The 71,883-nt window shown below is 33.9% G+C and overlaps 7 protein-coding genes across 7 annotated transcripts in view; 3 read left to right on the plus strand and 4 right to left on the minus strand.

Moving 5' to 3' along the window:
- Window positions 1-14,228: 14,228 nt before the first annotated feature.
- Window positions 14,229-16,218, plus strand: LOC144556406 (small nuclear ribonucleoprotein SmD3b-like). The gene is made up of 6 exons (XM_078304754.1): window positions 14,229-14,547; window positions 15,082-15,134; window positions 15,229-15,295; window positions 15,383-15,439; window positions 15,867-15,959; window positions 16,037-16,218. The coding sequence occupies exons 1-6, from the start codon at window positions 14,389-14,391 to the stop codon at window positions 16,139-16,141; spliced, it is 534 nt and encodes a 177-aa protein (XP_078160880.1). The 5' UTR covers window positions 14,229-14,388; the 3' UTR covers window positions 16,142-16,218.
- A 3,136-nt stretch (window positions 16,219-19,354) lies between these two features.
- On the plus strand, window positions 19,355-21,278 carry LOC144556408 (small nuclear ribonucleoprotein SmD3b-like). The gene is made up of 6 exons (XM_078304755.1): window positions 19,355-19,653; window positions 20,166-20,218; window positions 20,313-20,379; window positions 20,465-20,521; window positions 20,944-21,005; window positions 21,038-21,278. Exons 1-6 carry the CDS (start codon window positions 19,495-19,497, stop codon window positions 21,039-21,041), a joined length of 402 nt encoding a protein of 133 aa, XP_078160881.1. The 5' UTR covers window positions 19,355-19,494; the 3' UTR covers window positions 21,042-21,278.
- Window positions 21,279-22,612: 1,334 nt separating this feature from the next.
- Window positions 22,613-27,187, minus strand: LAZ1 (organic solute transporter ostalpha protein (DUF300)). Its single transcript, XM_078304883.1, has 8 exons — window positions 27,047-27,187; window positions 26,914-26,970; window positions 26,578-26,686; window positions 25,598-25,788; window positions 25,389-25,477; window positions 24,593-24,854; window positions 23,727-23,972; window positions 22,613-23,080 (listed from the first exon to the last, which is right to left on the minus strand). The coding sequence occupies exons 1-8, from the start codon at window positions 27,185-27,187 to the stop codon at window positions 22,724-22,726; spliced, it is 1,452 nt and encodes a 483-aa protein (XP_078161009.1). The 3' UTR covers window positions 22,613-22,723.
- A 953-nt stretch (window positions 27,188-28,140) lies between these two features.
- LOC144556507 (G2/mitotic-specific cyclin-2-like) lies at window positions 28,141-34,824 on the minus strand. The gene is made up of 13 exons (XM_078304884.1): window positions 34,636-34,824; window positions 34,411-34,540; window positions 34,268-34,315; window positions 33,756-33,807; window positions 33,269-33,397; window positions 32,575-32,784; window positions 32,166-32,255; window positions 31,691-31,912; window positions 31,215-31,313; window positions 30,757-30,935; window positions 29,982-30,040; window positions 29,121-29,209; window positions 28,141-28,475 (listed from the first exon to the last, which is right to left on the minus strand). Exons 1-12 carry the CDS (start codon window positions 34,691-34,693, stop codon window positions 29,130-29,132), a joined length of 1,356 nt encoding a protein of 451 aa, XP_078161010.1. The 5' UTR covers window positions 34,694-34,824; the 3' UTR covers window positions 28,141-28,475; window positions 29,121-29,129.
- A 5,100-nt stretch (window positions 34,825-39,924) lies between these two features.
- LOC144557150 (scarecrow-like protein 9) lies at window positions 39,925-41,754 on the minus strand. The gene has a single exon (XM_078305678.1). The coding sequence runs from the start codon at window positions 41,752-41,754 to the stop codon at window positions 39,925-39,927; it is 1,830 nt and encodes a 609-aa protein (XP_078161804.1).
- Window positions 41,755-45,797: 4,043 nt separating this feature from the next.
- LOC144556508 (cyclin-B2-2-like) lies at window positions 45,798-51,364 on the minus strand. The gene is made up of 11 exons (XM_078304885.1): window positions 51,080-51,364; window positions 50,855-50,984; window positions 50,703-50,750; window positions 50,534-50,585; window positions 50,126-50,254; window positions 48,978-49,160; window positions 48,513-48,602; window positions 47,950-48,171; window positions 47,674-47,772; window positions 46,849-47,027; window positions 45,798-46,248 (listed from the first exon to the last, which is right to left on the minus strand). Exons 1-11 carry the CDS (start codon window positions 51,132-51,134, stop codon window positions 46,104-46,106), a joined length of 1,332 nt encoding a protein of 443 aa, XP_078161011.1. The 5' UTR covers window positions 51,135-51,364; the 3' UTR covers window positions 45,798-46,103.
- Window positions 51,365-70,683: 19,319 nt separating this feature from the next.
- Window positions 70,684-71,883, plus strand: part of LOC144556410 (F-box/kelch-repeat protein At1g57790-like) — a 3,012-nt gene continuing 1,812 nt past the window's right edge. Inside the window, exon 1 of the mRNA XM_078304757.1 lies at window positions 70,684-70,794. The gene's annotated coding sequence lies outside the window, so the exon portion shown is untranslated. The remainder of the gene's footprint in view (window positions 70,795-71,883) is intronic.

The raw sequence follows: 71,883 nt of genomic DNA on the forward strand, positions 1-71,883 counted from the left end.
GATCAACCCTAACAAGGTCATGTGACCATTGCCTTCTCTCAACCAAACCAATCCCTTTAGGTAGATTTGATCGAATTGAAGCCGAAATGTTGAATTCTCCTCTAATCGACAGATTAGAGGTTACCTTAGATCTCCAATCAATCAACTAGAGGATCTGGACCAAAACACGAGAGTTGAGGTTTAGAAACCCTAGAAGGTGAAGAATTGAATCCAAAACTTAGATCTTGAACCAACAAACGAGAGTTGAGGTTTAGGAACCTTAGGTATGGTCAATTGAACCTTTATCAAGAGTTTAATACGAGGTACCAGCAAGAAATGCATCAACTCGAACTTGTAAGCTCTGTTCTGGTAAACCAGTACGGCCCTTACAAGAGTGGTGCGGCCTACCCGTACCAAGCCCCATACGGCTTGGTCATACCAGGTTGGTGCGGCCTGGCCGTACCAACTTGGTAAGGGCCGTACCACTAGAGGCAAATCAGAGATGAAGTATGAAACCCTTGAAACACCTTTTATCCCAAATCAAAACACAGTTTATACCTTTTCTTGCACATTTACTATTCTATATCATTGTGTGATTGCTTGAGTTGATTCCTTAGGAAAATTAAACACCAAAACCCCTTTTTCTCACTTCTAGTCTTTAGCTAAGCTAAGTAAAATTCTAGATAAAGAAACCGTCCCTGTGGATCGATACCCGATTATACTCCTCGATAGGGTTGTGCACTTGCAACCCTAATCAGAAGGTGTAACCGAGGTTTAAAAGGTACGCTCCCAAGCGTACCGAAACTTGTGTTGCGGTTTACGCCGATCAAGTTTTTGGCGCCGTTGCCGGGGACGGCTATCATTTTCTGGATTTTTGCTTATCTTAGCTAATCTAGATTTTAATTTGTATCTTTTTCTTTTATTTTTCTCTTACCACAGGAACACAGCTCTTCCTGCACAACCACCTCTCGACACGCCCCGCATCACGACCGACGCGACTCGCGTGGAAGAGACAGAGAAGCTCAAGACGCTATGGCAACATACCAACAGTGGTCCGGCCACGACAATTCTCGAGGAGGAGGAGGCGGTCGATACAAGGTTGATCAGATCACAGCTCTATATGCTAGAGCTGCCGAGCTGGAGGAGGCCATGCAAGAGGCTCTAATCAAAATGAGCATGAAGGCAGTCGGTAACCATCAACCACAGTCATGTGTCATGTGTGGGGACATGAGACACTCTTATGAGTATTGCCCACTGGCGGATTGGGATGAGGAAACCGAACATGTCAACTATCTCAGCAACTACGGTAGCAATTTCTACAACAATGCACCATTCGATAACTCAAACAACTGCTCATTCCAATCCGATCCACCCGAGCCGTACATTGATCCCGCTGTGAGTGACTTCATGCACCAGCAAAGGAAGATGAATCAGATGATGCTCGAGCAGATGCAAGCGATCAATGCCCAATTAGCTTCTCGAAGCAAGATTATAAATACGCTAATGGATCAATTGGCTAAGGGACAACTCCGCAAGGGATACGAGAGTTCAGTTAAAGATGACCCTGATGAGTTGCAGGTTGAAACAAACGAGTTAAAACCAGTGTATGGAGCAGAGGTGACAACTGTTGACCTGGGGGAACCTGGACGCGAGCCGCATGAATCTCACGCGAGTCGCGTGTCACGACCTGAAGACCTGGAGACCAGAGGAAGCGGGTTGGATGAAACCCACGCGGGGTCCGCACGCGAGCCGATTGCACCAGACGCGGGTTGCGTCAAAGCCCAACCAGAGGCGCCGACTTCTGAACTCAAGACTCTCCAAGCTGACTTTAACTTCAGGTATGAGTTCCTAGTCCCAGATAAATCTTGTCTTGTGATCATAAGTGCAGATCTCAAACCCGATCGGACTGCCACGCACTTGGAGAAATTGAAAGCTAACACAGGCGCGATCAGGTGCTCTATCATGACCTTGAAAGAAATCTTGTGGATTCTCCTGATGCAAGGGTTTGATCACATGGTCCGTGTACCACAGAAGTGGGTGCTTCCCCCAGTGCCGCCTGATCCACCTTCCACCAACCTGTGAGACGCCCCCGCCTCACCCTTCACTTCATGTCTGGTTAGTTTCCATATTTTCTTCTATTTACTTTTTCTTGTGTGAATTCAAGCATTGAGGACAATGCTTCATTCAAGCTTGGGGGAGTGAATAGAAGAAAACTGTATCTGCATTTAGGTCATGTTTATTTTTCCAAAATTTGCATTTTTAGGTGATAAATTTGTGTGATTGCTTGGGTTAAGGACTTGTTTGAACAATTTTGGTTGTGATTTGGATGACTTTGAAAAATTAGAACTAACCCCATAATTGATCAAAGAACTGATTAGGAAGGGATGTTTTGAGAACTTGAAATGATGAAAACTTGAATTGTATCAAAAATCAATTTTTGAAACTGAACTGTGCCTTTTAAATAGGGAAATGGGGATTTGGATATTCATTGGTATGAATGAATACCAATGGATGTGTGTATTCATGGTATATGTGCAAAAGCAAAAGAATAAAAAAAAATAAAAATAAAAAGATGGAGAAAATAAGAGTACTGGCAATAAGTCCTATTGGGCGCCTTTGAGCTCGTCTCCCAAATAAAAAAAGAAAGAAAGAAAGAAAAAAAAGGATGGAGAAAATAAGAGTACTGGCAATAAGTCCTATTGGGCGCCTTTGAGCTCGTCTCCCAAATTTAGAAAAGAAAAATAACTTTTGCATATATCAACACACGAAGTCCGTGACTTGCTAACCTAAGCTTGTTCCAAGCTTGGGGGAGAAAAAGGGAAAATCTCCACAAATGAGAGCTTGATTTTAGTAAAAGAATGATAGATTGATCAATTCGAGTATTCAGCTTTGCAAGTATTAAAACATTCTAGAACTTGAAGTTTGATTAGTCAATTTGTGGGGTGAATCAAAATTGATCAAGGAAAGTCCAAATCATACCATAAAGATTCTCGAGGTTCTTGATTTAAGCAATTCATGTAAATTTTCACATTTAGGAACTTAACTTGCATTTAGAGTTCAACCCGGTAACAAAGAACAGATCTTTGCTTGAGGACAAGCAAGAGTTTAGCTTGGGGGAATTTGATACCTCGCATATTTAGCCTATATTTGACTTGATTTTGTACCAAATTCACGTTCTAAATTGTCAAAACCATGTGCATTTCATTGATATATTCTTAGAATTTGGTACTGCTGAGAGTTTGTTTGTTTTCTGCAGGATTGGAGCAAAATACACGAAGAAACGGCGTTTTTGGACACCTTGGTACGGCCCTTACCAAACTTGGTACGGCCTGTACCAAACTTAGCCGTTTCAGCCTTCTTCCCACCTTGTACGGCCTGGCCGTACCAAATTGGTACGGGCCGTACATAGGTGCCGCCTGACAGAATTCAAATCTTGGCAGAGGCTATATATAGCGGGGGATCTCTCCATTTTCGAGGATTCCACTTCATTCCAGATTGAGAGCTCAGTGAAAGAGAGAAAGAGAGCAAAGGAGCAAGAAGAGAAGATCAAGGAAGAGGAAGAGGCGAGAATCGATGGATCTACACCTTCTCCATTCCCGATCTTCAATCTAGTTCTTTCATGACTTTCTCTATCTCTTTTCTTGTATATCTGGACAGATCCATGACTTGTGAGTAGTAGACTTTCGTTTCTAGGGTTTGTAGATGGATTTTCTTGATTTGTGTTGCTTTTCTTGATTTGGATCTTGTATGAACTCTTGTGATTGATTTGATTGTGAATTTGCTTGTCTTGATTGCTTTGTGTTGCTGTGATTGCATGTGGTGTGCCTATAGTGGTAGATCAACCCTAACAAGGTCATGTGACCATTGCCTTCTCTCAACCAAACCAATCCCTTTAGGTAGATTTGATCGAATTGAAGCCGAAAGGTTGAATTCTCCTCTAATCGACAGATTAGAGGTTACCTTAGATCTCCAATCAATCAACTAGAGGATCTGGACCAAAACACGAGAGTTGAGGTTTAGAAACCCTAGAAGGTGAAGAATTGAATCCAAAACTTAGATCTTGAACCAACAAACGAGAGTTGAGGTTTAGGAACCTTAGGTATGGTCAATTGAACCTTTATCAAGAGTTTAATACGAGGTACCAGCAAGAAATGCATCAACTCGAACTTGTAAGCTCTGTTCTGGTAAACCAGTACGGCCCTTACAAGAGTGGTGCGGCCTACCCGTACCAAGCCCCATACGGCTTGGTCATACCAGGTTGGTGCGGCCTGGCCGTACCAACTTGGTAAGGGCCGTACCACTAGAGGCAAATCAGAGATGAAGTCTGAAACCCTTGAAACACCTTTTATCCCAAATCAAAACACAGTTTATACCTTTTCTTGCACATTTACTATTCTATATCATTGTGTGATTGCTTGAGTTGATTCCTTAGGAAAATTAAACACCAAAACCCTTTTTTCTCACTTCTAGTCTTTAGCTAAGCTAAGTAAAATTCTAGATAAAGAAACCGTCCCTGTGGATCGATACCCGATTATACTCCTCGATAGGGTTGTGCACTTGCAACCCTAATCGGAAGGTGTAACCGAGGTTTAAAAGGTACGCTCCCAAGCGTACCGAAACTTGTGTTGCGCTTTACGCCGATCACCACCTGTCAAAAAAAATATAAATTTTAAAAAACAATTATAAATCTATCGAATTCATCTCGAATTATAAATCTTTATACCTAAGTGAGGGTTGCGTTTCCACAAATGTCGAGTGGTCCATTTCACACCGAAAGCATTTCTCGTATCCTCATATGCACCACCAAAGGGAGGTGGCTCGTCCCGGGGATTAGGCCGACCAATAGTAAATCGAGTCCATGACCAAATCTGTAACAACAACATCGGACCCGCTATCGTGTCCACTCCTGCAAGGCAAGCACGCGACAACTCTCGATAGAGATGTGCGAGTACGGCACCTCCCCAATTGTATTCTTGTGGAGTCTCTAGATCATTAATGAATTGCAAGTACATCACAGGGACTCCATCCGTACTAGAATCCGGAAACATAACTGACCCGAATAAATCCATACAAAAACCTCAGATGTACTGTGCAACTCTCTCATCACTGTGCCACTCTTGTAAGGGTTCACTAAATTTGGCCCGCACCCATTTCAGTCTAATCGAATAAGCAGAGACGGACAATCGTTCTTTCGATGTGTTAGGATTATAAATCCTATATTTATATGGCATTGTCTCAATGAGGTTATCGTAAAAAAGAGCCGGATCAACCCCTAGATCATACTCTAAGTATGGGTTCCAATCAGTATCGCTGGTGCCAGTTGTCACACCCCCGGACAACCCGCCGCGCATTTATGCGCTAGGCGTTAAGCACATCACACACATCATCAATAAAAAAACATTCAACAAGCCACTTTATTTAAAAGTAAATGGAGTTCACAAACAAACAAACAAAAAAGGGACAATATGTCAGACATGGCTAGTCAAACAGTCACTGCCATGTCCACACAAAATATTGTTCATACAAATATAAAATAAACAGATAGTGGCTATCTTAACAACTTCCGCTAATTTCCTCACCCGCGACCTTCCTCCATGCTTTCTTCTTCGTTTCCTGGAACCCACATAACAGGTGGTACAGTGAGAGATCGAACTAACTCTCAGTGCGGGATTTAGTTCCAGCCCGGTGCTTTTACAAATCAATGCATTTAATTCCCCAAATAACATAAAAAGAAGGTTTTTGAATTTTTCCCCATGTCCCTATCGATTAGGATATGCAAATCACTTTAAAATAACCAGTTTTTATTCCCGCCCCTTTCTAACTCATTTCAAAAGGTTTTAAAATTCCACACTCTGGGAATCCATGCCCGCACATGGAAACCCGGCGAATCGCCACGCAAGGACGACCCGATTATCACACTCTAGATGGGCCATTTCGGGGACCCATCCGGCGAACCGCCGCGAATTTGGCGACCCGTTCTGTTCTGTTCTGTTCTGTCCTGTTCACACACTGGGCTGCCACACATGGACAGCCCGCTTTTTAAAAAAAACACATGCAGAGCCGCCTCACACGGACGGCCCCAATTTAAAACGATTCATTCAAGGTCCCCATTCTCAAATTCCCAATTCAATTCCTGTCAATTCAATTTCATGCATCAAGAGTTCCTATCATGCAATTCTACACAAATTCAAACGATTGTTCGACATTCACAACATGCAGTTTATCCACCAGATTAAGAAAAAGGACTACTTACCTCAATCCATGCATTTTTTTGTATTATTTGTAAAAAGACCAGGAACCCGCACCTGCTACCGTGGTGTAGTTCACTCCCGCTTTTACGTTACTCTTTACTTCAGTACTCGGACCTAAACCATGTAACACGATTTCCAAATTAATATTTATACATATTTTCATTTGTTAGTTACTAGACCAACTATTGTTATGTACAATCTGAATTGTAAATCCATATATACACATAGTAAAATTTTATCATAGGATCACACATATACTAAAATCTATTTGACCGAACAAATTTCCTAATATTTAAATAGAAACATAATTGTTACTATAAACATAATGGATTTATTTTCTCAAGAAGAAAGATATCTATATTATTGATAAGCTTTTAGAATATAGTTCCTTGTAATAAAAATAGTTCTAGGGTTATCTATGAAAAATTACCATCTAATAAAATAATAGATGCAAATCAAAGATTTTGATGAAATTCCGTGGGTGTTTAAGAACAATCTAAACAAATCAGAACTTCTGACAAATTTTGATTATGAACATAATATATCATTTTAAAAATAATTAATCATTCAAAAACAAAATCAAAACTCTGTACTTCATGAAATTTCAAGAATTAATGAGTATTGAAATCACTACTAATTTCCAACTATTATCAAAAGATTATCAAATAATATAATACATCCTAATATATAAAATCATTTCAGAAATTATTGAAATCCTTATCAAATAAATAAGTATAACATAACGAAGTTTATATAATAGGATAAAATTTTGTACGAATAAATAAGTATAATATAAAAATTATATAAATAGAAGATAGAGGAAATCAAACCGGTGAGTATTATAATTGTCTAATCAGTTAAGTAATAATTGAAAATCATCAACTATAGAGATTAATTAGCGGAGAAAATGACCAACTATAGATATCTAACCTTGTTTCTTAATCTTCTATGAACAATTAGCGAAGAGAGTATGGGACACAGAAGGCTTTTTAATTATGCAAGTGGTTCATTTATAATGGGAGATGTTGTTCAGACGAATAGGCGCTATTTAAATTTGTAACTTGCATATCAAACAGGCGGCATATTACGATCAGTTATTTTGGAGGTTATCAATTTGAATTTAGGTATATCTTATATTACAACTCTTGGCTGTTGAAACAAATGGATTGTATTGGTTCCAAAATTAATTTGCTACGATCCTCTATATAGGCTATTTAAATCATGATCTACAATGGAATCTATTAGTTTCTTTTCACGGCATTTTAATTTATAAAATTTATTACTTTGTTAAATTAAATAAGTGTAAGAAGAAAAATAACATAGAAGAATGAATAACTATATACACTATTTATGTTGTACCTTAATTTAATATTTTAATTTATGTGGCGTTACACCAGTAATCGGGTCACCTGCAAATTAAAAGAATTATACAATCAACAATTCACCTTAAAAAATAGGGATTTAAATTAACTGATAAACAACTTTAATTAGTTAATTACCCTTAATCGGTAAGCCCCATAGACATGCAACATCTTCCAGCGTCACTGTCATCTCACCGACAGGTAGATGAAATGTATTGGTCTCCGGCCTCCACCTCTCAACCAGGGCACTAATCAAATGCGGATCAATCTTGCAATCATTAAGGCGAGCAATTTGATACAACCCTAATCTCTTCAGAGCATCATCCATCAGACTGTTGTAAGCAATACTAGTTTGATGTGAATTTATCTGGTTCAATGAAGAGGAAAGCTGCCAAAAAGAAATAAAACATTATAAACCCTTCAAATACTTCATATAATATTTATTTGCAACAAATAATTAATAGATATAATCAAAATTACCATATCACGAACTTTCCATGCTCTGTGGTTCTGTGGTGCTAATTTCAACAGCTTCGGATAATTCACATTATCCATTGACTTTGTTAGAAAATTTGATAAACAATATTTTTGCAACTGATGAGAGTCATCACATATAATTATATAAACAAACATTTTTTCAAGCATATGGCTACAATAATCAAAATTTAACTATATGTAAACAACATATCATCTAATTTTTATTTTAATAATAAACTTCATAAATACTTAATTACACAAATTTATACTACATATTACTAATTTTACACATTTATCTAATTTTATCTAATTTTAAACTTCATGAGAGTCATCACACATTTATCTAATTTTTGTAAACATTGTAATACATATTATTAAAAAATTACATTATACTACATGAACACTTAATTACACAAATTTATACTACATATATACTAAATTACCACTAAATTAATATCAAATAAACTTCAAATTAACACTACATTACACTTAATTAACTCTAAATTACACTACATTACCATTAAATTACCACTAAATTAATATCAAATAAACTTCAAATTAACACTACATTACACTTAATTAACTCTAAATTACACTACATTACCATTAAATTACCACTAAATTGCTAAATATACTCCAAATCAATCTAAATTACACAAAATACTAATTTAACACTACATTTTACAATAATAATCTAAATTAAATTAATTATTTGTTTTAATTCGGTTAAAATAAGAATTATAAAGAGAGAGATATTTACCTTGTCAAAATTGTAGATCTGAAGAGTTTTCAAATCTCCTAAACAATCCTGAAATTTTGAGACAATTAGATTGAGAATTGATTGAGTATATTGAGAGAATTAAAAAAAAAAAATGCTGCTCACGGTTTGGAAGGAAGAAGAGAAAGGAGGGAGGAAAAAGGAAGAAGGAAGGAGGAGGAGCCTGCGGGGTAAATTACAAAACAAGCCTACACCGGTCCTAGGAACCGGTGCAGAGTAATAAGAGATCTTCTGTGGCAATGGATGCACCGGTGTGTAAATGGGTTAAAATGTACCTCCACCGGTCCTTAGGACCGGTGTAGATTTCATTTTTTCTGCTCCACCGATTCCTAGGACCGGTGGAGGCTATTTTCCGAAAATCACCCAATGCAGGGCTGGTTCTGTTAAATCATTTTACAATAATTCTAAATAAAAAAAAAATCCACTAACTCACTAGGTCCCGATCCCCTAAAGTAACTCAATCTTTGAGTTTTAGATTGGGACCGCTCGATTCGAATCCGTCGCTCGAGATTGTTTCACAATTCAAATTCATCTCTCAGGATGTGTGCGCTCCACTTTGGATATATTATCTCGGATTCGAATTAGACGGTTCCAATTTAAAACCCAAAGTGTGAGTTACTTCAATGGATCTGAACTTTAGCTCATTTGGGTTCGCCCATGTGTAACAATACATATATAGTTGACATGATAGTACTATTTATTTAATAAAACTGAACACTTTTAATATTATAAGAGAAAATGTGAAAAATACAATTTGTTATAACTCTTTTGGGTCAGATAAAATCTGAAATAAATTCAAAATGCTAAATGCATCCGCTGCTAATAACATTTTCTGAATCATCTTGTAGTTCAGTTTATTAGAATTCATAATGAATGTCAAGCAATTAATTAAGCCACATATTTGATTGACATATTAATATGTTATTTACATACAAAATATAATAGGTACCGACTAGATCATTTTTAATTCTAAATAACTATCAAACTACACTTGTAGGTTGTAGCACAACCAACCTTTTATGCTCGGAATTTGACCTACTATGTTCAAATAAGAACTAACACATTGTTGTACACAGTTAATAACATGCCATGCACTATCTTCAAATCACTTTGCTATATCAAAAATTCACTTAGTCGAGCTCATCCCATCGTGTTGAGTATTGGACTGAAGTAATGGATCAGTCGCGGATGCTTTCTCCTCTTCGGTGATAGAAGGGCAATGAAAGAGTAAGTGGTCTCCCGTCTATGTACAGTAGGTATACCTTCCTTTTTAGGTTGACGTTTGTGTGTTATTTTGTGTTGCTTTATGCCTCTTTATCTGCATTTCTTCTTCTCTTTCTGTTTAGAGGTGACTGTTCTGAACTGGTTGATTTAGTTTCAGTCTGATTTTATTCATTGCATTCTCAGCTGATGGGTGACTGTTCTAGTCCGGTCGATTCAGTTCCCGGTCTGATTTGGATTCAGTGCCTTCTCGGCTGTGATATGCGTACAGAGAAACCCATCACTAGACTTCTATCACTCCAATCAAGCAAGAATGATCAAATTTGCGTCCACAAAATGTATATACCCCAGTGCGTTTTTAGTTTTGATTAGCTGTATGTTTTCACAGACACTCGTTGTCTAATTTTTGTTTCTTATCCATAATAAAAATCTATACTAGATACGTCTCTTCCGGGTAGGGTACCTATTAGAACTATAATAGGGATTAGGGACAGTTACACTGCATATTCTGTTACTGATGTCACCGAGTACGTACTGACCCTGTAACAGTTTTAGACAACGGTTGTGTTCTCACATTACATTGGCATGATGTAGTACTGGCCTGCCAGTGCCAGTGCCAGTGCATAGAGAACCTGTGCTGGTAGGCCAGCTTGTGCTGATATTGCAATTCTGACACAGGATAATTGTTCATACCACCTAGCTAGCTTATTTGCCTACCAGCTGGTGCTGATATTGCAATTCTGACACAGGATAATTGTTTTTTCACAGTTTTGTCATGTACCTTGTTGTCATTTGTCATTGTCAATTATAATGCTGCTCTTATGATCTGGGACCGACTGGTACACGGCACTGGTACAGTAATGTTTTTCATGTAAGGTTAAATCTTGCTGTTTATAGTTAGTTCTATGGGCTTCATTTGCAACCCAATCAAGCACTCTTCCGACTTGACCTGCCTCTTCATTCTCAAAACCAGTGTTATCAGAACCGGACCGGACCGGACGGTTGGACCGGAAAAAACCGGAACCGGTCACCTGTCCGGTTCGGTTCTGTTAAATTATCGCTTCTGCATTGTATCGCTATTGTATCGGTGAAAACCAATTTTATTGGCCGGTTCTTGTAATAAGTCGTTGAACAAAACCGCGTAAAAGTACCGGTTCAAATCCAATTTGATAAAATCTTTGTATCTCTTGTACAAATCTGATTTCGTGCATGCATCTTCCAAATTCGCTAAAAGTTTTTCATTTCCTTCCCTTTTCTCCACTGGCTAATGGAAAGAAATGAGAAATTGACTCTCATTCCTCCTTCAATTTGACTTTCTCCTTCAATCTTCTTATTTTTGTTGTGGTGTATTTCACAGTAGCTCAAGGGTAGAAGACTAAACTTGAAACAAAATCAAACCTGCACAAAATATCGTAAGTAATCTCCTTTAATCATTTAGTTCGAATTTGTAGTCCATGCATTTGAAAAGATTGAATTTTTGAGATGATTTTATTAAATAGAAGAATGCATTAAAGGTGTTTGATGAAATGCTCAAACCAAAATAAAATGTTATATAAGGGTCGTGGAATTGTCAATGATTGCGTGTGGTTAATAGTTTCATAATTTATTTTTTTAGAAGATAACTTTCTCTTGATTATTATATACATAGGAAATGTGATATATATTATTGCTTCAATTGATACTGTTGCTTTCACTGTTGTCCGATTCAACTGATAAACTTTGATCTTTTGTCCTAATTGTTAGGTGAAATTTATTTTATTTTCTCTAATTTCAGTTATCATTTTTTTGTTCATTCGACTTGCACTGTCAATCATTCAACAAGTTTTTGTATAGTTTAATTGTACATGAGTTGTCATGGTTGTCCACCCACATGCACTGATGCACACCTTCAATCTGTCAAGAAAAGACACTTTACACCATGCAGGGAAACCTTCGATTCCGTCGATCACACCTTAAAAAACACTAGCAATAGGCCGGGACAAGGTGGGTGAGCTCCAACATTAAAAAATGCAGGTTCTATTAATTGAGATACCATTGAAGATCGTAGCTAATTAAAATGGATTTGGTAATAGCATGTGACAGATGCCAGGGGAATGAATCACCTTTCCAATGATAGTAGTTGTGGCCATCTTGGAAAGCTGCCGAGACAATGATGAGTGCAATTAACATATTCAGAGAGGGTACTCAAAGAATGAACCTGAATCAGATCACATGACGGGCATTGCAAACACCGCACAACTTAGCGAATTGGGCGAGGAAGTCAGGAAAGAATGGTAATGGTACACCAATACAATGTCTAATATCTCATTTGGAGAATGAACACAACCTGAACAAGGATTTCTTTAGAAGGACAGAGCAACTGAGTACTGCAGAAAATTGGAGGCCGGACGGGTATCAGCAAGATCCTACAGACCTTGTGGGGGAGACTGGCACGAGCTAGAAGGATTACTGGTACGAACACAGTTCAGTGTAGGAGTTTAAATGGTGCAACCAGTACCTTTTTTTTGGATACTGGCATCCAGCGGGGAGGTTGTCAGAAAGAAGGGATGGGTTATTTTACAAGGAGCCCTACATTCTTTTCTTTTATTGCATATTGAATAGGAGGTTAATTTAGTTTAGGGGTACCAGCAAGCTTTTGTACTGCTTGCTTTTCTCTATTTTTTTGTAACTTATGTTTTTATTTTATTTTCTTAGGAGGCACTGTAATTGTAAAACTATTATCTTTAGTTAATGGAATATACCTATGGGTTTTTATCAAAAAAAAAACAAAGATAGTAGTTGTGGCTTTTATCTCTTTATGGTGCATAATGTTGAGCACTGTGTACCAGGGTAAGCCTTGTACTGGCACAGTGGTACCAGTACGCACTAGGCAGTATGGACTTCCTTTTGAATGAGTATTTTTGTTTTTTTTGGATTGTTTTTTGAATGAGGTTTTCCTTTTCAGTTTACTTGTCGAATGATTGACACTGCAAGTTATCTTCTTCTCAGTTGTTTTTTTTATAGTTTAATCATTTTTTATGGCCGCTATGATTTCTAAACTGTAATTAGAGAAATCATCATCTTCTGACCTCTATTTTTGCAATTTCATACATTATTGAAGAACCTAATAATTTTTGTTATACAAAAACTATGCCGACAGTTAATTTTGAAGCAAATGGATCTGTTACACCTTCTTCTCGAAAAACAGATATGTACTCTCATTATTCCTTGTTAGAAGATGTAAAAACATATAATCAGTTTGACACTTAGATAATAAGTTATATATATTAAAAAAAAATCAGTAATTAAACCGGTTGAACCACTGGTCCGACCAGTAAACCATTGAACCGAAGCTTTAGTGGTTTGATGTCCGGTCCGGTTCTGATAACATTGCTCAAAACTCAAAGCATGGCATATTGGCATTGGCCTATCTAAAAACAAAATAAAAAAACGGATATGATATAATTTTACTATTATCCGCTCCGTATCCAATCTTTTTCATATAACTCAAATATTGAAATCGTGGGATATGAACATCTGTCTAATATGGTACTCTTATTTTAGTCCGAATTATTGCTGAATGCTGATAAAACCATAAACACTTCAATAAAAAAGTACAAATGCTTCAGATTAATAATATTACCATATGAAATTTCGTCAAGTAGTATGAAAACACTAACTTATTTATATAAATCATTAAGTCACTGACGAACTTTAGACGGTAGTTCGCAAATTAACTTGATTTATCCCAATTTTTCTCCTACTTTCCTAGAATCCTAATACAAAGAAATAGAAAAAAGGAACTTGAAACTTTAAATGATCTGGCCTAAGCAATGCAATGGCCAAGTCTAAAAATGTTATACATCAAATTAAAGCTGAAAAGCAATACGATGAATCAACTCAAAATTTCAATGAACATGATATTATTACATACCTATATTTCGTACAATTAGAAAACACAAAAAGTTACATACCTATGTACACAATAATACGCTGCCTGAAAGCAACAAATTCTGTCATTATCTATATCGTAGCTTTTCTGATGGTGGCGCTCTTGATGTAACAATACTATTGGGCCTGAATTGGCGAGTAGGCCCACAACTCCAGCCGAGATTGAAATTCTTTATATTGGGCCTTATAGGCACGGGTTGAAAACCAAATCCAGCCCAATCTAGAACAGATCTGTACGGCTGTATCGTAGATCCTCCCATCTTTTATTGTTATGGTTTAAACGCGAAGGAAGAGCGCATCGCTTTCTCTCACCAGTCACCCCTCTACTTCGTCTCTAGGGTTTAGAGCGAATCTCTAATCGAATCGAGTAAGTGGGAGAGATGGAGAGAAGATGAGTCGGAGTTTGGGAATACCAGTGAAGCTGTTGCACGAGGCAGCCGGACACATAGTAACGGTGGAGCTAAAGACCGGTGAACTGTACCGAGGCAGCCTGCTCGAGTGCGAAGACAACTGGAATTGCCAACTTGAAAACATCACCTTCACCTCCAAGGCAATTCTATTTCCTTTGTTTTACTATTCTTTGATTTTGTCTCTAGGTTTTTTTACCTCGGTTAGATATAGTGCAGAACTGTTAATTGCCTTGTACTTTACATGAGCACTGTTGAAATGAAGATTTCGAAATTTCCCTTCCCTAGCATAAAGTGTTTGCTCAGGTCAAGGTGTCGCACTGGCTAGCCAGCGATTATATATCTGGTTTGGTTAGATAATTTAGTGCTTAGTTCAATTTTTTATTACATTGAAGGGGCAATTTCATGTATACCCCTCAAAACCTCGAAAGTATGTATTTCGAAAAGGCTCCTTACATACAGGACATATCCGAACTACAAATCTGAGAATTTGGTAATGCACCCAGCTCCATCCATTACCCAGCCTTATATGTTGACCTGGTCAGGGCGAGTATTTCTCTAGTCTATGGTTGGCCGTGTCTAACCCGACCTGACCCATATTGACCCACAGCAACTTTGAACCTCTTGCTTGTTTTGTGATTCATACCTTTTTTATCATTTGGTCTCTATGTTTGTAGGATGGGAAGGTGTCACAACTTGAGCACGTCTTTATCAGAGGCAGCAGAGTGAGGTAATTTTTGACATGCTATAATTTCAAAAATTTTGGGATTAAGGGGATGTTTTTTTAATCAAATTATGATAATTTAATCTGATACATCTCTTAGGTTTATGATAATTCCTGATATGCTGAAGAATGCCCCAATGTTCAAGCGCCTAGAAGCAAGAATCAGAGTAAAACATTTCTTTATTTTCCCTTCTTTTCTATAATCTTCCTATTTGGTCTCTCTTTGTAATGATTTATTATTTCTTTTTAAAAAGGGAAAAGGCTCAGCTCTTGGTGTTGGACGTGGACGTGCTGTTGCAATGCGTGCCAGGGTGAGTTTATAACTCTCTTTAACTCTGCTATTTTTCCTATTAAATTATCTATTTTGACCTTTCATGTATATTTTTTAGTATTGTATGTTTGATTGGGGTTTTATGTGCTGAGGTCTAGTTAAGGCTCTTGTATCAAGTACAAATACAATTATGGGTTTCCTGCTTTGATGGTCAGCTCATGTACCTGTACTAATCAGTGTTAGCGATAGTAATGGATGAGGTAAGACCTATTAGAGTAAACCCCCATTGACATGTCACACTGAAGCTGTTGGAGCTGAACTAGTGGGCTGTTATTTTTCTTAATTTCTTCATAAAGATTGGACTTATCTGTAATAAAAAGGGCAGGGATGGGAAAAACCTTCTGTTTCATGTTAATTATCTTCCTTTATCATGCTATAAATATGTGGGCTCAATTTACAAAATGTAGGCACAAGCTGTTGGTCATGTGTATCTGCAATATCGAAGGTCCTATAGGTCCATCACGAAGGCCCGTGTGTATCTGCAATATCGACATTACAAAGTAACTCACTTTTCGACATAATATAAACCACATAATAAATGTAATATAAATAGTTTATATGAGTACCTCTCAATCAGGAGCAGACCGGTGTTGAACTGAACTCGCTGGTTGGTCTTTTGTGGCAAAATTTGGACTTCCTTTATTCTGGCGTATATCCAGCTCTGCTCCCATCAACTCTGTGAGCTTGGCATTAATCGTGCAGTCATCACTAGGGTTAGGTATGCCACCAACGGAGCCACGGGGATAGGCAAACCCCATAAGGCACTCACGTCCTGGAGAGTCACTGTCATCTCTTCAAACGGTAAGTCGAATGTGTGTGTACTGTTTCAAGACGCACACATTCGACTTACCGTTTGGAGAGATGACAGTGACTCTGCAGGTGTGAGTGCCCTATAGGGTTTGCCTATCCGGGGCGACCCCGTTGGTGGCATATCTGATTCCGGATAGGCAAACCTTCATTTCTCATCTGATCTAAAACTATTTTTTTTTTCATCACATGTGTACATGTCGGATTTTCTATGGCTCTTTTTTTATGCTATGTTTCTCATATGAGAAAGCCACATAGAATCTAAATACATATTTGTTGTTCTGGCAAAAAAAATATATAATTTGGAGTGGTTAAAATTTTACTGATTATTTTACCCATAAAAATCTCTACGGTACCCTTTATATTTCTCTGTTCTTTTTAACATTCTCTATAAATAACAAATTCTCTGTTTTAAGTATGTATTACGGATAGCGATCGCAGATACTTATATCCCTGTCTGGAAGTATTTTGAACTTATGTTTAAAACCTGGACCACATCAAACAATTCAAATTTGATACAAATTGCTAAAAAATGACACATTTGCCAATTATATTTCACCATATTGTATATATAATTAGAGTCTATAATCAATCCATGCCTCAATAAAACCAATGATTACAAAACGTACGTAAAATATGTACATGCAGAAAATATGAATTTCCCAGCTTGATACATATTAGATCAAATTTGATATAAACAAGTTCCTGCATTTTTAGTGTGCTGGATAATGCATGCCTAACAATAAAAAATTAATAGATGGGCTTGGAACACAGTAGACTAAAAATTGACATAAATTAAATTACTCGAGTTGATTGCATGAAATTTGGTGCAAGCAAATTCATAAACATAGAAACATAGAGCATTTTTTTAGTTGATGTTTTTGCTTAGTTCATGGCTTGATACATGTGTAAACGGCAGATTCAGAAGTTTTGTCAGGGGGCAAAGAAAATAATGAATCAGATTTAAATAACTAATAAGATTTAAATTCATTAGTCAATCCTAATTAATACTCTGATTGAAAAAAATGAAGAAAATAAAGGATAAACTTAATTTACACATACAATCAATAGGATTTTGGACTTTTTCAGAGGGGTCAAAATTATTTTCATGGAGGCAAAATTTTGTAAGCATGTATATCTTCTACAAAATTGCATGTATATCTTTTACAAAATTAAAAAATTCAGAGCAGGAGAAAAGAGGGCAGTTGCATTTCTCCCTTCATTTAAGTTTGCTGTGTGTAACAATACATATATATACTTGACATGATAGTACTATTTATTTGATAAAACTGAACACTGTTAATATTATAAGTGAAAATGTGAAAAACACAATTTGCTATAACTCTTTTGGGTCAGATAAAATCTGAAATAAATTCAAAATGCTAAATGCATCCGTTGCTAATAACATTTTCTGAATCATATTGTAGTTCAGTTTATTAGAATGCATAATGAATGACAAGCAATTAAGCCACATATTTGATTGACATATTAATATATTATTTACATACAAAATATAATAGCTACCGATTAGATGATTTTTAATTCTATATAACTATCAAACTACAATTGTAGGTTGTAGCACAACCAACCTTTTATGCTCTGAATTTGACCTACTATGTTCAAATAAGAACTAATACATTGTTTTAGAGTAGAACTAGGGTGTTCCTAAGTTAACTAAGCTATTTGTGATCTCAACTCTAAAATCTATCAGATTGACTTTAAACGACGAATTCAAACCGTTAAAGTCATTCTACCTTATGAGTGATACGTCTACATGTAAAAATTTTAAAGTTTCAAATTAATTTAGTATAGAGTCAAGTGGTCAAAATTAGAAGGCTTATAAATTAATTTTAATGCATTCATTTTTTGGACAACTTTTGACCACTTAACTCTATACAAAATTAATTTAAATTTTAAAATTTTCGCATGTAGGAGCATCACTAGTAAGATAGGAGGATTTTAACGATTTAGATTCGTCGTTTGAAGTCAATCCGATGTAATTTAGAGTTGAGTTCAAAAAGGGGCTTGGTGAACTTAGGAACACCCTAGTTCTACTCCATTGTTACACAGTTAATAACATGCCATGCACTATCTTCTAATCACTTTGCTATTTCAAAAATTCACTTAGTCGAGTTCATCCCATCGTGTTGAGTATCAAACTGAAGTAATAGATCAGTCATGGCTGCTTTCTCCTCTTTGGCGATGGAAGGGCAAGTAGTCTCCCGTTTGTGTACATTATACCTTTCATTTTTAGGTTTGATGTGTTGTTTTGTGTTGCTTTCTACCTCTTCCTCGGCCTTTCTTCTTCTCTTTCTGTTTAGAGGTGGCTGTCCTGGATTTGTTGATTTAGTTTAGTCTGATTTGATTCAGTGCATTCTCAGCTGATGGGTGACTGTTCTAGTCCGGTCGATTCAGTTCTCGGTCTGATTTGGATTCAGTGCCTTCTCGGCTGTGCTATGCGTACAGAGGAAACTATCACTAGACTTTTATCACTCCAATAAAGCAATGATGATCAAATTTGCGTCCACATGATGCATATACCCCTATACATTTTTAGTTTTAATTAGTTGAATGTTTTCACAGACACTCGTTGTCTAATTTTTTTTAAAAACTAATTTGTAACTTTTTTATAAATGCATTTGCCTGGGGTTTTCAACCAAAAAAAAAAAGTCACTTAGTCGGTATGTAATTGTGCGAAGGTAGCTTTTCGGATAAAAATATTGACAAAATTATTTTGACTTCACGCGACATACAACCAATATAATATGAAAAGGTAAAAAACTCTAACCTAAAAGCAAAAAATTATGATTTAATATAAAAGAATAAAAATAATGACAATTATTTTGACTTCACACAGCACTTCGGATAAAAATAATACGCTGCCTGAGAGCAAAAAGTTCAGTCATTATCTACATCGTAGCTTTTCTGATGGTGGCGCTCTTGATGTAACAATACTATTGGGCCTGAATAGGCTGAGTAGGCCCACATCTCCAGCCGAGATCGAAATTCTTTATATTGGGCCTTATAGGCACGGGTTGAAAACCAAATCCAGCCCAATCTAGAACAGACCTGTACAGCTGTACCATAGATCCTCCATCTTTTATTGTTAGGGTTTAAACGCGAAGGAAGAGCGCATCGCTTTCTCTCATCAGTCACCTCTCTACTTCGTCGCTAGGGTTTAGAGCAAATCTCTAATCGAATCGAGTAAGTGGGAGAGAGGGAGAGAAGATGAGTCGGAGTTTGGGAATACCAGTAAAGCTGTTGCACGAGGCAGCTGGACACATAGTAACGGTGGAGCTAAAGACCGGCGAACTGTACCGAGGCAGTTTGATCGAGTGCGAAGACAACTGGAATTGCCAACTTGAAAACATCACCTTCACCTCCAAGGTAATTCTATTTCCTTTGTTTTACTATTCTTTTATTTTGACTCTAGGTTTTTTTTACCTCGGTTAGATATAGTACAGAACTGTTAATGGCCTTGTACTTTACATGAGCACTGTTGAAATGAAGTTTTCGAAATAGCACTTCCCTAACATAAAGTGTTTGCTCAGGTCAAGGTTCGCACTGGCTAGCCACCGATTATGTATCTGGTTTGGTTAGATAATTTAGTGCTTAGTTCAATCTTTCATGTATACCCCTCAAAAATCTCGAAATTATGTATTTCAAAAAGGCTCCTTACATACAGGACATATCAGAACTAGAAATATGAGAATTTGGTAATGCACCCAACTCACCCATTACCCCACCTTATATGCTGACCTGGTCAGGGCGAGTATTTCTCTAGTCTATGGATGGCCGTGTCTGACCCGACCTGACCCATATTGACCCACAGCAACTTCGAACCTTTTGCTTGTTTTGTGATTCATACATTTTATATCATTTGGTCTCCATGTCTATAGGATGGGAAGGTGTCACAACTTGAGCACGTCTTTATCAGAGGCAGCAGAGTGAGGTAATTTTTGACATGCTATAATTTCAATAATTTTGGGATTAAGTGGATTCTTTTTGATCAAAATTATGATAATTTAATTTGATACATCTCTTAGGTTTATGATAATTCCTGATATGCTGAAGAATGCCCCAATGTTCAAGCGCCTAGAAGCAAGGATCAGAGTAAAACATTTCTATTTTCCCTTCTTTTTTATAATCTTCCTACACGGTCTCTCTTTGTAATGATTTATTGTTTCTTTTTAAAAAGGGAAAAGGCTCAGCTCTTGGTGTTGGACGTGGACGTGCTGTTGCAATGCGTGCCAGGGTGAGTTTATAACTCTCTTTAACTCTGCTATTTTTCCTATTAAATAATCTATTTTGACCTTTCATGTATATTTTTTAGAATTGTACGTTTGATTGGGGTTTTATGTGCCGAGGTCTAGTTAAGGCTCTTGTATCAAGTACAATTATGGGTTTCCTGCTTTGATGGTCAGCTCATGTACCTGTACTGATCAGTATTAGTGATAATAATGGATGAGATAAGACCTATTAGAGTAAACCCCCATTGACATGTCATACTGAAGCTGTTGGAGCTGAACTAGTGGGCTGTTGTTTTTCTTAATTTTTTCATGAAGAATGGACTTATCTGTAATAAAAAAGGGCAGGGACGGGAAAAACTTTCTGTTTTATGTTAATTATCTTCCTTTATCATGCTATAATTACGTGGGCTCAATTTACAAAATGTAGGCACAAGCTGCTGGTCGTGGTGCCCCACCTGCTGGGAGAGGTGCGGCCCCACCTGTCAGGAGGTAATGGTCCCCTAGGCAATCACTTGCTGGAGGTAATAGTCCACCTGTCAAGAGTTGCTGATGGTATAGAAGTCTGGCCAGAAATAGACGATTGCATATTTACTTCAGGAATTAACGGTCCCTATATTTTAAAACCTTTGCTTGCCTTGTGTATTCTGGGTGTATGTTATTGTAGTTCGATATTGTTCTAGTACTAAGTAGAGCAGTAATTTTGTAACGCTGTTCATGTTTACTCTTGTTGTTTTTCTTGAATATGTTGTTGCATCTATCATCTATGCTGGTTCCTTTGTTTTGACAAGTTATATTTGGCATGTATTGGAGCGCTCTCATAATTTCTTTTTAGTTCTTAGGACATGTTGCTGGTAGTTAAATGGGGAAATAAATCTGCTGTTATTCTCAGGGAATAACATGAACCTGTTATTCTGATCCCATCTGTTCACATTTTTCTGTGTGTGAATCCCAGTGAAACAATTTTTTCAAGCATGAATATCAACCAATATCAACGGTTGGGATTGGAGTAAGAGGTTCCTTTTATTCCCTGATAATAACAGTAGATTTATGTCCGTTAAATGGAGCTATCAGTTACACTTAAATTCTGACAAAGTGTATGGCTCACCAGGTCTAATCTCTCTTTTGTAGTAACTTGCAAAATCAATTTCTCATGGGTAGGGATGTAAAAAATGGAAACGGCACATAACACAACATTGCGTAGCATAGTGATTACACACGACAAAAAACAAAATAAATAATTTTCTTACGATATTATTTCTTTATTTTTTTAATTATTTGCAATATTTGCAATATTTTCACATTTTTGATATTTTTTTTATTTTTCTTCCTTTAACAAACTTAAATTTGAACAAAGAATAATAATTAAACGTTTAATCACTGCATAACCAATGTGTCATGAATAAAATTCCAACACCATATGAAAATTTGACTCATAACACGAAACGCCACAACACAAATTTATATCTCTACTCGTGGATCATATTCGTTAGTTTAGCACTTGAGCACGGGTACTTGATTGACTTGGTGATGTGTGACTGTAAGTCTGTAATATAAGCTTTCACAAGCAACAGTTCTGATTTGAGTTTATCTATCACTTGCCATTACGAGGGAACATAACGAATTCGTATCCTCTGCATTAACTAAAAAAAAATCTTTTGAGTTGATGCGTCTAGACCGTCTGGCCTGCTTTAAGATTCGTGCAAACTAGATCCATACTAATATTAAAGAGCCTCTTGAATTATAAGTTGTGGCCGAATTAACTCCGTTTAAACTCAGAAGGTCAGACGGTTGAGATGTGTTAATTCAAAAGATGCTATTTTGAGTTAATGCAGACGATGGGGACTCAATAGTAAACAGGAGCAATTGATATGGAGTTCAGATAGTTGATCAAAGCTTGTTTAGATTCCAAGACCGCCCCTTCACACTTGACCAAAATTCTTAGAGCTGAACCAATTTGTAACCTCAGCAAAATTCTCGTAAGCTATCTGACCCTAAACAGGTGCAAGCCTTTAAAGCTATCTTTGAACAAGATGTATGCATCATTGCAGCTAAACAACAAACCAGATGGGAAAAAAAAATTATGACGCATGTAGTAGTGCTATATCTAATCATATAAACTATGTCAAAATAATACTAAGTTTGGAACCCCTTAAGGTGGTATAACGCATGGAATTACATTTCGTGGTAAATGTCCACAATTACTAATGCTAATTATTAAAATCTTTGGTAACCCACCTATGTCCCCTGATTTCAAACCCACCACTTCCCTGATCACTGCTCTCTCCAGTTTCTACAAAAGCAAATCCTGATCTCCTCCGATGCCTCCTCCCACCTGATGTGGTCCCACTGTCACTAAAGCTTCCGTTCAGCACTGGATCATCTATCCCTCGAATTGATTTTTTCAAGGATGCAGTTGAAACAATGCAGCTGTCATCCTTGGGTCTTTTCTTTTCATGCTTATTGATCTTCTGTGAGATCTTATGTAATTTTTCATTTATTTTTGTCAAGCCCTTTTCCATCGGCTCGACAGCTTGGTTCACGGTGAACTTCAAATCCTTTGCAATCTGCAGAAAATTATATTTTCTTAAAAAAGTCATAGTTATGTTAAAAATAATTCACATGTTATAATGAGTACTGCAAAAACTAAACAATGATTAAACTGGATTGCAAATTAGAATGTGGCCTATGAATTTGAAATTCAGTAAAAGACCTATATTGTAATGCACAATAAAAACAGCAAAAATAAGATTTATGTTTATTGAAGTCATTTTTAAGAAAGGTAATGTCCGGAAGGACATCTTGTTTCTCATGTTGTGAAAGGGTGACCTTCAATAAGACTTCATAATAAAAACAGCAAAAAACCTCAATGCACAAGGTGCCAACAATAGATATATCATGTAATGCTCCTGCTTCCACAATTAGATATATCACATATACCCTGATGAGAAATTTAACGACAGCCCCTAATATGCAATGCACAAGGTGCCAACAATATCTAGAAATTATCATTTATAACACAAAGGAAACTGAAAATGTTCCCGCATTCTCTTTTTAGAACGCCTGAAGTAACCTTCATTTCTCACTCTCCCCCACCCAAGTTAATGATCTTAAGAAGCAATTAGAAGATGTGACTTGCAAAGCTATGCGTGGAGAAAACTCCATATACAGGACAGGTGCAACTTTTTAAGTCAAGATAAGAATAGAGCTTACATATTCGCCACCTCCAAGAAAAACATCCCGCACACTCTCTCTAATTCCACTCCTGCTTTTGGCCTGGGGATGGGGCAGCCTGAGTTTGGTGGGCCGTTCACTGTCTCTTACCTCATCAGGGTCCACTTGGCAGTTTACCGAGGCATAATCTCCAAGCACCGAGATATCACCGAGAAAGCGGTCATCCATTAGCTCGTATGGCTTTGAAGGGAATACATATATATGCACAATTGATGCTACCCCCATCTGCAATGAACCATACACAAGTCAAGTCGAGAGTTTCAAACTCATCATACTTTGCTCTGATTGGAAGGAAATGGCAATCATTATGTTATAGTGAAGTTAAATAAGCTTTATGTAGTTTTTATTCATAAATTTCAGTCAGGACACATTAGCATATCGGTTCTAAGGAGTTTTTGGTATCTACTAGAGTCCAGAGTGTTTAATCTGATGCTTTAGAAAATAAAAACAAAAAATTTCCAAGTGCATGCATGCACGTGTATGTTTTGACAGATACAGGTTTCATGGCTATTCACTCATTTTGGTTGGCCATAGTTAGGAATAAAGAAGCAGTTGATGCATCTTGTCAAAAGGTCGTAACAACAGTGCAACCAATCAGCATAACTACCCTGCCAATAATAATAACATGTTGCCCATGTTTGAGTAAAACTCTGGCTAACCACAAAGAAACAAATAATGAAAAAAAGGACAACTTTCATGCTAACAGATTACTGGTACAGGTATAGTCACGACCAAACTAGCTGTACGATACCAATAACTAGACAAGGAACAAATTTGACAAAGCTGCTTGATAATTTTGGCATCAAGCCATAAAGTAAACTCCACTAGTTGAAAGTAGCACATACCTCTATACAAATAATGAAATCCTGAATACTAGACTTGAACTGTAACGCTTCAGCCATGGGACCTTTCAAGAAGCCCCAGCTATAAAATATGGCAATTGCCACACCTTGCCACCACGTTAGAAAAACTATCGACTTAAAAACCAAGAACTTTGCAAGGGGCTTTATATGTGCCAGCTCATCCTTTATGGCTGCATAAAATTGTACCAGACAGTACAAAGCCCATGTCTGGCTAAAATTTATCACAATTGCCATATAGGGGTACCTGAAAAAGAATTTGTGAGACACTTATCCTAATTAAGCTTCATGTAAGTAATTCAAACAACAATAACCAGATATTAAACTGCACTTTGACCAGAGAAAAGGAATGGAAACATAATTAAGGTGGGACTGATCTTGTCCCAACATGTATCTCAGAACAGAAGGTTTTCAGGCTTCAATTAGAGTTGACCTTTTCTTAGTTTTGGATAAATTATTTCACAACCAGAAATTATTAAGGTAAACTTGCTTCTTCTTCTTTTCGTTTTTCTTTTCTTTCATTCTTTCATTTCAACCCAAATTACAGAGATTTTTTTTTTCCCAACAACACTTAGAATCCTTTAGGGTTACAAAAGGGGGATGCACGAGTAGGGACTGTTACATCAAGAAACTAAGATTGAATTACAAAATAGTTGATCTGACAAATGGAATGCATTATTAACTTTAAGGAATCAACGAAGACATATTTAACCATTAGTAAATATAACAAGCGAATGAAAACTACAAAAATCACAATCTCTCAAAAATTAAGATCTCTTACCCACAATTCCATTTGAATTCTCCTTCACAATAAGTTCCAAAAGCTTCAAAAATAACAGCCAAGATTGCCGTGACAGCTTTTATTAACATCTACACAATGAAAAATAAACTAATCATGAAAATGAATAAAACCAAATAGACCATGCTACGACAACTACCTCAACTGAGAGAGAGAGAGAGAGAGAGAGAGAGAGAGAGAGAGAAACGTACATATTGAATAATGCCGAGCTTAATAACCAAGTAAAACTGCTCACCAAGCCGCCACGGCTTAAGTATGTAATTCATTGGGAAAGGATGCTTCACAAACTCCCTCTCCTCATTATTTCCTAAAAGTGGTGTATCAATACCTGGGACCGTGCCTCCTTCGTGTTCTAAGAATTTGACTGTTCTTTCTTCCCCACCTAATTGTGAAAAAGGGAAAATCAGGAAAAAAAAGAAAACAAGTATGCACAAGGTAGCTTGTATTCGCATAATTAAACCTACACGGCTTAAACTTGGATTCTCATCAAATTTTGTGAACAGTTGGTAAGTGCATTCGCACTATTTATGTTCAAGAAGCTACTTGTATTATAATCCCAAATTGCACTAAATGAATTGGTTCAGAATCAATTGATGGTGTTAAATGAAAATGTAAGGACAATTCAGTATTTTTGGCCTGACTTAAACTGTGGTGTAACTGCGAATGCTATTGCAAATGTCAGAAAAACTGTCCGTTGTATTTTGCTAACATATTATCTGATGATTGAATTGTGCTTATTGGGCTCAAAGTAACAAGTGTAGTATTCAAGAGTATATTTGGTCTAAAATTCATGATATGGGTATAATTTGCAAATAGTTCATTTTGTATAATGCATTAAATCCACCAACCACTAATGTTTTTGAGAAAAGGAAAACAAAATTCTGAAAATATTAAATGAATAACTAGCATATGATTTGTAAAATCTGCAGATAATTTGGGGATTGTTTGTAAAATTCATGAAACTTTTTTATTTTCCTACTTGTTAGAGGAGGGGCTGAAAAGAATTTAATTCGTGAATTATTTGCAAATCTTGCTATATGAGTAGTTTGTTACCCTTGTTTTTCTTATTAAAAAATTGCTTATTTTCTGGTTTCAACATAATACGTTTTAACTTGATTTGAATTTCAAAATTATGATGCAAATAAAAATAGTACCTTTACCAGGGGCATACCTAAGCAAGCAACCAGGTACCGGCCAAAGCAGTACATGGCAAACGACTCGTAGCAATCGCGAAGAATTTCAATATCGACACTAATCGACGGATCCAAGAAAGATATATACTGAAATAAAACCAAGTGGTTGATCAGATTCAGGCCTTCAAACAATACATCCAAAAACTAAGAACTTACTGCACCGTTTGGTATCAGAATTTAAACTGCTTTTATATAAATGCTGGCACATTCGTAGTAGCTCCATGATACTATTGAATTTGATCAGAAAATGCATCCGTATTTGTTATTATAATTTAATTTTATAAGATTGTAGAATATTGAACTGATTCACTCACGGATTCAATTGCATAGCAGGGCACCATCAGGATAACACCAATTAGAAACTTCTGTTCCTGAAAATTATCAAAAGCAACTTTGTCTTAGCTAAGATAACCAAAATGAAAGAAGAAAAAACGTTTGAATAAAAACCTCGGGATTGTTGTAGGCTGTGAGGTGATTGAATAGAAGAAAGGTGGAGAGGCAGACTGAGACAATTACGAAAATGCCCGCAATAAGTGTTGCCCATATGGGAGGTGCATAGGCCGAGAGGATTGTGTAAATTTCTCTCATAGCTAGGTTAGTTCACATAGAAACATCGAGGTTTGACACCATGGTGGTTGGTCATAACTTCCACCACAGAATTGTAAATGGAGCCAATATTTCCCTGTAGAGAGAGAGAGAGAACTTACTGGTTAGAAATAACTAACAATAATAAAATAAAATCATACTAACTAGTTAAGCTTCAGTTGTGAGCATAGGCAACGACCCAACACCCAATTACACTTCAGTTATGTAATGGAATCTTAAGATTTAATCTTCGAATTAATTAACCTCATGAGATCCTCATTTAATCTCAGATGCCAACTATGCAAAGTTGAAGACAATTAAAGAAAGAACAGATTGGAGTATAACAGTACAGGATTCAACCAGAACATTAACTGAAAATAAGAAACCATGTAGTACTACAACTGAGTGTACCAACATTTCAGAATTGAAAAACAATTTATGGACGCAACGGAGACAATTAGCATACACAAAATAGGAAAAGCTACTAACACCGATAGGATCTACTAATTTACAAAATCTAGTTTAGACTAATTATGGGAGCTTCGAACCGAAATAAATCTAGAATGGGATCGACGAATCAACAGAAATTTCTGGATTTGTCAGTGAATATTTCCAATATAAGCAAAGAAAACGATACTGAACTACAGTAAATTAGTAATACCTTGTGAGATGAAATACGAAAAAATATAACAGAGAGATAACGACACGACGCCGGAACAAGACTTAAATAAAATCGTAGAAAGAATAAAATGTGGCGACAGATTGTCTCAACTACGAAGAGAATCCTTTTATTTTTGCTATCTTTCGTGCCACATAAAACAAAAAAAATGATTAATTGATGGAAGAATCAAGAGAGATACTAGTACAAGAGCAGATCGGACGGTGGCCGCCGTCGGATCGAGATTGGATGGACGGAGATCGCTCGTCAGAGGATAAGAGTGAGGTAAGAAACACATGTTAAAAATCTACGCTGACGTGTCTTTTTCGGGGTTCTTATCTGCAACTTGTCAAGCAGCATGCCACAGGGGCCACAGGGCACGCTCTCATGGATCCGCATCCTCCCAGGTACCTGACGCAACACAATTGAAAAGAACGGCCCAGATTTAATTTCATCTCGGGATGACTGAGGGGACAGTATTATTTGTGCTTTGAGATTCGTGCCACATTACAAAGAACAATTTTGGATCATCCGATTCAATTGTACTCAGTCCCGTAACTGAAGGATGTGAATTCGTCATTCTCCAGATCTTCATATCATCTCCATCTGGGCCGTTGATTGATTTTAACGACTCTGATTAAAAAGCAGAAAATAATGTCAGAGATAATTGGAAATTTAGGCATCCCCCGAATATACAAATTTATTGGTTTCTATATTCGCATATAGATTTCAAAAATGAAATATACATTTGAGAGTTGCTTCAAGGATATATGCATTTCATATGTTTAAAACTATTAAATTAAAATTTAGCATTAAAATTATTTAATTTAATATATTGTTCTTCATTTAATCTTCATAATATAAAATAATTATACTCAATTGTGTTATGCATGTATTTCGTTATTTAAAAAACATCAAGTAGCACATACATTATGATCTAAATTTGATCTAAAATCCATATATAAATTCTCAAATCCGTTGTAGATATAAATTAATATATTGTTCAAATATCTCTAGTTTATATGTCTCCATCATGCCTCTATTTTTTATTTTCTAATAATAAAAATTCTAAAATTAATATATCGTTCAAATGTCTCTATTTTTTAAGTCAAAATATAACGGTTTTATTTGGAATTTTATACTTTAAATTTCAAGTTATTTTAGTTCTAACAATAAATGAACAAAAAATAAAGGCATTTAAATCCTCCTCAAATTTTATATATTTATAATAAATTCACATTTGATATAATAAAATCCAAAAAGTATCCGGTTCAATACCAGTCAGTCCTAGGCACAAGGAAGAAAAGTAGTTGGAGAGAAATTTAGTTGAAGATGGAGAGAAGTTGAGACCGAGGAGCTGAATAGAACTGTAAAAGAAAAGAAAAAAATTAACAAGTTATTTTCCATTACAATTGTTCCGGATATTTTTTGTTTTTGTTTTGAAAAAACAGCAAACAGCCGCTTGTTTCATTGCTGAAACAACCAAGTTGTTCACAGTTAACAAAGAACCAAAAAATCAAAAATGGTACCAAAACCTACTGTTGGCGGTTAATTCCCCTAACAGGACTAGACATTATTTTTAAAAGTAAGGCTAAAGTTTTATTTTTTGGAAATGGTTATTGCACACACTGGTTATTTAACAGTACAAATAAGGTAAGATAACAAGTTTTATTTCCCTATTTATGACCCAAGTAAACAACATCTATCTATGACCCAAGTAAACAAAAGCCTAGAAAAGTTAAACATCTAGCATCCCACACATAAACAAATTAACATCTTGCATACACATGGCTTATACAAGTTAAGCACTTAGCATCCTAATATAAAATTATTAAATTCCCCTACATCCACAAAAGAAATCCCCAATTTGGAGTAACGAAAAACCACCGAGTTCGGTTTAAATGGCCACATACACAAACTAAATCCGCAATTTGGATTGACGGAAGTCATTGAGTCTGGTTAAATGGCCAACTACACAAATGAAATTCCCAATTTGGAGTGAGATTGATCAAGTTTGGTTTAGCACTTCTGAGTCAGAAGTTGGTTCCGTCTCCATTGGTACAGGATGAGTAAGAAATAATGCTGGTATGAATTTTGAGGCATAACAGAATTTGCGAGTGCTAAATTTTGTATGTACACCTGTTAGCTTCCCATCCGCCGCTTCGTGGTGCATATGAACCATTTTCCTAGAGCATTCCCTGAAAATCCAAACAGAAAGGAAAATTAAATGAGGAAGAAAGAACAAAACTAATGTGTTTTCAATACACTACTGGCTATACCCGCCCCAGTTTTGAAAGTCTGAAACTAATTTACATTTGACTGGTTATCATGTTGTACCAGCCTGGTAAGCACTGAACTGGTATTTTTCCTACCTTCTAACTGGTAAGTATTTTTCCTACTGGTACATGCCTGGATACCTCCACCCCTCTCCTACTGTACCATTTTGGTGAATTATCAGGAAATGGTAGGAAATACAGATTTGTTGTTGTACCAGCTGGCAAGCACTGTTTTGTTCATTTTTATTAGATATTAAGCAGGTATGCCCACATTCCTGGCACAATACATAAAAGTAGGAAAGGATATCACACTAGAAAAGTGTGTATCTAGGATTGTACCACGAGAGAAGTATCGGCTTGCCAGTTTTTTTAAAATCCAATTTCCAGGAATAGAAAGGATCTTACAGGAGCTGCAGCAGGCCCGTTATTGGAAATTCAAAACAAGTGTAGGTTTTGAATTTCCAATAACAGGCCTGTTATAGATAAAAATCCGTCTGCTCTTGGGTGTATGTAGATTTTTAAAAATTAACAAAACAGCGTGCAGCTCACACCTCCTAAAATTATCTAATAAAAAAATAAACAGTGCCTGGTTGCTATATCTTTAAAATCCAATTTCCAGGAATAGAAAGGAATCTTACATGAGTTCCTCCTGGGTGTATCTAGAGTGCAGCTCACTGCACTTGCTCCAAGATTGGAAGCCATTTAAGGTGCACTGTGCAGTAAAAACAGCTGCTGCAGCAAGCAGAGAAGGTCTGAACTGAAGCATTTTATAATCTAGTAGGCACAGTTCAACCATGAAGAACGATAGGAACTCCAGCTGGTTTAAAATGTTCATTTATCCAATGTTAGAGACATGTAATGAATTCAGTGTGTTTACTTTTATCAGAAATTGTTACTACTGGAAGTGTTGCAGTTTGTTTTCTGGAGTTAAAAGTGAATTCTTTTTTAGAGACTATTGCAGTAAAAAGTACCCAAAAAAAGAATGTTAATTTTTTTTTTTTTTTTTGCATTTTTGGCAAACTATACTGAGTCTGATTTTGAACTCTTTTTTGTGAACAGTAAATTTGAAACTTACATAAAATTGATTTTCTTTTACCTTCTTATAACATTGAGCTGCTAAAAGAAACCTCTTCATGAAAACATATGGTGTAGGCACCGACATGTTGAACTGCAAAGTATTAAGCATCAAACTCTCCTGCAATTTAGTCATTTATTTGTTAGTGACAGTCATTTGTGGTATCAAATAATTACAAAAACCTTCATAAGCACTATTGTATTTAATTTAACCTGTTATGGTACTATATCAATCAGGGTCATACTAATTCTGTAACAAATATGTACCAGAAAGGACAAATGCCTCATCTTTTAGTGACAGTCATTCGTGCTATCAAATAATCACAAAAACCTTCATAAGCATAATTGGGTATTTAATTTAACATGTACTGGTACTAAATCAATCAGGGTCATACTAATTCCGTGACAAATCTGTGCCAGAAATGGCAATTGCCCCATATATTATTATTACTTTTCATTTTAAGAAAAAAGCAATTCAGCTGAAAGAAGTAGCCTTACCATTTGTAGCAAGTCAGTCCTTGTATAGGCACCATCACAGACGAATATCAAATCTCCCACAAACGGTACAGTCACATCCTCATACTTGCATGCGAGCAGCAATGCAGTAACTCCAACCAGTTGAAGCCTTTTCCTCGTCACAACATGAAGTGCCAAAAACCGGTCGATGAGATTGACTGTAAGGAACAGGGTTTTCTCTCGTAGCTCAAATATGTGGTGTACCTGAAAATAGTAAAAGAAAAACAACAAATTCATTAGTAATTTTAAATTTTAGGAAGAAAATTTTCAGAGAAACCATGGAGAACCAAAAGCATCAGCTGATGTACACTTAAAACATTAGAAAGTTTTAGATGATTCTCACAGAAATTTTCATGGGTAACCCTAGAAATGTCCTCTACAGAAAACAAGAGAAACTTTGACATCACTCCTGTTTCCTATTATCTTCAAAACGCTTAAACCAATTATTTGTAATTACCTTGATTAGCCAGTCAATCAGAATACCCCGCATTCTTTCATTGATGTCAGATTGGTTTGACATGTAATTCGGATCCACACAGCTCAGATCCTGAAAAAGTAAAAATAAGATTAAAATGATTTTTTTCCATGCTTACCGCCACTTCCCAGTAATAACTCACAGCATAATACATCATAATTTAGTGAATGAATCTATTTTTTCTGTGCCAACCATAAAAAAGAAAGAAAAAAGAACCTATGTTTTTCATAAAAGGGAAAATTTCATGTGCAACTCTAATTGAGATATCACCATAATCATAATCAGTAAAACCCTAAACCCTAAATCAGTGGTATCATCCAAGAAAAATTTCACATATACAATCACACATATCACCATACCATTAATTGATCGAAGCGAGAAATGTCCTTACCTCAGATCTCCGGTAAAAGTCGATATCCTCCACATATTCAACCACAGCCAGAGGATATTTCAAGTCTGGAATGTCAATATCTGGAAATATTTCTTCTTTTTCTTCTTCTTCTTCTTCTTCTTTTTCATCATCATCATCATCTTCTTCTTCTTCTAAATCATCTTTAGCATCTTCCATTTCTACATCGGTAGCTTCTGATTTGGAAATCTCCTAAAATTCATAGTAAGTAATAGAAAAATTAGATTAAATGTCTCTAGCTTGAAATTAAGACAAATTCATGGAGCCTAACATAGCAATAGGTTTACCTAGAAGTTTGAATTTTGTATGACTGTGTTTATGCTCTTATACCTTCAATGTTAAAACTTATATTGTAATAATAATTAGATCTAATGCTTGAGAAATCAATGGGGGGGATATACTTTTTACCCAGACTTCAAAATTCTGTTTATAACACCTTGGCCCTTAATGCAGTATTTGAAAACCCGCTGCTTTGCAGTTCACATAGCAAATCCAGGGAATGGAAACAAGTACTTCTAAAGACATCTTCATGTCAACCCTATGGAATTAAACCTTGTTTTTGCTCAAATTTAATTGTCAAAAGGCTATAACTTGAAAAAGAAAAGAGAGATTGGTTAAGATTTGTTGCCTTTTCTTTTTGGTCAAAATCCCTAAAACCGGGGTTATGACTTCTTACCCCCATTTCCACGTCAGGAGCCATTAGTAATGGCGCAATGACTTCCATCGGTGCGGTACAGCTGGAGTCATCATCAACTAGATTTTCTGCAACTGTGATTGCTGCTCTCTTCTTCTGCCTCTCAATTGGCTGTTCATCAAATTACAATAGATTATTTGTTCAAAATTAACAAAGGTAAATTAAAGAAATAAAAGGCCGGTACAAATTGTTGTTATTTAAATGAAATTCCATTTTACACCTAAAAAAAAACCTTAAATTAATATTTAAATTTCCCTTCAAATATAAAAAATTTATTCCCAACAATGGTTACTTTTTCCATTCAGGCAAGGGAGTTAATTAAGGAGAACTGGTGGATTTTCTTTTTTCCTTTTTATGTTGTTGGATTTGGGGAGTAGATTATTTTATTTCATTTTTCTCCTAATTTGGGCAACTGTTGTAGAACTACACCAGAAAATTTTCTAATATTTAATAGGAAGAATTTAATTACCAGATAAATAGATGAGAGTGGCGTCTGACTCCCCATAGCTGCAGAAAATTGTCTGTAGAAAAAACAAAAAATAGATTATAATAAACCTTACCAAAATTAACCAAAATCTTTGGAAAATTTACAAAAAACTTAGGCGGGGACTGGATATGCGCCAAAAATTCGAAAATATTTCAAATATAAAATAAAAGGAATTGGAGGATAAAAATAAACATTTTGAAACCCAAAATTAACCAAAAACTTTGGAAAATTTACAAAAAAAATTACGCGGGGACAGAAAATGCGCCAATAATTTGAAAAGTTCCGAAAATAAAAATAAAAGGAATTGGTGGTTAAAAATAAACATTTTGAAATCCAAAGACCAAAATTAACCAAAATCTTCTGAAAAATTTACAAAAAAGACTTTGGCGGGGAATGAAAATGCGCCAACAATTCAATTTTTTTCTTTTTCCAAAATTAAAATAAAAGTAACTGGAGGTAAGAAAATAAACATTTGAATCCAAATAAAATCAAACCTGGTCTTTGAGCGGTGGCCACAGCTCTTTGAAATAATCACCTCAATCCTGAAAATACGAGTATAGAAAAAAAAAATGAAAAAAATGTCCACGAAAATTCCAAATTGAAGAGATAATGGGTAATAAGGGTTAAGCGGAATTACTCTTGCGATGGACGACTGCCGATTACTTGTGCTGACCTGGACCCACCGATAATATGGTTCTCTATACCTCGAAGTACTGTCCTGTTAGCATCCATCAATGCAGGGTACTGCACTCCTTCCATCGGTGATCCTTTCAAGATCCAAATTTTGAACAACGGAATAGATCAGATGTGAAAAATCGTACAAATTAAGAACAATTTTGGATTGAGAAGAGAAATTCGCTACCTCTAATTGACGATGCATCCGTCATCGGGCTAATGGAATTCTCGTCACTTCTTTCCATCTCCCTTTAATTGACAGCTATGGAATCTCGCAATTAAAAGGAAATGCTTGAGTAGGAAGAAGACGAAATTACCAAGAAAAGCTCTCTTTCTTCCACTCTGTTGCTCTATCTGAAGACAAGAAGAGAAGCAATTGCAAGAGACGGAGTAATGTATAGAAGAAACCACGTTCTCTACAAGGAAAAGATAAAATCCAAAAATAAGACCCACGTTCTCACTCCGGAGTGATTCTCCTCTGAGGTAACTCATATTTTGAGTGACCGACGTGTCCGGTTCCTATTTGGTATTAGTGCGGGGCCAGTATTATTTGCGCTTTGTGATTCGTGTAGAACATATTTAAACAGTTGAGATTTTCAAATAAAAGACGCAAAACATGAGTTATCTCAGAGGAAACGAGAGGAGTCCGTATACCTAAGATGCCTGAGGTGCAATATATCAAACGTACGGTTCAGATTAATTTTATCCGGTGCCTATGAAAACAATAGGGTCCGTTTTGAGATTCGAGCCTTTTAAAGGAACGGTTCAGATTTAGTTGTTGCACCTGGGGCATCCGAATTCCTTCGGGAAAGCTAAAAATAGTACCCACGTTTATATCTTAGATCGTGTTTTAACCCAACGGTCGATGAGTTATAGCCGTTGGATCAAATCATAAGATGCTCGTTTCACGTGAGCTCTGGTTGAGCCATAGTACTGGATCCACCTCCGGTAGCCACAGTGCTGCGAATTTTTATTAATAACCTATAAAATAAATAAATAAATAAAAATAAACATGATTTTCAACAAATTTTCAGAATTAATCTTACTACTGGACTATTACTCGTACCATTGAATATCAAATTATTACACTACATGTCTAGCTAAAATAGGATTTTCCTTTTTTTTTTTTAATTCAAATTCAGTTATCCGCTGTTATAGAATTTGATTTCTTGTTTTATTTAGATAGAATATATTTTGTATTCTTACCTTTTCTCTATTGAAATATTAGAAGTATTTTAATATCTCTTGAAAGATAGATACAATACCATAAAATTAAATTTACTACAATGACTGCGATAAATAACTCGGATTAATATTTCTCAAACAAAACTTTTTGCAGCTATAAAAAAATTAAAATATTTCTTTATATGTTACTAGAAAAAATAATAATATTTTGGATCTGAGTTATTGATTGTTGGACTATGCAATAATCTACTTAGTCTATTTGACTGGATTTGCAAAATGTATATTTGTTGAATTTTACAGTTTCTTGTCTTGAGATATTGTGTAGGTTCATAACGATATAAATTGCCACACACATCAAGGATACAAGTGAAATTGCTATACATATCAATGATGAGTCATGATAAACTGAAGAATGGACTGAGAAAAATCAGCTCAAGATTAGGATTAATTAGAAATATGTAAAACTGGTAAAGTAAGCTTGAGATTGAGGTAATTTACATCAAGCGTTGCAACGGAAGATTAGGCGTTGCAACAGAACAATTAAAACACCAAATTCCACAGCATAATCGATTTATTTCATTACAACGACTATTTGAGCATTGGAATAAATCAATTTGGACTCCAAAAATCTCCAAAGAGTTCCGTTGTAGCATATGTTGTAACGCTTAACAAGCGTTAGGGTTTCCAACGCAGTAAAACCCGTTAACTGGGGAACACATCCTTCAACCCGTTGCAACACTTATTCTTCCGTTGCAACGGATAACGCCGGTTGAATATATAAATTATCAAGTTAATATTTAAAATTGGGTTAATTTCTTGTATACCCTCACATACTCTTCTAATTTCTTATTTACCTCTAAAGACTTTAATTTATCTAATTTATTCCTTAACTCCACAAACTCTTTCTTTTTTATGCATTAGATAGTAACTATAGAGTTAACCATAGTTAAATCCCTAATTAAAATAATAAAAGACAAAAATACCCTTTTCTATTTTATTTTATTTTTTCTTTTTAGATTTCATCAGTCTCTTCATTCATGAACTTCCGTTTTAGAGTTCATCAAATATTGTTATACATGAGATTATTAAATGGACTTTCTATTTCATCTCCAACTAGAGACGCATCCCCAGCAAATTTAATCTCTTCATTGGTTTTCAAATTCGAATTGAATTAGATCACAAGTATCTCCCTAAAATGTCTAGAGACACATTTGGAACAATTTTAAGCATATGAGGTAAAACCATAAAATCTTAATTCGAAATTAAGAAAATAGTATTGAACCAAGAGTTGTAGAGCGTTAGTTCACGTTAAACTTCAAAAATTACCATCATCTAAAAAATATTTTATTCAAATTCGTTTGCTTGATTAATTCAATTGATTGATATGATCATCAGAGTCGAAAAGGAGATCCATTTTTATTTAAATTTTCTTGTATATATTGATATATGCATGACAATTATGAACAAATTATCACACATATATATATATAGTTTGAATTCTTACTTAGAGATCAACAAAATGATAAGAAGAAAAGATGAACTGTCTTGATAACAAACTTCGTTTAGTGGGGAGAATGTTGTTCGATAATATTTATGGAGGATCGAGATAAAAGAATAACTCAAGTTCATTGAAATCTAATTTTAAACCTTTCAGGAATTTGGCAGAAAGGGACTTTTAGTTTCCTATTTTAAGCCATTTTCAAAGATTCAAAGTTTCAAACTACTGAAAGGATTGAAAGCAACTTGTGAAAAATCGTAATGAAATGGACATCTCTCCTGACTTTGACCCATGGTTCTATGAGTAAGCTCTATCCTTGTTTGTTTTTGGGAAATTTGAACTACGCCATAAATTAGATTTTGACCCAAATTTGAAAATTAGAAAATTTGAACTCTATGGCACAAATGTGCTTTCATCATAGGACCCACGCAGGGGTAATCAAATAATTTGATTGCTTAATTAGAGGGTTCACACAAGGGTACAATGGAAAAATATATATTTTGACACTATTTTTTTAAAATTTCAAACTATTTTTTTAAACCAAACTTTGCACATGCAGATTACAAAATATTCAGAAACTACGTACAGTATATAATTAATCAAAATCAAAATCTAGCTGACTAATAATCCAACATACCGAATTAGAACAATCTATTTGTATTTGTAAGCAACAATTAAGTTGCACATAGGGAAAAGATAAACGTACTCGTCTCATAATACAAAAAAAGTTAAGATCTACCGATTTCTTCGAGATTTCAGAGAGAGCAAAAGAAAAAAAAAAATGTTAGTTGTCCCGACAATTTTTTTTTTTTTTTTAAATAGATCTGATACACAATTATTTAATAGAAGTTACAAAAATAGACTTCACTGAGACACTGTCTAGGTGGTGGAGTGAACAGTGTAAAAATGTTGTATGCAAAAGCATACACAATTCTCCCCTCTGTAAAAGCATACACAATTCACCATACAACAATTAATTTTCTCTTGTATGGTGCTTGTTCTATTAAATGGTACGTGTTGTATCAAGTCTATTTTAAAAAAAAAAAAAAATCTGTCCCGACTGTAACCCGATAACACGTCAGCTCAATGTAGTCTTCCTTGAGGATGTAGCGTCTGTACCAGCACTTCTGAGTCAGTAAAAAATTGACAGTCTTGGATACCAATTGCCATCGCAGCCTCCATTGAGCTGAGCAATGCTCATGCCTCCATCTGGAGAGGTGTTATGCTTTATTGCAATGCACAATTTCGTACCGGATTAGTTTCCCTTGATGTTCAGAGGCATACCGGACGCAAATTTAAGAAGTGCACTAGAGATTGATATGCAGATTGATCAGACAGCCTTTCAAATACATACTTGAATGATCTGTTATGCACTGGTATCATGATTTTGTAGTCTCAGGGGTAGTTTAGGGAATTTGTTAATTTTTATTATGTTTTTAGATGATATGTTATGTAATGTTATTTTGTATTTTGTAGTTCCTAGGGTAGATTAGAAAAGGTGCTAGTATAGAAAAGCTTTTTATCATGTTGTTGTGATCTGCTTGTACTCCAAACTTTATGTTTTAGTCTAATTTGATAATAAAATTTTGTCAAGACCTTACTGGTATTTTACTGGTACATCTTGCAACATTTTGTTATTATTTCGTTTTTTGTCTTTTTTTTTTTCAGTTTTGTTATGTATCAATCAGAAAAGAATCAAAAGTTTATGTTATAATATATTTTTTTTATTGGTTATGTAATAAAAAGTTTTTTTTTTCATTTTTATTAAATGCTAGTAATGTAATTTTACATATATTACTATATACTAATGAGTAAATAATTCTTTTGATCAGTTATAATATTAAATTTTTACACTCATATGATTGAAACGAATTAAATATATTATTTGATTCAATTTCTAATTTGATTGATTCAATAATTTGATTGGTTTGACTTATATTTATGCGAACTAAATAAGTTTTTTTGGCCAATATTTACTTAATAATTTTAGGAGTAGTGAAGGCATGTCTCGATAGCCATTGCAATAGTAATATATGTGCGAACCAAACATGATAATAACACATTTTCTGAAATGCTGAAGCGATAACTATGTGCGAACCAAACATGGTAATATATAGCATATCCTAGAATGAGATTTCTTGGCATCACATTCCCTGGAATGACCTATAATGCGAACCAAACACCCTAGAGATCTAGTCAAATGCTACCATCAGACGGTCAATAGAATGCGCCCGAAAGACCAGATCAATGGATTGATCGTGTGACCTCTAGTCTCTAGAGTTGTCAATAACAGGAGGGCGTCCAGTTCGAGAGATGAAAACTATTTTTATTGTATTTAGTTTTGAAATTTATTCTGTTGATTGAAATGAAAGTTTGTAAAGCAATGAGGATTATTTTTATCATTTTTGTATATATTTTGTTAACATCATGTTAGTTTCTCCTAATATCTTATCTAAGTTACGGTACATAACATAATAAATACTTCTTTTTTAAATTATGATTATTAAAAAAAATTTGTTATGCATTTATTTTCACGACATTTCAAAGTTAAAAAGGTTATAATTTATAAGAATATAGAGTTTATATATAATATATGTATTAATACATGCAACACCAACTTGTTAGTCACACGAAACAGATCAAAATAATAACAAATTAATAACAGAGAATATATTTTAATTGTTATATTTATAAAAATAACTCTAGTGAAATAACATATCCAATAATTACTAATTGCTAGAGAAGGAAATTGAAAATTTCTATGTTTATGTGAACTAGAAGATGACCTCGAAGCTATTCTAATTTAGGTTTCCACAATGAAATAGCAAATAATATGTTACCCTTCCAACCCCAAAGGAACCAATTGCAATCTTCTTCAATAAAAAATGCCTCGTTATAATCATCCCTAACCATTTTACGGCATTTTTCCACTACACGTGGATCTAATGGAAGCTGTTCAAAGCCGGTATGCAAATTTCGAATATCCCACTGCTTGTAGGACTCCTGTCTAACAACCAAATCTGACCCTTCACATGCTATCAAATTAACTATAGAAGGGCCCAACATTTTTCTTTCCATTAATTGCCTATGCTTGTTGTCTCGTGGGACCAACGTGTCAAGGAAGTCGAAGAAGCAGGAGTAATGCAACAAAACCATTCTAAACCGTGGGATGAAGAAGGGACTGAAGGGTAAGTTGATTATTCCTTGAATGAAAACCTTCGGTTTGATCTCTTGAATCAGGTCGAAGAGTTTATTCCTAGGATTATTCCTATGATCTAGCAAAGGATCGTCCTTGTCCCTCACTCTACCCAAGTTATACATACTATTAACTATAAGCACTTCATCATCATTGATACTTAGATCATCAATGCAAACGGAGTCCCACTGTGAGGTGATCCCTTGATACTCGAAAGGAACTTCAAAACTTCGAGCATAATCTTCCAACCTCCTTCCTGTTTCTTTAATTCTTTTATCAGGGTGAAAGCCAGGCTGAGGCAAATCTATCCCAGTAATTCGAAGTTTTGGGGGCCCATCTTTTCTTTTTGCAAGTGATTGAATTAGAGATGGCCATTGGAATCCAAAAGCAATGCCAAAATCAACTACATGGATTTTCGTTGCATTACCTGTGGCACTGAGAATAGTCTCATTAGCAAAATAATATGAAAGTCTGGGACCAGGTGATACCCTCCAGCACATATAATCGACCTTCAATTGGTCGATAGTGCGTACTTGCCCTGTGAAATATTGACGATAGGCCACACTTTCTGTACCAGCCAAGCGAGCCTCTAGCCCATCAACAAGAATACATGCAAGCCTTTGGAACCCATCTCCAATAGGAGATGCTTTCTTTCTTATTTGTTTTATAAGTTCACCAGCAATTTTATAATCATTCATAGATATCGCCTTTGCACAAGAGATGAGGTGTGTTTTGAGATTGATATGGTCGTGTTGGTTTTGATTCTCACTATATGAGTTTGCTTTGAGCTCATTGATTTCTCTTAGGTTGGCTATTTCTTCTCTTGAACAGGTCCCCCCCTGGTATAGTAGTGCTTTATCAAACACCTCATCTCTAATTGTTTCCTCATTGGATACCATGGGTATTTTGCAATTTCGCCCCTCCAAAAGGCCCAAATCTGCATCATTTGTATTCTTTTTACCCTTAGACTTATTTAGCAAATTACTTCGTTTCTCTTCCCCTGATCTAATCTCTAGAGAGTTGGTGTCACGTTTCTGTGTTGGATTAAGGGAAAGATTTATCACTTGCAAATTAATCGGCAATCTATTGTGATTTGGAAGGAACTTCAATCCTTCTTCTACACCTCTCTGAAATTCATTAGACATCAAGTTCGCTATACTCGGGTGTTGTTCCAAACTCTCACTAAAGGTTGGACTTACTTGATCTTTTAATTCAGAAGTTGTAAAATCAGGATTTACCTTTGATTGGTTTGATACCAATTGATTATCTTGTGGAGGTGGATACTTCTTCCCAAGAATATCATAAAAGGGTTTCTCCATTTCCCAAAGAGCTGCCTCTTGATAACCATTAATCTTTTCATCTATTTCTTCCTCTAATAAATACCGGCTTATGTAGTCTAGTGTTGGGTCTAACATTATCTTAGACATCTCTTGTTGGTTCAGAGAAAGGTTGTTGTACTTCTATAGGTGTTTTTTGGGGATACTTTTTGAGAAGTTTGTGTGATTACAATTATCAATGGTACCGTGCAGTTTGTTCGACTTGAAACACCATGAGTGGTTCTCTTTCGACTTGAAACACCATGAGTTGTTCTCTTTCGACAAAGCTATGTTACTTGCTGCTTCAAAAATTTGATCTCGAAATTACATAAATGAACCCAATTAGTGAAGTGAAACTGTTGAATGATATTATTCATTGTAAGTTTTGTAGGGCAGAAGTGACAATTTACATATTTTTCAATGATACAAAATGATGCTGGAACTTTGAAACTATGAAATTATATATAGATCCCCTTGTTAATAGAAGGATATTCCATGAAATTAATTAGTAGGACCAGTGTGCAGATCTTTTTCCAAAGAAACATTATAAATTCTTCAAGTTTTTGCTCTAAAGATTGTGAGTCATGCATGCACAAAGTAAAGCATACAATTGCGAAATAGCATTTTGTCGAATAAAAATGTTAAATGGTTTAATTGTAGAGAGAATTTTCCAGCATACCTCAAAAGAGCATCAGTAGTTAGGTTTGTAGAGCGGTAGAGCCTAGAGGCTTGAGGAAGAAGCTCCTTTAATTAGATATGTCTATTTGAACTGACATACAATTACCAGTCTTAGACGTTATTGATGAAATGTCTATTTGAACTGACACCATTGACAGCTAGCCCTGTAGAGTTTTCAGGGTTCTCTGTTGACCTTAGGTATGTACGTGGTCATCGATCTCAAACTACCACCACATGCCATTCAGTTGCAATCAAGAATGAATGGGATTCTGGAAGTGATTTCTTGTGCCTTTCCTCGATACCAACGCAATGAAAATATTAATTTCTCTTCTGCAATATGGAAATGTTTAATCAACCCAACAAAATTAACCAGCCCAGTAGATCCGTTGAAGAGATGAGATAATCTTCACTTTTGATATCCAAACTAGATAGATAAGTGGACAAATCTTTATTATTTATTTTGTTCAAAATTAAATCAGGAACCATGAATGAGAGACTCTTTTGAGGAAAAAAAGAAAAAAGAATGAGAGACTCTTTTTAATTTGTAAGGTACTAATTAAATTCTCGAGTCAGAAACACCATTATTAGTGTATCTAGAATAACTGATTAAATTTGAGCTTTTAAAACAAACTTTTTTGGGTTGTTGAACAAGTTCAAGTGCAAGTTCCTTCCCTTTTCCCACTTACCTAACATTCAAAGAAATCCCATTGCTGTCTTTTTGGCAGTAGCAAATGTGTTCTTTTCAAGAGTTATTTTTTTTTCCAATCAAACAGTATAATCATTGAAAAAGTGTCACCACTTGTAGTTTAGAAGGACAAGAATTAACGCCAACTTTAATCAAACACTTTGTTTTTTTTAAAGAAGAGTTTCTTGTTGGAATTTGACCTCCATTTTTACACGTGCAATTGATGTTTCAAAAATACATGTGGTAGCTAGTTGAGGAAATTCTGCTGATCTTATAGTAAATATATATTGATCTTCATATTTTGCACTGTTAATACTAATAATTAACTAAGTAAATGTGAAATTAATTAGTTCGTCTGTTGGATAAACCAAAATTTTATTTGGATAGAGAGTTTCGTGCCTTTTAATATGTGGATTGATAATTTTTCCTCTCTATGTTATTAAAGCATAAGATCTGCTTAGCAGTAATAATCTTATGCTTCTATTGCAAATTTCTTAAGTGTGATGTTATTTTGAATTTATATATGCAGTTATTAAAAATAAACAAAAGTCAATTTGAATTTGTTAAACAAAAAATGATATGTTATGTAGTAAAATTTATGTTTATATTACTCATATCAACTAAATATATTGGAACAAAAAGGACCGAAATACATGTTTAACGAAAGTTCAAATCATTATTGTACAGTACAACAAAGATGTATGGGTTAATATTCATTTTTAATTGTTTTTTCAAATTAGATGAAGATCTAACAATGAAGAATATATAGTAATTTATAAATGAAATTCTCGTCATCGGGCTAATGAAATTCTGGTCACTTCTTTCCATGTCCCTCGAATTGACAGCGAAGGAATCTCACAATTAAAAGCAAATGCTTTAGGAAGGAGACGAAATTACCAAGCAAAGCTCTCTCTGTTGCTCTATTTGAAGATCGACAAGGATAGAGAAGCAATTGCAAGAGACGGAGTAATGTATAGAAGAAACCACGTTCTCTACAAGGAATTTGTTTTTCTCTGAGTTACCTCAAATTTTGAGTTAAGGTCTCTTAACCGTACGATTTAAATCGGCACTGATATTTATGGACCAGATTGGCCCGTATTATCATCACACGGCCGGAAAAAGTATCACAAATGTTGCGTTAATGCAGAGGATAAAATCCAAAAATAGGACCGACGTTCTCTGGGAGTCCGTATCCCCAAAGATGAGGTGAAATATATCAAATGGACGGTCCAGATTAATTCTAGTTGGACCAAACTCAATCCGGTGCCTACGAAAACAATGGGGTTCGTTTTGAGATTCGAGCCTTGTTAAAGGAACGGTCCAGATTTAGTTATTGCACCTGGGGGATCCGAATTCGTTCGGGAAACTAAAAATAGGACCCAGTCTTATATGAATTCGTATCCTCTGAGATATCTCAAACTTTACGTGACTTTATGGAAAATCTCAACCGTTTAAATACGCTCTGCACGAATCTCAAAGCACACATAATACTGATCCCCTACATCACCCCGAATAGGCACCGGACACGTCGGTCACGCAAAAATTGAGATATCTTAGAGGATACGCACTCGTCTTATATCGTGTTTTAACCCAACGGTCGATGAGTTATAGCCGTTGGATCAAATCATAAGATGCTCGTTTGACGCGTAGCCACATTACTGCGAATTTTTATTAATAACCTATAAAATAAATAAACATGATTTTCAACAAATTTTCAGAATTAATCTTACTACTGGACTATTACTGGTACCATTGAATATCAAATTATTACACTACATTTCCAGCTAAAATAGGCTCTCTTTTTTTAATTCAAATTCGGTTATTCGCTGTTATAGAATTTTATTTCTTGTTTTAATTGAATGGAAGATATTTTGATTTTCTTATTTATTTATTAAAAAAAGTATCATAGTCGTTCTAGTAAAATTAAATTCTAAGATACTCTATCTATTTCTCTACAAGAAATTGTAGGAAAATATTAAAAATATAAATTAGCTTCTAGAGAAATAGATGGAGTACTTTTAAATTTAAATTTACTAGAATGACCATGATAATTTTTTTATTTACTCATAACTCATAAGTGAATTTTGAGCCGGGATCAATAACTGGATTCTAACACATTTAATTCTTTTTATAGCAACAATATAAGAAATTTTTTAATTTTTTTACAGTTGAAAAAAATCTCGCCTAAAAAATATTTTGTAGTCCTTCTAGTATATTCAAATTCTAAGTCTCTCCATTCATTTTTAAAAATTAATTAAAAAAGTATATTCAAATAGCAAAAACGACAAAACCATGTTATTTTCAAAACCGCTGGATTATCTAGCAGTAAAGTTAGTTCTGAAAATTTGTTGAAAACCATATTACTTTTAAATTAATTTATTTTTTTATAGGTTATTAATAAAAATTTCGGCGATTTTGTATCCATCTTGGACTTCTTTGAATGTTCTGACCAATAATCAACCAAATAAACAATAAGCATAATAATAGATTTGACAGTTTTAATATGTGCTGCATTAAAACAAACTTTATTTATGTGTTTCCAATTTTTATAGTGTCCAGAAAAAAGGCAAAAATAGTAAACACCAATAGAAAAACTGTTGTAAAAAATTAAAAGATGTCAGAACAGGATTGTCAATATTTAAAATATTTTTGACTCTTGTCTGGCCAGAATCAATATATTGAGTTATTCTGCAATGTAAGAATAAATGATCAACAGATTTTGTCTGAGTTTAGACTGAGTTTAGATGGGAAAATATCTAATTTTGACAGGGAGGAACTTTTAAGGAACAAATGCACAAATAAAATAATAACTTTTATTTGCTGAAATTCAAATATGTCAGCTTCTCAAACAATCACAAAAACCACATCTATCTATGACCCAAGTAAACAAAAGCCTATATAAGTTAAACACATCCCATACATAAACATCCCACACATAAACAAATTAACATGTCGCATACACAAGGCTTATAAAAGTTAAGCACTTAGCATCCCAAAATAAAATTATTACATGCCCACATACACAAAAGAAATCCCCAATTTGGGGTGAGAGTCATCATGTTTGGTTTGGCACTTCTGAGTTAGAAGTTGGTTTCTTCTACATTGGTTCTTCAAGAAGAAACAGTGCTGGTTCACATTTTGAGGCATACCCGTATTTGGGAGTGCTAAATTTCCTGTGCACACCTGTTAGCTTCCCAGCCGCCGCTGTGTGGTGCATCTGAACCATTATCCTAGAGCATTCCCTGAAAAATCCAAAAAGAAAGGAAAATTAACAGAGGAATAAAGAACAAAACTAATGTTTTTTCAATACACTACTGGATATACCCCCCCCCCTCCAGTAGTGAAACTAATTTACCAGCCTGGCAAGCATTGAACTGGTATTTTTCCTACTGGTACATGCCTGTATACCTCCATCCCTCTCCTACTGTGCCATTTTGGTGAATTATCAGGAAATGGTAGAAAATACAGATTTGTTTTGTACCAGCTGGCAAACATTGTTTTGTTCATTTTTATTAGATATTAAGCAGGTATGCTCACATTCCTGGCACAATACATACAAGTAGGAAAGGGGTATCACACTAGAAAAGTACCGGCTTGCTAGTTTTTAAAAAATTCAATTTCCAGGAATAACAGGAAATACAAAACGAGTGTAGGTTTTGATTTTCCAATAACAGGCCTGTTATAAATAAAAAAATCTGGCTGTTCTTGGGTGTATGTGGATTTTTATAAATTAACAAAACGGCGTGCAGCTCACACCTCCTAAAATTATCTAATAAAAAATAAACAAAACAGTGCCTGCTTGCTATATCTTTAAAATCCAATTTCCAGGAATAGAATCTTACATGAGTTCCTCCTGGGTGTATCTAGAGTGCAGCTCACTGCACTTGCTCCAAGATTGGAAGCCATTTAAGGTGCACTGTGCAGTAAAAACAGCTGCTGCGGCAAGCAGAGAAGGTCTGAACTGAAGCATTTTGTAATCCACTAGGCACAGTTCAACCATGAAGAACGATAGCAACTCCAGCTGGTTTAAAATGTTCATTTATCCAATGTTAGAGACATGTAATGAATTTAGTGTGTTTACTTTTATCAGAAATTGTTACTGCTGGGAGTGGTTGCAGTTTGTTTTCTGGAGTTAAAAGTGAATTCTTTTTATAGAAACTATTGCAGTAAAAAGTACCCAAAACAATAATGTTATTTTTTTTAATGAGGCTATGGTACTATGCATAGCACAGATTGTCCGTACTAGGAATCATTTTTTTTTGTTTTCAAAACTCTAACCGTCGATCCGAACCGTTCAATATGGTCTTCATATGAATATAAAATATGTACATGTAAACTAAGTTACACATTTTTTTAGAATTTGTTTACTATTTTTTCAGATAGATAGAAAATCACTATTTTTGTATGGTTCACAATTTGCAGATCAAATGATTTTCTACCCCCATCTAAAAAAATAGTAACAATATTCTAAAAAATGTAAAATTTAGTTTACAAGTACATATTCATATGAAGATCATGTTGAATGGTTCGGATCGATCGTGGGCCAACATGCACTATGCTACCATAGCCTCACTCATCTTTTGCATTTTTGACAAACTATACTGTCTGATTTCAAACTCTTTTTTATGAATAGTAAATTAACTTGTATAAAATTGATTTTCTTTTACCTTCTTATCAGATTGAGCTGCTTTAAGAAACCTCTTCATGAAAACATAAGGTGTAGGCACCGACATGTTGAATTGCAGAGTATTGACCATCAATCTCTCCTGCAATTCAGTAATTTATTTGTTGGTGACAGTCATTTGTGCTATCAAATAATCACAAAAACCTTCATAAGCATAATTGTATTTCATTTAACATCTGTGCCAGCAAGGACAAGTGCCCATCTATTATTACTTTTCATTTTTCAAACAGAGCAATTCAGCTGAAAGAAGTAGCCTTACCATTTGTAGCAAGTCAGTCCTTGTATAGGCACGATCGCAGATAATTATCAAGTCTTCAACAACCGGTACAGTCACCTCCTCATACTTACATGCGAGTAGCAATGCAGTAACTCCAACTAGTTGAAGCTTTTTCCTCATGACATCATGAAGTGCCAAAAACCGGTCGATGAGATTCACTGTCAGAAAAAGGGTTTCGTCTAGCAGTTCTAGTTTGTAATGCACCTGAAAATAGGAAAAGAAAAACAACAAATTCATTAGTAATTGTTAAATTTTAGAAGGAAAATTTTTCAGAGAAACCATGGAGAACCAAAAGTATCATCAGAGGTACACTTCAAACATTAGAGAGTTTTGAATGATTCTCACAGAAATTTTCATGTACCTAGAAATGTCCTCTACAGAAAACAAGAAATCTTCAAAATGCTTAAACCAATCATCAGAGGTACACTTCAAACATTAGAGAGTTTTGAATGATTCTCACAGAAATTTTCATGTATAACCCTAGAAATGTCCTCTACAGAAAACAAGAAATCTTCAAAATGCTTAAACCAATTATTTGTAATTACCTCGATTAGCCAGTCAATCAGAATACCCCGCATTCTTTCATTGATGTCAGATTGGTTTGACATGTAATTCGGATCCACACAGCTCAGATCCTGAAAAAGTAAAAATAAGTTTAAAATGATGTTTGGCAAATAATACAGGTAATGGTCTTAAATCCTTTTCTATTTATTTCCAGATCCCAGTTTCCATGCTTACCACCCCCACTTCCCAGTAATAAATCATAGAAAACAATACATCATAATTTAGTGAATGAATCTATGTTTTTCATAAAAGGGAAAATTTCATGTGTAACCCTAATTGAGATATCACCGTAATCATAGTCAGTAAAATCAGTGGTATCATCCAAGGAAAATTTCACCTATACAATCACACATATCACCATACAATTAATTGGTAAGAAATATAATCCATACTCTTGCAACTAGAAAAGTAATGAATTTCCTGATCTAAGCAAGAAATGTCCTTACCTCAGACCTCCAGTAAAAGTCATGAATTTCCTCAACATATTCAACCACGGCCAGAGGATTTTTCAAGTCTGGGATGTCAATATCTGGAATTATTTCTTCTATTTCTTCTTCATCATCTTCATCTTCTTCTATATCTTCCATATCTTCCATTTCAACTTCGATAGCTTTTAATTCGGAAATCTCCTAAAATTTATAATAAGTAATAAAAAAAATTAGATTAAATGTCTCTAGCTTGAGATTAAGACAAATTTATGGAGCCTAACATAGCAATAGAAGTTTGAATTTTGCATGACTGTGTTTATGCTCTTATACTTAAATGTTAAACTTAAATTGTAATAATAATTAAATCTAATGCTTGAGAAATCAATGAAAGTACACCTTATTCTAAATTTGACGTGTAATCAGAGGGCTCCCTTTTGATGAACTTTATGATACATCAATTGAAAATAATTTATTCAAAAAATGGGGGAAATGATTTTTACCCAGACTTCAAAATTCTGTTTTTAATGCCTTGGCATTTAATGCAGTATTTGAAAACCCACTGCTTTGCATGTTCACATAGCAAATCTAGTGAATTAGATTGGAAACAAGTTACATCTAAAGACATCTTCATTAAACCTTGTTTTTTTCTCAAACTTAATTGTCAAAAGGCTGTAACTTGAAAAGAAAAAAAAGATTGGTTAAGATTTGTTGCTTTTTCTTAGAGTTTCAGCAAAGGCAAAAAATGCATCTATTTCCTGGAAAGAAAGAATAAAAGAAAAGAAAATGAAATTTCTAACTTTGGGTAAAAAATGACTCAACATTTGGACATGGGCAGCACCTGGAAATCATGCATATCAATTTGGGTTCCTATGTGTAAAACACCTCTTGTTTTATTTGACCTATCAAGTTAAAAATTAAATACAGGAATTGGGTATTGTCCAATAGCTTTGCACAAAATGTATTCAAAGCCAGATTTAAACCATCTGATTTGCATTAAGATTCTTGCAAACAATTTATAACTAAATAAATTTAAAAGACGCCATGAATCTAAATCGTTTGCACAAACTATTGGCACCGATCGGACAGTTGAGATCTGGCTTTGGATAATACTTTGTCCAAAGCCCTTGTTGTTCAAAAATCCTAGAACTGGGCTCATGACTTCTTACCCCCATTTCCACTTCAGGAGCCATTAGTAATGGCGCAATGACTTCCATCGGTGCGGTACAGCTGGAGTCATCATCAACTGGATTTTCTGTAACTGTGATTGCTGCTCTTTTCTGCTGCCTCTCAATTGGCTGTTCATCAAATTACAATAAATTATTTGTTCAAAATTAACAAAGGTAATTAAAAGAAATAAAAGGCCGGTACAAATTGTTGTTATTTAAAAGAAATTCCATCTTACACCTAAAAAAAATCCTTAAATTAATATTAAAAAATCCCTTAAAATACGAAAAATTTCTTCCCAACAATCTCCACGGTTACCTTTTCCCTCAAATTACAGTAAATTATTTGGGGAACTGTTGCTGGATTACAACAGAAAAATTCCTAATTTCTAAAAGGAAGAATTTAATTACCAGAGAAGTAGATGAGGATGGCCTCTGGCTCCCTAGAGTAGCAGATAATTGTCTGTGGAAAAAACAAATAATAGATTATAAGAAACCTTACCAAAAAAAATAAACATTTGAAAATAAGGAACTGGAGGTAAGAAAATAAACATTTGAAATCCAAAAAATAAAATTAAACCTGGTCATTGGACGTTGAGCACAGCTCTTCGGAACCATCACCTTACTTCTGAAAATACGAGTATAGAAAAAAAAAAACCAAAATTGAAAATAATGGCTATGAAAATTCCAAATTGAAGAGACAATGGATGAATTAGGGTTAAGCGGAATTACTCTTGCAATGGACGCTTGCCGATTGTGATTACTTGTGCGGGCCCACCGATCAGGTTATCAATACCTCTAAGTGCTCTCCTGTTAGTATTTCGCAATAATGCCGGGTACTTCACTCCTTCCATCGGTTCTCCTTTTCAGATCCAAAATTTGAACAACAGAATAGATCAGACGTGAAAAATCGTACAAATTAAGAACAATTTTGATTTGAGAAGAGAAATTCGTTACCTTGAATTGATCCTCCCCTCATCGTGCTAATAGAATTCTCGTCACTTCTTTCCATATCCCTTGAATCTACAGCTAACTGATCTCTCAATTAAAAGCAAATGCTTGCTTGAGTAGGAAGGAGTCCAAGTTACCAAGAGCTCTCTCCCCACTCTCTTTCCCTCTCTCTCTCTCTCTCTCTCTCTCTCTCTCTCTCTCTCTCTCTCTCTCTCTCTCTCTCTCTGCTCTATCTGAAGACAAGGAGAGAAGAAGCGCAATTACAAGAGAACGAGTATAAATGAAATTAGAAACCTCTTTAAAAAAAAAAAAAAAATTAGGAACCACGTTCTGTAGGAGTCCGTATCCCCCAAGGTACCTGAGATATAAACGGACGGTCCAGATTTTAGAGGATTTGTTTTGAGATTCGTGCTAGATTAAAAGAACGGTCCAGATTTAATTATTGCACCTGGGGTATCCGAATTTGTTCTGTAGAAAGGCAAAACTAAAAATAGGAACCACGTTCTCTAGAAAGAAAAGGCTATAGGACCAAACAACGGACACATTTTAGGTCTCAGATCGTGTTTTCACCCAACGGTCCATGAATAATAACCGTTTGATGAGAATCATAAGATGGGGGTTTCACGTGAGCTCTCAACGGCTATATTATTCCTGCGTTCAAATTTCTACTATGTGTGCACTTTGGGGTGACGATACATTTCAGAGGGAATGTCAGCTTTTTTTTAATGCGGCGGTGTATTCCTTCCTTCCTGAATTCACTATTTCTGATACCCCATCCTCTCCATTTTCCATAAGTAGCCAAACCTCAACGGTCAAAATGTTTTGTTTCCATTATTAAAATTATCTCTTTTTTTTACTAAAGATTTTCTTTACTGAGATCAAAATTTCTTTCAATAAATAGTATTCACAAAATTTAAAATTGCTAGATGTAACCTGATTATTTAATGTATTTTCTATATTATTTAGGTGAAAGAAAAAATTAACCAAAAAAAATTTAAACAAAATGAAATGGCCATATGTTACATTTTAAAATGTAACATAACATGGAGATGAATTAGCTCAAAGCCTCTAATTTTCTGCTATATTCCTAAATGATTATCAAAATTGTTCTTTTTCCATTTTGTTTTGTCTTATTTTAACTTTGTAGTGTAATATGGATAGACTAACTTTTAATATTCCTTCTATAATTTTATTTTACTTTCAATTTAAAATAATATAAACATTATAAAAGAATGACAATAAATATAAATATCATACAATTCTTATGTACAAGTATGATCTAGTTAACTAGTTAATTAATTTATCTAATAATTCTAAACTTAAAAAGTATCTATGTCTTCCATATATGAGTTTTGATTTCAATTTCTTATAATTTTTCTATTAGAGAAATCTCTCTCTCTCTTTCTCTTTTTTCCTTCAATTTTTTTAATAGAAATAATATGCTAGAATGTGAAATAATTAATGTCAATAACAGTACATTTCATGATACCTAGCAATTGGAACTTTTTTTATAAACCATAATTAGATCAAAGATTTTTATGAAACCAACATAACATGATTACTTCTTCTTTTTTTTTTTACAAAAACTATAAGAACCGAAATGTCATTTCGGTCCCGTATTTTTTTTTTGAGACCGAAATAGCAATTTGGTCCCAGGTATTTTCATAATTTGTCAACATATTTTTTTCTCAAAATATGTGAAAATGGCTGGGACCAAAATGACAATTCGGTCAAAAAAAAAAAAAGGGGACCGAAATGACATTTCAGTTCTTATAATTTTTGTAAAAAAACAAAGAGTTTGGGGTTTAGGAAAAAAAAAATATATATATATTTATGGTTTCTAAAAAAAATTCTGCAATTGTGTTGCATTATTACTTTTGTAAAATTTGGACAAATCAGACATAAAATTATCTCAGTGATGACTTTGTTGATTAGTTGATTAACACCTGTGCAAGATGAAATGGACATCTCCGTTGAAACCACAATGGAGAAGTTATATGGGGATTAATCTTGGTCCCCCCACACGTTGTCCAGAAATTGAACCGTTATCCTGCGCATTGCTTTTTGTTCCCTGCTTCAGTGGAGCGTAATAATGTAATCATGAATTGGGTTATTTAACAAAATTAATACGAGGTTGGTATCAAATATCAACCAATCAAGTATTCAAGTGTAATTACGCTGATTTATGGTCTGGAATCTAAGATCAAAGGCACAGCTTTCTTCTCTTCAAATTCAATGAAATGATTTAGAACGCATCTTTAATGAAATTTTAGAAGGGGCTATCGAATTATTAATATTAAAAAAAAAAAATTTGAGCAAGGCTATGGACCTATGGTAATATGAATGTTACATATCAAATTGTTCTGTGAATTTATATCTCTTTTTTTTTTAAAACCGTTAAACACTATTTTAATATTAAAATGTAATTGTGAACCAAATTATATATATATTTTTTATAATTTTTTTACTTTCTTATAGATAGATGGAAAATCGTTGTTTTTGGATGGTTCAGAATTTTCAAATCAAGTGATTTTCTACCTATCTAAAAGAAAGTAAGAAAATTCTTAAAAATATAAAATTTAATTTACAAGTGTATTTCCATATGAAGATTGTGTTGAACGGTTTAGATTGATTCTTTGAATTTTGAAAATAGAGATATGACTCTGTAGTGCGGACTGTTTGTGTAATATGCATATTACTATAGCCTCACTCAAATAATTTTTATATTTGAGAATTATAGATTTAGATGGGATCAAATAGTAAGAGTAGCCTTGTGTTGCTAAAATAAAAATAAAAAAAAAGTTTGGCCGATATTACTAAGTTTTGTCCTTGCAAACACCGATAGAAGAGTGAGGTTCAATGGTTATATATCAAATAATAAAAAATTAATTAAATTGACATTCCATCCATTAGAACATAAGATCTTATTCAAATAAAATGAATTTTATAGAAGCATATTTATTAATTAAAAATAAATTTGAAAAATAATATTTTTTTTTTGTACGCGTATCGATAATATTAGAGGATTAAAATTACGCTTAATGAAATTACAATTTGAACATAGTGATAGAACTACAGGATTATTAAATATTAGAAGAATTGAAAAAAAAAAATCTTGTAAAAAAATCAGGAAGATTGTGGGTATAATTTAATAATATTTAAAAGATAAAAAAAAACTTTAATTTCACAAAACCAGAAAAAATAATCATAAAAATTACACCCTATTTTTTATTTTAAAATGATTGTTGAGGTGCTATTGTGCTCTAGTAGCTTTAAATTATTTGTCTTGCTAGCATTAGAAGGATGCACATTTCTTTGTTGGATGATATTATTTGAAAGAGAAGGGTTCAAATATCTTATATTTTCAATGTCATATTGTATCTTATATGTTTTCTTTTTATTTTTAAAATTCAAACGGTCAATTCAAACCGATCAACATGATAACCTTTTCAAAATGTGCCTGAAGACAATTTTTTTTTTTTTAGAATTCTTTTACAAATTTTTGCGATAGATACAAAATCGCTATTTTTTAATAGTCCAAAATTAGTGAATATGTACCTATCTAAAAAAAATAGAATATTAAAAATATAAAATTCAGCTTCTAAAAACTTTTAATATGAAGAATATGTTGATAGGTTTGAATCTACTATTTAAATTTTATAAATAAAGATAAAATATATGAGCCACAATGAGAAGACATGTTTCAACCCTCTATTTGAAATGATGAGAGTGTACTTTATTATTGTTGTATAATTGTATTCTTTATCACCAGATCTTATAAAAAAAAAAAAAAAAAAAACATGTTTGATCTTACGCGCTTTTAAGAAAGCTCATAAATTATGTCTGCATTATCATTGATTGAGGAGAGAGGAAGTAGCACGGACAGAAATGAAGGCGAATAAAACAAAATGTAGAAATAAAAGGATGAGAGAGAGAGAACGTGTCAGAGATGGTTTTTTTTTTTTTTCCAACAATCACAATTTTTTTTTTATCTGGAAATTATTTTCTTTTTAAATATTAAGAAAATATTGTTAGAAAATTATCAAATTAAAATACTGTAATATATAAACTCGCTTTGCTTATCATATAGTAATAAGAACAAAAGATGTTAAAGAAAGATGTTTAACATTTGAGTTCAAAATACTTATGAAACCGATTTAAATTTTCTTTATCTTAAAAGCACCTTAAATTATTTTACACACTTCCGTTTAATACTTAAAATATTTTTAAGCATATAAATCATTGCAAAGTACTTACAAATATTTCAATGAGGACGGATCCACTTAAGTCCTTTTTTAGGGACACCGAATTATACTCTACATTTTCAAAGATTTCAAGTTCAAACAGTCGATCCAAATCGTTCAACATGATAGATATATTAAAATGTGCTTGCATATCAAATTTTACATTTTTTTTTTTTTACTATTTATCAAGTATTACAAAATCGTTGTTTTCAAACCATTGAATTGTTGTACTCATCTTAATAAATAGTAAAAAAATTATAAAAATGTAAAATTTGATCTGCAAGCACATAATTTTAATATATCTATCATGTTGAACGGTTTAGATCGACTGTTTGAATTTTGAAAATGCAAGATATAATTGGATCCCTTCTCTATTTCAAATCAAGTTTGTTTGATAGTTAATGATGGATTATATACATGAGGAGGGTTCAAATGCCTCCATGTTTTTGTGCCTCCATCATGCCTCCATCTCTCTCCATCATTTTCAAAGTTCAAACAGTCGATCCGAACCGCTCAACTTAACCTCCATACTAAAATATGTTTGGAGACCAAATTTTATATTTTTAGGAATTTTTTTACTATTTTTTTAGATAGGTACAAAAATATTGTTTTTAGATGGTTCAGATTTACTGATTTTGTACCTATCTAAAAAAATAGTAAAAAAATTCCTAAAAATATAAAATTTGGTCTCCAAACATATTTTAGTATGGAGGTTAGGTTGAACGATTTGGATCGACTGTTTGAACTTTGAAAATGATAGAGAGAGATAGAGGCACGATAAAGGCACAAAAACATGGAGGCATTTGAACCCTCCTCTATATACATTTATACAAATTTGGATTTGAATCAAATTTAGATCGTTTCAGTACAATTTGCCAGTTGAAAGCTAGCAGGACCCTACTGAGACTTGTTAATTTAATGGCAGATCTAGACTTTGAACACACTATTTATCGAGTCTTGAGCCTGACCTGAAGTTTACGGTAATAGCAAGCATAAAATAAAATTATTAAATTAATATATCTTTAGTGGGTCCACCAATTTGAAAAGAGTCAAAGACAGCTGTCCAAAGGGATTTCATCTCTGTTCAAAATTCCAGATGTCAAAAAACAATTGGCACATTGAATTTAGAGACAGTGGTGTCAAGCATTCACATCCTCTCCATTACTGGATAGAAAAATCTTTTACGATTAGTGAATCCGGACCGTTCTTTTTAATTTGGCACGAATCTCAAAGTCCAATAATAGTATCCCTGTGCTAACTCAAATTCCAAAGCGACTGAGATTATTTAAGGTACCTGAGAGGATACAGATCTATAGTGTCAATGGTGAATGGATCCGTATTCTCCCAGGTACCTGACTGAAATGAACGGCTTAGATTTACTTTCAGCTGGTGATTACTCGGGATGACGTAGGGGGCAATATTATTTGTGCTTTGAGATTCGTGCCAATTTAAAATTTTGAAGTAAAAGTAAATTTGGACCGTCTGTTTCGGTCAGGTTCAGCCAGGTACATGGGAGGATGTGAATTCAATGGTGAATTCGGACTCTCTCATGTATTATAAAAGATAATCTTTTCGGTCCTGTTCGGCGGGCTCAAAGGAATGAGAATAGGAATGGGTAGTGAAAATTTTGAACTGAATTTTACTGTTCACGTAGGGAAAAAAAATTCAGTCATTTTGTTTTCCCACATGAACAGTAAAAGTTGGAGCTGCTGCCGAACAGGGCCTTATAGTTAGTGGTTCCGAACCATTCCTTTTAACTTAGCATGAATTTCAAAGCACAAATAATACTGGCCCTTTAAATGATAAAACCATAACTGAGTACAAATAACACTGGCTCTTGAATGATAAAAACCATAACCTTTTTTTTTTAAATGTCATTTTTAGTTTCCTAAATGCGTGAACAAAATTTAATAAGTTAATATGTAATTAGGAGTAGAACTGAGGTGTTATGCGTTTACGTGTAAAAAAAAATAATTTAGAAATTAATTTTGCATATAGTTAAGTGGTAAAAAAAGGTTAAAAAAATGAATGTATTAAAATTAATTTATTAATGACTACCTGACTTTATACTAAATTAATTCAAATGTTTAAAATTTTTATATGTAGACGCATCACTCATAAGGTAGGTGAGTTTAACTATTCGAATTCGTTGAAATCGATTTAATAAAATTTAAACTTAAATTCACCAAGGGGAATTTACAACCAACATGACATTTTAATTGAGCCCAAACAATTTGCTATAGCTTACATCATATGATTTGGGCCAACAACTTTTCAAGCCTGTTAATTAACATGTTAGAGGACTAAGTTTGAGGCCATTCATTAAAAATTATTAACTGTTAGCTGAATATTCAGAAAGTCTGTGGGAATCATCTTGGGGTCGGCACAAGGTATTGGTTAAGGAGCCGAAACGGGTATGGATGACTCGTATTATGGCTGTTCTTTGAGGAGTGTTGAAGTAGTGAAATGCATGTATTTTTAGTCGACAGTGGAAACCTCCGTGGTTGCTAGCACGAGATATCAAAGCAGAAACAGAAATGTGACTTAAATGTTGTAAAGGCTCAGTTCGTTTTTGTTGAGAGAAGAGTGTTTATTTTTAGCTTTTTGAAGTTGTAAACACATCTACTATTGTTAGCTAAATATACTTTGTTGTTGGATTGAGCTATTGAGTTCGCATCTGAACCGTTCAGCAGACAAGCAGGACATGGAGCTCAGGAAAAAAAAAATATTAACAATAATATTTTAACTTCATACAATATATTTATAATAGAATTAAAATAATATATATATATATATATATTTTTAAATTAAAAATGATGAAAAAAGATTAATATTGTGGTAAGACCACAAAGGTAGTTTTTTTTTGCAAGGCAATAGTTATTTTCAACGGAGTATTAGCGTGGGTACTCACGTTCAGTGGCGGAGCTATCATGTAACAAGAGTAAGCAATTGTCTACCTCTGAAATTTTTAAAATCGGATAAGAAGTAGTATAAATATGTTAGTCTGCCTATTTCTGAAAATTAGAATATTGCCTACTCCTGTACTTTGAGAATTCAATACTGCAATTCAATCGAATAAATTAAATTGCAAATTGCGACTGATAATTGACTAAAATAGTTGAGTAATATTAATGTTTTTCCTAATTTCTGTTTAAATCTGATTTAGAATTTGGTGAGATTGAATGATTCAAGTATATAAGTTAATTTTGTCCACTGACTCAATAATTTGAAATTTTTTATCCACTCTGTTTTAAATCCAGGCTATGCCACTTATTATGTTTTGTTTGATTGAACGGGAATAAAAAGATTAATCATTTTTGTTAACTTTTTGAAAAAAAATACGGATTTAAAAATTTGTTTAATTTGGTCTAATCAGTTTTAAACGAAATCAAATAATATATTACGTCGTAAATTTTGAATATTTTTAAATGTTTGATTCGGACGGAGGACTGGTTTTAAAATTTTCGGTTCAGCTTGATCTACTGATTTTGCAAAGTTCTAAACTGAGTTGAATCGAACTATTAAACCGATTTAATAAAATAAACTGAACCGATCTATTTACCAGAAAAAACCGAACCGTTTTATCCTAGCCAGCCATAACTTTAATGGGCGCAAAGAAACAGATAATTTTAAATCCAATCAGAAGCGTATATATGAATCATGGCTACCTAACTAATTATTCAAGATAGAATAACTGAATAAGGTAAGCTAGGAGGCGTGAAGCGTTGCATGCGAATGCATGCTAGGTTCTACTTGACAGCTGACAGGTGTCAAGTTTATACCATATCTCTTAAACCAGCACACACATATATATAACTGCCTCTAACAAGGCAACAAACAAATTATAGCACTTGCCACCTTTAAAAACGCTAAGCGTGCTCCCCCACGGGAAGGAGAGAAACACATGTGACCGCTGCTTGCATTGATCTTATGCATCAAGATTAGTGTGTCTGATAATTAAACAGTTAGAAATTCGGAATTTAACAATAATTAGATAAGGCATAATTTGAATAATATGAATATGATTAAAAAATAATTTATTTTTTATGTTACGTGTAATATATATATAATTTTTTTGAACTTTTAAGAAAGTATATAATTAAATTATGTGGATAATTTGGAGCCGTAGTGTAACCAATTGGTTTTTCGATTTTCAAAGTCCAAACAGTTGATTCAAACCATTATATGTGATCTCTATATTAAAATGTGCTTGGAGACTAAATTTTATATTTTTTTGGAATTTGTTTACTATATATTAAGCCAATTTTAAAATCACTAATTTTAATAAATACTAAAAATTTTTGGATCATTGGAAACATCGATTTAAAACTGACATAATGAATAGTAAAAACATATCAAAATATGTAAAATTTGGTCTCCAAGCACATTTTAATATAGATTGAATGTTGAACGGTTTGAATCGACCGTTTGGACATTGAAAATGTAAAAACCGAAGCGTTTGTTCCACGGCCTATAAACAAATGTTTTGATATTAGCTAGTCTCTCTTTGTCTCTCTCTCTCCAATTACACCATTTTTTTGTGACACCAGATTACACTCTATATTTTTAAATTCATGTACCATGTATGCATGAAATCCTTTTGTTGCATGCTTATATTGTTCTTGATTTCATGCATACATGTTTTATTTTACACACTAATTAGAAGAATTGTTAAAATTTGGAAATAAATCAGCTGTTATTCCTCTCTGTTATTCCGATCCCAACCATTTCAATTTTTCAATGTGTAAATCTCAATGGATAATAAATTTGTTCATGAGCGAATCTTAACAAAGATCAACGGTTGTGATCAAAATAACAGGTTCATGTTATTCCATTAGAATAAGAGTTGATTTATTTCCTGGTAATTTAATGACATTAAATGCCACTCTAGTCTCTAGGAGATGCCAAAGGTGTATATATAATCACTTGATCGAATACAACTTCAATTTAATTCAAGGTTCTAAATAGCGATTATAGTGCTATAGCTTTTAAAGTCCGAAAAAGCTATAACGCAATCATAGCTAGCTATTTAGAATCATTATAAAAGAAAAGTGGTTAATAGTATTATAGCTTTTGAGGTCTAAAAAAATTATAGCGCAGCTATTGCGTAGCTATAGTATGCGCGCCGTACATATAGGCCTAACAAAGTGCAAATAATTTTCTAACGAGATGGTACAGAAGTTTGAAAAGCAATTAGCTCTCATGTAAATTCTTTGAATTGCATTTAATTAATTTCCTCATAAAACGACTCAAAAGAGAATTAGGTGGATAATTTAAATTAATACCGCTTCATTAAGCAGAAGCCATAATATGTAAATGTAAGTAGTCTTTAGTGCAAATTACAGTTAGGATATATACCACCGGAAATTAATTAAATTCAATATAATTGTGCAAAAATATATATTCATGAACCTTTACGGCTGTAATTGTTTAACATAACTGAGAGTACAAGTTTTACACTTTGTACCATGCATGCATGAAATCAAGAACTATATAAGCACAATTAAGGTTCGCATAAAATAAAACATAAATCAGGGAGAGAACAATCTAATTAACCAAACAAACAACAACAAAAGAAGAAGAACATACAAAAAAACCCTAAAATAATAATACTTTCCCAGGTATAGTGCAATATAGGCAATTAAAAGGGCCTCTCCTATTTCCATGTTAGGCTACTCATCATAACCTAACTAATTTTGTTATTTAACCCCAATTTCAATCTATCTTGTTAACCTTTTCATGCATCATCTTCCTCGTCTTCCTCCTCCTCAGGCGGCGGAAGGTTCAAATCCACAATCCGCAAACCTTGCGCTGATCCATCTCTCCCATTACCGCCGCCTCCATTGTTTCTCATCCCTGCATTGTTGTTGTTGTTATTATTATTATTATTGTTGTTGTTATTAATACTTGCACCACGAAGAAGATTCGCTAATCCCTCTCTGGCCAACATGTAACATCCCTTCTTGCTCTTATGGCTGGCACGGTGTCCCCCTAGTGCTTGCTTCGTTCTGAAGTTGGCACCACAATCCCGGCACCTGAATGGCCATTCAATGCTACCGCTACCAGATGCTTCACCTCCACTTGCGCTACCAGCTACCATCTTTGCTCCTCTGACATGTGGGTCACATTGTTCAGGAGGCACCATTCCACGCCAAGCCCGGTCGGGGTGACAGCGCATGTGACCATGTAGGGCTTTGGAGGATTTGAAAGATCTCTGACAAATGGGACAAGGTCCAAATTGACCCGGATCAGCTGGATAATTGCGTTTGATCTTCTTTGCTTGTGCGCTTTGATCGGTCTCTCTTTGTTCTTCTCGGTAGGGATTCTGATCACTTGGTACGTCGGCTTCGTGGGATGATTTGAGCCGGTATGGGTTTCTATGGGGGTCTTCATCCCCACCTCCGGCCCCAGCAGAGGTGGCTGAGTGGAGGTAGAAAGGAAGCATGTCGGGATAAGGGGCGCTCATAATTGCTTTTTGTAGTTTGTGAAGCTTGTTTTTAGAAGGTTTTAATGGATGGAAGGTGAAAGAGAGAGAGAAGAGATGGTGCTGGTGAAGAGAATTTGGTCGTTTGTCTGAGAGGCGCTTGGAACCTTGGAAGCAAGTGAAAACGCTACGTCGACTTCTATAGGTCATAAAAGGAGAATTTTCGGATTTAGTGTTTCTGTAATTTGTGTAGCAGTCTGTGGAATAAGTTTGAAATCAGTTACTTTTCATACTTGATACACAGAAGATTGTATTGTAAAGAGTAGAGACATATTTGCTCATGAAGTACTGTTCTTGCTACTCAAATTCTCACCATTTTTTATCCAAATTGAGATGTCCATTACTTTATTTGTCCTACCATGTTGAACTTTTGCTGAAATAAACGATGGAGATTGATGAAATTAGATAAGATTTAAATAATTTGGCCGTTGAATTTTTTCACAAGACTAAAAAAGAAGTTTTAGCTCAAGTAAATTGATTCTCGTTTTTTCCAAAATGGAGATGATAGACATTAAGTATAGATACACTCTCTCGAAAAAATTCTCTAAAAATTGAAAACGTGATGCGGTTAACCGGTGAACTAATACACACGACATGAATTTGTATAGTGAAATTCTTAACGTGTTGATTCAGTCCAATATTTAGTGAGGATTATTTTTTATACAATCTTACACCTGGTCCAGATAAATTTTAGTCGTTTAACTAGTGTACTATATCAGTAAAGACATTATATAAGATTTTGAATTCTCCAGTTTTATAATTACTCCATACCATATTGAATTTGTCCATTACTTTATTTGTCCTGTCATGTTGAACTTTTGCTGAAATAAACGATGGAGATTGATGAAATTAGAGAAGATTTAAATAATCCGTCCGTTGAACTTTTTCACAAAACGAAAAGGGAAGTTGTAGCTCAAGTAAATTGACTCTCGTATTTTTCTTAAATGGAGATGATAGACATTGAGTATAGATATACTATCCCGAAAAAGTTCTCTCAAAAATGAAAACGTGGTGCGGTTAACCGATGAACTAATACACACGACATGAATTTGTTTAGTGGAATTCTTAACATGTGGATCCAGTTCAATATTTAGTGAGGATTATTTTTTATACAATCTTACACCTGGTCTAAATCAATTTTAGCCGTTTAACTAGTGTACTATACCAGTAAAGACAAATTATATAAGATTTTGAATTCTCAAGTTTTATAATTACTGCATACCATATTAGCCTATAATTATTGCATTATCAATGCTTATATAGTACTTAAAATGTGCTAAACAGATCATTTCAATGCCTGACAAGCTTAATTAAAGTAGTAATTATTTCAGGAAGCTAATCAGTATAGTTGGACTGGAGGTGTCCTTTTCTGTCAAAAATTGAGAGGATTAGAACGGCAGTTAATTTTATTTGGGGAAACGATATTGCCTAGAACACTTATCTCAGCACTCAATGTGTGAAACTGGCTTTTCAATGCCCCTAACAATTTAGCTAAATGCACCCGGTTAGAAAATAAAAAAAATATTATTTTTTGAGTATATCTTCATTTAATAACGGTAATGGTTGATTATTTAGTATATATGATTTACTATTTAAGAAAATTAAGGCCATAGGTAATGATATGGTAGGACAAGTTGCTGTGGGCGATAATAATTCAGAAAGGTTCAAATTCGTAAAAATAGATACAGTGTGCATAAAATTATAGAGAAATATTAAAATAATTAGCTTTTAATAATACAAGATAAATCAAAACGATGATTTCCTTTGCATATATATATTGTGCACTGTATCTATTTTTAATAATACAAAAAATATGCAAATAATTCGCTTTTAAAATTAAGTAGATACAAGTTCAAATTGCTGTGGGTCTTGCATTTACTTTTCCTTTTCATATATTTTGTGTTTTATTACTTTTGGCTCAATTATTTTGAGCACATTGTTATTTCCTTTTACTGTTACATCACTTATGTAATAGACAAAATTTTGAATGAAATAGGGTCTAGATCCATATTTTTCTTAAAAAAAAAACGATGATTATCGTATGTCTATAAATAAAAAATTAAAATAGTCAATATCCATTTCGTTAATTCATCTAGTGACTAGTGTTTTCAAATATATATATATAGGGATAAGTTACCATACATTGCAATACAAAAGTCATCTTGTGCATTGAGTTTTGGTCCCTTGGATCTCCATCAAAAATCGTGTAAACTCAATCCGATCAGATCTAATTTTTTCGCTGGAAATGAATTTTTTATGGTTTGAAAGTCGCTGTTTTTTTATGGTGCAGAATTTTAATAAAAATAACGATTTTCAAACCATCTTAACAAATAGTAACAAAATTTCAAAAAATATAAAATTTTGTCTCCAAGCACATTTTAATATAGATTAAACATCTAACGGTTTGGATCGGCCGTTTAAACTTCGGAAATCGGAGAATTGAGTCGTTTGTTCCTGAGTCCAAGAACAAACGATTTGAGCTTAACCATTCTCTCTCTCTCTCTCTCTCTCTCTCTATATATATATATATATATATATATATATTGTATAATTAAAGGCTTATTTAACGAAAGAAATAAATATTGTTTATAATATTTGTTAAGAAAAAACATTTATGAAAATTCTTGTAATTCAAGAAAAAGCCAATTTATACATAATTTTTTCGTCCTGCCACGGCCGGCCTAAGAAACTTGTTTTGAGATAAAAGAACCGGGTACGTACGTACACAGGTAACTAAATTCGCTCTTATATTTAAGTATTTTTAAAATGTTGACTGTGTTATGAATTCTTTTTATAAATATGATTTGTACATATATAGTACCGATTTTTTTATTTATATCCAAAAATTAAATTAAATTTCAAAAACTAACCGAACCGGCTGTCAAATTTTAAATCTACCCAAACCGGTTAACCGTTAACCGGACCCTTTGAAATGGTTCGGTTAACCGTTAACCGGACCCAAACCATGGGTCCGGTTAACGGTTAACCGGATTCGTTGGTTCGCTGAACCGTTAACCGAACCCAAATTTTTTTTTTTTTTTTTTTTTTTACTTTTTTTTAAAACAGAAAATTTTAAACTTTTTTTATTTTTCTATTGAAAATATACATGAAAATTCGTATTTAGATTTATCAAATTTACACCAAAAAATTTTGTAAATCAAATATGAAATTTAAAATTATAGAAAAATACACATACACATACACATACACATACACATACACATACACATACACATACACATATACATATACATATACATAAATAATATACGGTTACCAATTTTTTTTTTTTTTACTTTTTTTTAAAACAGAAAATTTTAAAATTTTTTATTTTTCTATTGAAAATATACATGAAATTCGTATTTAGATTTATCAAATTTACACCAAAAATTTTTGTAAATCAAATATGAAATTTAAAATTATAGAAAAATACACATACACATATACATACACATATACATATACATATACATATACATATACATAAATAATATACGGTTACCAAATTTTTTTTTTTTTTTTTACTTTTTTTAAAAAAAATTTTAAAAGAGAAAATTTTAATAAATCTAAATACGAATTTTCATGTCTATTTTCAATAGAAAAATCAAAAATATTAAAATTTTCTGTTTTAAAAAAAAGTAAAAAAAAAAAAAAAAAATTGGTAACCGTATATTATTTATGTATATGTATATGTATATGTATATGTGTATGTGTATGTGTATGTGTATTTTTCTATAATTTTAAATTTCATATTTGATTTACAAAAATATTTGGTGTAAATTTGATAAATCTAAATACGAATTTTCATGTATATTTTCAATAGAAAAATAAAAAAATTTAAAATTTTCTGTTTTAAAAAAAAGTAAAAAAAAAAAAAAAAAATTGGTAACCGTATATTATTTATGTATATGTATATGTATATGTATATGTATATGTATATGTATATGTATATGTATATGTATATGTATATGTATATGTATATGTATATGTATATGTATATGTATATGTATATGTATATGTATATGTATATGTATATGTATATGTATATGTATATGTATATGTATATGTATATGTGTATGTGTATTTTTCTATAATTTTAAATTTCATATTTGATTTACAAAAAATTTTGGTGTAAATTTGATAAATCTAAATACGAATTTTCATGTATATTTTCAATAGAAAAATAAAAAAAATTAAAATTTTCTGTTTTAAAAAAAAAGTAAAAAAAAAAAAAAAAATTGGTAACCGTATATTATTTATGTAGAGTAAAGCTAGCGTGTGACATGCTCACCAAGAAAGTTTGGTGAGCATAACTCCAAAAGTATATCGGATCGACGTCAAATGCCAAATCCAAACCGTTGAAATCCATGTACTTCATGAGTGATGCATATATATGCAAAATTTTGAAAGTTTCGAGTTTATTTGCTACACGGTCAAGTGGTCAAAGAAATGAACATTTTATTATAAGTTATTTTATATATTCAATTTTTATTATTTCTTTGACCACTTGACCGTGTAGCAAATAAACTCGAAACTTTTAAAATTTTGCATGTATATGCATCACTCATGAAGTACATGGATTTCAACGGTTTGGATTTGGCATTTGACGTCGATCCGATATACTTTTGGAGTTATGCTCACCAAACTTTCTTGGTGAGCATGTCACACGCTAGATTTACTCTATTTATGTATATGTATATGTGTATGTGTATGTGTATGTGTATTTTTCTATAATTTTAAATTTCATATTTGATTTACAAAAATTTTTGGTGTAAATTTGATAAATCTAAATAGGAATTTTCATGTATATTTTCAATAGAAAAAAAAAAAATTTAAAATTTTCTGTTTTAAAAAAAAAGTAAAAAAAGTATATAAAAAAAAAAAAAAAAAAAAATTTGGGTTCGGTTAACGGTTCAGCGAACCAACGAATCCGGTTAACCGTTAACCGAACCATTTCAAAGGGTCCGGTTAACCGTTAACCGGAAATTTGGTCCGGTTAACGGTTAACCGGTTTGGGTAGATTTAAAATTTGACAGCCGGTTCTGTTAGTTTTTGAAATTTAATTTAATTTTTGGATATAAATAAAAAAATCGGTATATAGTACGTAGAAGGGAGAGCATCCTTTGATCTAGCAATTGAGCAGTCCTACTAATATACATATTAAATTAATTAAACATACAACTAGCTTAATATTGGATAATTAGTGGCATTGTTGTCTCTAATTAGTATGCTAATTTGTACAAGATATGACCTCGTTAATTGTGCAATCAATACTAAATACGGTATGCATCATATATTTATGTGACATGCATATGCTTATGGGATAGCAAGCTAGCTAGATGCATAGAGTAGCTAGATAAGGCATATAAAAATGAAAAATTATAATTTTTCAAAATTTGTATCTGATTAGACATATAAAAAGGTTGCTAGTAGGTACCTGTTAGGAATGTTGTTTGACTCTATGAACTGAACTCTAGTCATATCGCATAGGGAGACTTTGTAAGTTACCGGTTTCAAATATATGAAACGGGCTTTTGCCTTTTTTAAAAAAAAAAAATTAGACATAAAAGAGAATTTTTTTTATTAGTTGATCATTATATTTATACTAATATTTAATATGTTACTTGACTACTAATAATTTTTGTTACTCCGCTTGCAGTACTAGAAGCGTAAGAAGCCCACTTAATTTGTTTTGGATAAATTTTGATTATGTTCCCATTCAAGAGCGAGCTCAAAAATATATAGCTAGTCATCAGCTGCCAAAATTTCTCTGGAAATTTTTGTTCTAGCTAGTTAATTTCAAGAAAACATTCATGGAAATTTTATTTCAAGGTCGCAATGGGATGCCAAAGGTGTACTTAAATTAATTTTCTTATACAACTTCAGTTTAATTAATCACGTTAATCAATTTCATAAATGAAAAAAAAAATATTTGTTGACAAATTAATTATACACGCGGTACATATGCGCCTAACAAAATGCAAACAATTTTTCTGACAAGATGGTAGAAGTTTGAAAAGCAATTAATTATCTCTCATGTAAATTTTTTGAATTGTATTTAATTTCCTCATTAAACTCAAAAGAGAATTAGGTGCATAATAAATTATTTAAGATCATTACGGCTGTAATTCATTAATTAATTACATAACTGATAATACAGATTCAACAGTACTTATTAATTACCGCTCTCTCAACTTCATTGGATAAAAATGGTTAATTTTTTAGTATACATGAAATCAAGAAATCAAGAACTATATGAGCACAATTAAGATTCGCATAATACATAACATAAATCAGGGAAAGAACAAACAACAATCAAAGAAGAACAAGATACAACAAAAACAAACCCTAAAAGGAAGTTCACCATTAATTTCCACATCAGACACATCAAAACTCAAAAAGAATATACTTGCACCAGGTTCTCCTATTTCCATGTTAGGCTACTCATCACAATTTAACTAATTTTGTTAGTTAACCCCAATTTCAATCTATCTAGTTAAACCCTTTCATTCATCATCCTCCTCCTCGATCTGGCAGCGGAAGGTTCAAATCTAAAGTCCGCAAACCTTGCGCTGATCCATCTCTACTATTATTATTATCATTGTTAATACTTGCACCACGTACACTAAGAAGATGCTCTATGCAACCTGTTACATCCTTTCTTGTGTCCCCCAAGCGCTGATCCAGTTGGGAATTTGGCACCACAGTTATGACACTTGAATCGCAACTCAATAACACCACCACCACCAGATGCCTCAGCTGCACTTGCACTACCAGCTCCCATCTGGCCCCCTCTGATATGTGGGTCACATTACTCAGGAGGCATAATTACATGCCCAGCCCAGTAATGGCGGAAGCGGATGTGACCAAGTAGGGCTTCGGTGGATAAGAATGATTTCAGACAAATGGGACATGCTCGTTCTGGGGATTTGCGATTGATCCTCTTTGCTTGTGCGCTTTGATCATTCTCTGTTTCTTCTCGGTAGGGATTCTGGTCGTCTGGTACGTCGGCTTCGTGGGATGATTTGAGCCGGTATGGGTTTCTGTGCGGGTCTTCATCCCCACCTCCGGCTCCGGCAGAGGTGGCTGAGTGGAGATAAAAAGAAAGCATGTCGGGATAAGGGTCGCTCATAATTGCTTTTTGTAGTTTCTGAAGCTTGTTTGGAGAAGGTTTCAATGGATAGGAGGTGAACGAGAGAGAAGAGGCGGTACTAGTGAAGAGAATTTGGTTATAAAAGGAGAATTTTATGATTCAAAGCTGTATTATCTGTGTAACAATCAGTGTAATGGGTTTTAAATCTATTACTTTTTACACTTGATACACAGAACGCTGTACTGTAAAGAAGAGAGATATTTTGGTTCATGAAGAACTGTTCTTGCTGCTAAAAATTGAATTTTTGTCAATTTTTATTATTATTATTATTATTATTATATTTTTTTTTAAGATGGTAACAGAAAAAAGAAAAAAAAAAAAGTTCGGCATAATCCAGTCTCTGAAATGAATCTCAATGGAAACATGGGGCAATTAAACTAAAACTGAATAAAATAAAATGGAATTAAAAATCTGAACAAACTTCGTTGATAGAGCTAAGAACCAAATCTCTGTGCAAAGAACTTTTGTATTCACCAACTGGAATGGGACAACAGCGTTTTCTCGGTAACAGTGCGGTTTTGGATCAGGCTTTCGCATTTTGAAGGAAAAGCCCAATATATAAATGAAGAGCCCAAATTTCTCAAGAAAAAAATGTATCCCAATTTTAAAAGCCCAGTATATAAATGAAGGGCATAAATTGCTCAACAAAAAAGATAGATCCGTATTTTAAAAGCCCAATATACAAAATGAAGAGCATTATCAGGTCAACAAAAAAGATAGATCCTTATTTCTTATAAGCCCAATAAAAGCCCAATATACAAAATGAAGAGCATTAATTGCTCAACAAAGAGATAGATCCCAATTAAAAAAGCCCAAGTCCAACATAACAGATCCCCATGTTGTTTCGGAATTTTGTGAAAAAGATTTATATATCAAACCAAATATAGAAATGAATAATCCCAACTTTATTATTTGATAAATGTAAAATTTTAAATTAAATATTTAAGAAAATATGAAAAGATATTATAGATGTAGAGGGTTAAAACACGAAATTCGAGCCATACACCTTTTTATTTAAAAGTAAGTATGTCAATATTATCTGAGGTAGGGGCAGAGTCAAACCTTCAAACTATGGGGGTCAAAACATAAATGAAAGGTCAAGTATATAAAATTTTTATATTACGAATGGGAGTCAATTTGACAGTTTCATAATATTTTTTATTAAATTTAAAGAAATTTATTAGTAAATATAATTTTTCTAAAAATAAATGGAGGTTAATTGACCCCATTTATACTTAGTACCTCCGCCTCTGCTCTGAGATAACAATATACTTTTGTTTAGTTAATCCGGTTAGTTTTAAGTTAAATAATTTTAACACAGTTGAGAATTTTGTAAATTTTGTACATTCAGGATACAATGACTTTTAAGAGTTAGTAAACAATTGCTCAAATTTATGATAATTACTATCACCAAAATTATTCGGAAAATAGCATTTGCAAATTTGCGGCAAACAAAGGCTAGGAAGTCAGCAAAGCAAACTATGCAGACATGAAAGTAGCAGCAAAAAATGAGGAGCCCTAACGCTGGATGCTCCATTCGAAGCCTCACCTTTCTCGAGCTCGGATCCCTTGAAGTAACCCAAATTTTGAGTTTCGAGCTGGACCGTCCGATCATTCTGGCACGGATATTAAAGGGATCTTTTGATCGGACGGTTCAGATCCAAAATCAAAGGTTGCTCCATATTTTAGGGGATCTGGACCCACCATTCTTTCCAAGAGTTTGTCGTTTCTAGCGCGACGCCGCCTCCCGCCTCCCACCTCCGACTTTCCTCAGTATCGTCGACCTCCCGCCTCCGTGAATTTGGCCCCACGTTTCCTCCTCTCTTCGCTAACTTCTCTTGTGAGATTCGCTAACTTTCCTGTTTAATTGAGGCTTTAGGTAGAATCCGTATCACCCCAGGTACCTGAGGTGCAAGTGGTCAATCTGGACCGTCATCTCACTTGGCACGAATCTCAAAGAAGATCCCCTACAGCCTCAACAGGCACCGGATTAAGTTTAGTCCGAATGGGTTTAGGGTTTAGGGTTTAGGGCTCCTCATTTACCATCAACAGCCAAGGCATAACTGAGGTTTACCATGTCACTCCATCCAAAACTTAATCTTCATGTTTTGTCAGACATTTTGGGTTTTTATGGAAGTGAAACTGTTGGTTATTGAATATGAAACAGTAAATAGATCAAATAATTAGTTCTTAATCTTAAATCTATAATTTTGCCTTGTAGATGGTAATCTGGCCAGCTCTTATGCTATTATTGGTTTTAATTCTAATGTAAGAATTACTGAATTACCATTCTGTAAAATTGAATCTGGCTCAGCCTAGTTTAGTTCGACATTTCACTTGGAACCCAGTAAGACCATTCATACAGTTCGATGGCTGTGTTTAGAAATTAATTCCTTCTATTATGTTCTGACTTATTAGTCATAAACAGACTATTGTGTCTTTATCCGTCCCTTATATAATTGAAGGTGGGTGTTTGGTATTTATGTACTTTTATTGAGGGTTAATTTAGGCTAAATTGATTGAGCCTAATGTGGTGGTCCGGTTGCATAAACATTTTTAATCACATTTTTGACATTGTTATTCAACCATGACTGCTTGAGTGGTTCTGGCCAAATCTGAGTTTGAGTTTTTTTTTTTTTTTTTTTCAATTCTATTGGAGTGGGGAAGGCTTCGAGCTAAAGCCTGTCCATTAGTAGCCCTATCTTGTATGCATTGTGACCTGGTCCAGAACCAGTATTGGCTTCTCAGAAGGCCCACAGAATTCATATACCAAATGGGTCTTGAATGAACTGAGGTGAATTAATTAATACTATTCTCCTTTTCGAGTATCTACCTTCCCTTGGAACCAAAAACGAAATTAAATGCCCATTATTTACCTTGCCGCTCCTCTCACTTGCGCTCCTTTCCGAGAATGTTTTGTTGGAGGTGA

The sequence above is a fragment of the Carex rostrata genome, chromosome 7 (genome assembly GCF_964058835.1).
Source record: "Carex rostrata chromosome 7, lpCarRost1.2, whole genome shotgun sequence".
In the NCBI taxonomy this organism is placed as follows: Eukaryota; Viridiplantae; Streptophyta; class Magnoliopsida; order Poales; family Cyperaceae; genus Carex; species Carex rostrata.

Bases quoted from the DNA above. Each gene is read 5' to 3' on its own strand.
- LAZ1 (XM_078304883.1), bottom strand. From the start codon at position 27,187: ATGAGAGAAATTTACACAATCCTCTCGGCCTATGCACCTCCCATATGG. The intron at 26,687-26,913 runs GTGAGTGAATCA...GTTTTATTTCAG, and splicing joins CCTGCTATGCAATTGAATCC to TATATATCTTTCTTGGATCC. The intron at 25,789-26,577 runs GTATGCCCCTGG...TTTCACAATTAG, and splicing joins GTACCTGGTTGCTTGCTTAG to GTGGGGAAGAAAGAACAGTC.
- LOC144556408 (XM_078304755.1), top strand. From the start codon at position 19,495: ATGAGTCGGAGTTTGGGAATACCAGTAAAGCTGTTGCACGAGGCAGCT. The intron at 19,654-20,165 runs GTAATTCTATTT...CCATGTCTATAG, and splicing joins ACATCACCTTCACCTCCAAG to GATGGGAAGGTGTCACAACT. The intron at 20,219-20,312 runs GTAATTTTTGAC...TACATCTCTTAG, and splicing joins ATCAGAGGCAGCAGAGTGAG to GTTTATGATAATTCCTGATA.
- LOC144556508 (XM_078304885.1), bottom strand. From the start codon at position 51,134: ATGGAAAGAAGTGACGAGAATTCTATTAGCACGATGAGGGGAGGATCA. The intron at 47,773-47,949 runs GTAAGGCTACTT...ACTGAATTGCAG, and splicing joins GGACTGACTTGCTACAAATG to GAGAGATTGATGGTCAATAC. The intron at 46,249-46,848 runs GTAAGATTCTAT...TGGATTTTTCAG, and splicing joins TACACCCAGGAGGAACTCAT to GGAATGCTCTAGGATAATGG.
- LOC144556507 (XM_078304884.1), bottom strand. From the start codon at position 34,693: ATGGAAAGAAGTGACGAGAATTCCATTAGCCCGATGACGGATGCATCG. The intron at 33,808-34,267 runs GTTTGATTTTAT...TTTTTTCTACAG, and splicing joins GGCCACCGCTCAAAGACCAG to ACAATTTTCTGCAGCTATGG. The intron at 32,785-33,268 runs GTAAGAAGTCAT...TATGAATTTTAG, and splicing joins CTCCTGACGTGGAAATGGGG to GAGATTTCCAAATCAGAAGC.
- LOC144557150 (XM_078305678.1), bottom strand. From the start codon at position 41,754: ATGTCTAAGATAATGTTAGACCCAACACTAGACTACATAAGCCGGTAT.
- LOC144556406 (XM_078304754.1), top strand. From the start codon at position 14,389: ATGAGTCGGAGTTTGGGAATACCAGTGAAGCTGTTGCACGAGGCAGCC. The intron at 15,135-15,228 runs GTAATTTTTGAC...TACATCTCTTAG, and splicing joins ATCAGAGGCAGCAGAGTGAG to GTTTATGATAATTCCTGATA. The intron at 15,296-15,382 runs GTAAAACATTTC...CTTTTTAAAAAG, and splicing joins GCCTAGAAGCAAGAATCAGA to GGAAAAGGCTCAGCTCTTGG.